We start from the raw sequence: 72,089 nt of genomic DNA, 5'->3' as shown, positions 1-72,089 counted from the left end.
AATTCTTGTTTTGAAATACTTGGCCCTAATGAACGTTGAACTTCCACAAAGAGTTTGGCTCTATAGGATTCATTAATAGAAGCATTTGAAACTGGCCAATCTATAATATTTCATGATGGTAATTGTTGTCTATCTAGAATATCATATGTGTGTTGGTTGTCCATCAGCTTATAGAAATTGTCATTAAAAAAAATACCAAATTGTGCCAATTGTATTGTAGATCTACCTCTATATTGCAGTTCTCCTATTGTCCCATGCAAAACATTAAATAACCCTAATATACATTGTATAGGCTGTCATTCTTCATAAGATGATGGATAAATATTTGTGTCGATAGAAACAAAAACAAACTTGTAGTTAGATAATTTTCAAGATTAAAATAGTAAAGATTAAAATAGTAAAGATAACATGTTTCTCTATCATTTTTTAGGCACTTACAATTTGGTCTATGTTGTGGAAGATAGTCTGGATAGTCATTGGACAATAAGCTCTTTGTGCATATAAACATGCTGGATCAATATTTTCTTAACATTATTCTTTCCATCAACAAACCTGAAGTCTTTCACTCTGCCTTTCCATGCTGCTAAGAACACATTATAAGATCTTGCTCTCCTTCTGCTATTTGGTTGCATAAATAACCAATTTCTTTTTGAGGCGACAGGTTGCTCCCATTGAATCATCGAAGAAATTGTGTTTGCCACTACTACTGAACAAATAGAAGAAGGTCTCCATTGTTTAGAAGTTACCTTTTTACATATTGTTTGATACTCCATGTTTTGTTCTAAATGACGTTGTGCACATGCATGCCGATATTTTTCTGTCAACATTTTGATGAATAGAAGAGCAATGGATGATAGAGAGTAGAAACGAGTGGGAAAATAATAACAATGGAAAACACAAGAGCGGGGAGTTTTTTCACTCCTCTTTGATTTCCTCCCAAGTGCGTTGACTGCTTTGGCACCCTAAAAATCCGGTCAAAAATAAAAAATACACCTACATTAATGCATGACGTAACATTCAAATTAAAGAATAGTTTCAATCTTTCATTTTTTACAAATTATAATTTGATTTATGATTTTTCTAACGTTATGTTGGCCTTTCTCTCATTGGAGGAGGAGAGATATTTTTCATTCTAGCCAATAGGCCCCAAAATGATCTTTGATTTTCCCTAATGCAATGAGATTCAATGAGCGTGGATGCTTTGTTGAGGACTTTAAGCATGGCTGTAAATTGATTGCCAAAGGTCAAAAATAAGGGAGATTGTTTATGCTAGATGCAAGCATACCAGAGTTGAAGTTAGCCATGTTTTCTAACAGTCATGGTGGGATAGTGCTGCCAAACACTGATACTTGGCACAAGAGGATTGGCCATGTGAATATACATAAGTTTAAATCTATGTAGAAAAAGGGCATTGTTGGTGGTCTGCCAAGATTCAAGTATGATGGGAGCACACATGTATGTGACACATGTCAGTTTGAGAAACAACCAAGGTTACCATTTCCCAGAGATGGTCAAATAAACATAATCAATAAATGGGAGTAGGTATTACATTACATTTATTGATGATTTTAACAAGATGACATGGATTTACTTCTTGAAAGAGAAGGGAGCATTGGCCAGATGGGTGGTGGTGAGTATACCTCACATGCATTTGATGGGTTCTTGAGAGAACATGGTATTAGATGGTAGCTCACATGTAGGTATACCCCTCAGTAAAATGGCGTTCGTGAGAGAATGGCAAGAGCATTGATGAATGAGAAAAGTATGCCTTTGTATTATTGGGTAGAGGTATGTGCTATAGAGCGGTGTACATCTTGAATAAGAAACCTATAGCTACCATGCATGAGAGTACTCTTGAGACGAGGATGACAAGTTTTAGGCCTAATATTGGTCATCTAAAAATTTTTAGACGTATTTCTTATATGCATGTATCAGATCAAAATAGGAGGAAGGTGGATCCAAAAGCTGAAAAATGTGTGCTGATTGGGTATGCACAAGATAGGAAAGCATACAAATGTTACAATGTAATGATAAAGTAGGTTCTCATTAGTAAAGACGTGATATTTGATAAGATGGCTAGCTGGTATAAGCAAAGTTTGAGTGGCAACGAGCTGGACATGAAAGATTTGGGAGAGTTGAGATTATTTCTCGGCACTAAGGTTATCAATCATCACATGGTATTTGGTTGGTGCAAAGGTAATTTTCCTTGGATATGTTGGCAAAGTATGGCATGACTGGATGCAAGCCTATGGTGGTGACTGGGCCTATGGTGGTGACACCATTGGAGTAGAACATAAAGATAAGGTCTGAGCTTGGTGATGAGTTGGATGATGTTACTATGTATAGGAAGATGGTCGGTAGCTTGATTTACTTGACCATTACTAGACCAGATTTATATTATGTAGTGGGACTAGTTAGTTAATTTATGTAGTGTCTTAGGATAATGTTACTATGTATAGGAAGATGGTCGGTAGCTTTATTTACTTGACCATTACTAGACTGGATTTATGTTATGCAGTGTCCTAGCTTGATTTACTTAACCATTACTAGACCGGATTTATGTTATACGTGGGACTAGTTAGTTAGATTATGCAATGCCCAAATGTGTCCTAGGAGGCCACATTTGGATGTTTCCAAGAGGATCATGAGATATGTGAAGACCACTACCTATTATGGCTTATTATATGAGCATGGAGAGGATGTGATGGTGTATGGCTACACAGATGTAGATTGGGCAAGAAGTGCCATTATGATAGAGATCTACTAGTGGGTATGCATTTGAAGTGTTATAGTGAGCTGGATTAGTAAGAAGTAACCCACAATTGCTTTATCTAGCACACAGGCAGAGTATAGAGGAGTAGCTAGGATGGACATATAGATTTGACATATGTGAAGACTAAGGAGCAAGTTGCATATATCTTTACCAACCCACTTGGTAAAGGAGCAAGTTGCATATATCTTTGCCAACCCACTTGGTAAAGAGAAGTATGAGTACTTCAGAGACATAATTGAAGTACATGAGATGGATATGGTGAGCTGGAGGAGGAGTGTTGAGAATGCAAGCTCATCAGCAAACTAGTGGATAGCATTAGTGTGTGGACACTAGGTTAGCAGCGTGTGTGTGGATAATAATGGCCGTACCCAACTGGCCAAGTATGTGAACATTAGAATTCGGTTTGTTTCAGTGTGAACTTATTATTATGTAGAGTGTGATTTTTTTTTGAAAGAGAATGAAGGAAAGCTATGGTGCTTATCTACTTAGTGTGAGATGATGAAATGAGAGCTATTAGGGTTTGGTGTGTACTACCTCCTCTTTTTATCTCTTTTCACCTTCATACATCGATTCTGATGATTATTCAATCAACATAGCCAATGTGCCTTCAATAAGGTCCAAACATAATGAACAAAGGGGAACCTTGAGAGCAATCCACTTTGCTCTCATGTGACTATCACAATGATTTAATACTTAACATGGAATCTAGAAGCATGGAAAGACGTCCACAATGGATGAAAAAACAACTCAAGCCATTAGTAGACATCAATGAGAAGGACTAAGATGATGAAGAGGACCCATGAAAGATGTACAAGGACATACAAATCAGTGTAGTGGGCAAGTACTTTAAAGGTGTCTATGGATGACATGAATGCCACCATTCCAATCAAATTGGAGGGCACAGCCACTATCACAATCCTTGACAGGGGAGTAGGAGTGAGCATAGCTCTACCAAAGATATGTGGCAAATATGGGGAAGCAAGCCTCTCAAACCTTCAAAGATCATCTTAAATCTTGCACACAATAATCTAGGAACACCAACAAGAATCTTGAAAGAGGTAGAAGCAATGTCATGATGCCTTGAAGTGAGCACCCACTTGGGCTCTTTCCCACCTTATTTTAGGCACCTAATTTTGGCCTCCACGCTCCACATGGGCTAGACATTCCGCACATTCCTTCATATTTGGGCTCCCTTTGAGCCTTTGAACCATAGTCTATGACTTATGCAACTTATATAATTAATTGAGGGTCACATGTCTCTCCTTCTTGCTCCTAACATTTACCCCACATCACTTGCTATTTCAACACTCCCCCTCAAGTGATGAACTACTACTACCACCATTCATAGATCTACACTCTTAGTAATTTTCTAGAGTGGTCTATCCCCACAGGTGTCTCATAGATTGTAATGTTGGCTTAGGGCTTGAATTTTTACATAAGGGTAGGAATACAATGAGTGGGTTAAACACAAGGTGGGAGAGGTGGCCTCTTCCATCAACTAGAAGAGATGTTCCACCATCAAGGTGAACCTAAAGAACCACTCATACAAAGATGTAACCAAGACACCTATCAGTGATGATAAACTAGGATTGGATACTACAACACATTCAAAAGTGTGCCATATAAATGGGCATAGCTGTAAGAGGTGCAAGCAAGAGGAGGAAACTTCCATTGCTTCACTACCTGACCGTGTGCTCAACTATGAGGAGAAAAATTGGATGCACTTATTGGCTATTATGGACACTTGTCTAAGGGCCATTGGAACTTAGTTATATGACAAGGATGGAAACGATATTATCCCCATTAGGACATTACATTCAAAACTCCTAGAATCAGAGAGAATCTCATCACTAAGAAACTTAAGAGCAAAAAAGAAAACCAAAAAGAGAAACAATGTCTTTCAAGGATGACATAGTAATACCACTTAGAGGTTTTAGTGTAGGGGATTCATGCCTAGCTATACCTCAACACCAATCAAGGACAAGGAAGTGTCAAGGGAAAATCAACAGGCACTCCTTCAAGAATTCCTTGAAAGTAGGGGAGCCAAGGCTAGAGAAGAAAAAGCAAAATAGAGAAGAGAATCCACATGGTTAACATGCTTAATATTGATGGAGAAGAAGAAGTGAATCTTGCAAGGCTTTGTTTGAACTTCAAAATGAACAAAAAAAGCATAGCCAAGCTTTCCCTATTGGCTATAGCACCATGAAGAAACCTAATGTCTTATGAGACATGGACCTTGCTAGGAAAACCCAATTGCAAGCCTATAAAGGTGCTTGTGCAAACCTCCTTAGGAATTTATAATGAATGTGTTAAAGCTTTAGTTCCACATAAACTCTTATCCCATGGAAGGTAGTTTTTATGTCATGAGTGTATGTAGTCTACCAAAAGACATCATCCTTGAAAGAGGGTGGATTTCCAAGCATAACTATTGTGTGACAATGATTGGATGCAAACAAGGACAACAACTCCTAATGTGGAACAAAGGACCATGAATGTACTGTTATAGAAATATATGATCTAGCATCCATTCTTAGTGTGTTTCCTTAGTGATACCTTAGAGTGGTTTGTTCTAAGATTAGAAGGCTTAATTACTAGAGTAGCTAGGTGTAGGTCTAGTAGTTATCTCCCTTTGATTGGGGCATCACCTTTTAGGTGAGGTCAGGTGAGAAATCATAGGGAGGTGGAGAGAATCAAGGGCTTTAGGTGCCTCCCTCTCATGAGCCTATAAATTCAGGGGTTACTACTTACACATTAGAGAGAGCAAGAGATAGCTAAGTGGAGAGTATAGTGCCCATACTTTGTGTACTTGCTTAGTGATCAATATACTAAGTGGTCCTTTGTGGAAATACTCTCTCTTTGCTCTCTTCATTGGTATTTGTCTATGTGATGCATTTGTGGTGACCTTGAGTATACTCAATTGCTCATTGCTTACAAGTCTTGATTAACATCTAAGTGGAGGCATGTGTTGCTTTAATGGTGTGAGATTTTTTATGTGATGATCTTGTGGATTGCTTGATTAATTCAATAGCTAACCTCACACAATATCTTTTAACATGGTATCAGAGCTCCTTTCCATGGTAGTGTAATCTTTCATGAGTTGATAGATACATCTTTGTGATTGTAGGTAGCATTGTCTATTAACGTTGAGTGGTATTCTTTGTGAGTGACTCATTTTTTGCATTTGTTACATTTGAGGGCTATTTTTTACTTCAATTGGAGTGGCATTTTTTGGAGCATTAAGAAAGCCAACATCCAAATCTCTTTGTGAGCTTCTATGTGAACCTTAATTTGTGCAACACCCCTTGTACCTTCTTCTCCTTGCATTGGTGTGGGTGGCACACACTAGAGTGAGTGAGGGAAACCATTAGTTTCTTCATCTTGAGTGGCACAAGATAAGGAGAATAAGTTCTCTTTGGCAAAGGTCTTTGTGAGTAGAGGTAGAAAAGAAATTCCTATTTTGCATCTCTTCATTCACTAATGGGTGGCACATTGAGAGAATGAGAGGGCTATTCATTGCAAGACTCTCTTCATTGTTCTAGCTTCACTTATGTGTAAGAAGAAGTGGGAATCTCTGTGTGAGAAGGAAGTAGAAAGAATGTAGAAGAAAGCTTGAAACATAGCTTAATAGGCACATTTCTTCTTTCAACATTCACCTTAATTCACTGAGATTAAGCTCTGCATTTTGTGGACAGAAGCTTACCGCCTTGCTGTTGGAGAGTGAGCTACTATCTGACTGTGTTAGTAGCACAACCAAATGACAATGACTGTTTGCGATGTGGTGGTCTAAAAATAGCAATAGTCTCATGTGTCAACAACAAAGCGACCATTATTCAAGTTGTTGTTTCTCCCCTGAGTGTGTGAACTAGCCGCATGTGTGTGCCACTTCGGTGTAGTGGTAGATGGTGGCAAATCACAGTGGAAACTGTTCAGCAAACGTCACCTCGTCCTTAATCCGTGCGGTGCGCAGCAAGGTTCACTCAAGGTTCGGTGCAGAATTCAAGAGAATCCGGTTTTTAAAATTTAAATATTTCTATTTTAAACCAACTATCACCCTTTAAATCTTGTTCTCAAACTTTTGGCATATTCTCATCACCTTTGTGGGAAGGTAAATAACTATGCATTCTTTGGGAAAAGCATCATGTACATGCCCTAGTGATATAAAGGGCTTTCCATTTCTTTGTGATTGGTATAAGGGCTTCTGTGAGGTTATCTTTGTGAGCGTATGTGACTTCATCTATGTGGCCATGCATCCATGTGATGATCTCTTAGTGGTGGTAGGCTACTTTACCGTGGTAGTTCTAGGCACTTCTTGTGTGAAAAGGAAGTGGTTTTATCATCACCGTGTGAACCCTTTGAACAACATTTTGTAATGTCCTCATGTTATAAAGGACTTGGATCAACCTTCGTGATAATGCATGTGATATTCTCCTTGTGTGAGATGGAGGTCACTTGCATACCTTGTGAGGTCTACTTCATGGTTATTTCTATGCTAATCAAGTGTAAGCAATGAGCAATGGAGTATACTCAATGAAGAGATTGATCTCATCTACATTCTGAGTCAAAGGAAAAAGGAAGCTGTTAGCGGCCTTCTTTCCCTAACAGAGAGAAAACAAAAGAAAGGAAAAACACAGAGAAAGAAGAGCCGAAGACGAAAAAAATAAAGACTTCCATTGCAGCCCAATATCCATAGTTGACAATGCTCTCTCATACAACAACTACCCACAACCACAAGGTAGGTGCTGACCCAAAAGTAGGTGAAGGGTGGCCGTTTAAGGGTAGGTGAAGTGTTATAAGGGTGGTTCACATGCCATGCGTGCACACGGGCTAACACTTGGCACACCCAATGGGTCGGATTCCCAATCCGAGGACCCGAACCCATGATCATAGGGTCATGCCAACGTCGTGCACATAATAGGAAGTTGGTGCAAGTACAGTGCATCCATTTCATGGCAACATGCCCTGGCTGGGAACCCATCAGATACAGTGCCATCCATACACGATCATACAATAGGAAAACATTAAACCATGTCTAAATTAGAATGTTCACATTCCAAGAGCATGGAGCACAGCATGTACCCAGCATGCACATCATATCAGAAAGCATCAACATCCTCCCTAACCCGCCTCCTAGCATGTTGAAGTCCCTTGCATATCTAAGGAGGTCTACCATACTAAATTCCGGAGTTATGTTGTCATCTCTGCTCATGGATTTAAGGCATTCACAAACTTCCATGACAATGCCTGAATGACTAGGAGGTGAGAGAGAAGCATTGAACGTTATACCACCAGGCTGAATACCTACAAGTTTTAATTTTGTAACCATGTGCTAAATCCATCCACTAATATGGCTGTATATGAATCATTTGCCCCTCCTTGAAAGAATCCAGGTGGGCACATGTATTCAGAACACGGACATATGTGATTTTGTTCATCTGGATGCCTTCAAGCTGAATCTGATGGAAAAGAATGAAAGCTTCTTTGTCATGTGACTTCTGAGCAAAATTTGCAATTCTTGCATTCCAACAGACAATGTGAGGTTCATGAAGTTTGTCAAAGATGGCCTTTGCATCAGCCATGCTTACACAATTTCATATTCAGTGATTAGGGTGGCTGCCATATCGAGGATCTGATCAATCCCAGCAGAAACACAGTTGAAATGAAGCCTTTTACACACGCCCCTCTTCATGGCCCCTGAGTTAGTACAAGCTTCCAAGCTACTACTCACAAACGTGACAACATCTGGATATATCCCCTCCAATTGCATCTCTTCCATGAGAAATTCAATGCTTTCTCATATAGGCCATGTTCGGCATACCCCTCAATCAGCGCAGTCCACAGGAGACTGCCACTCGGACCTGCATCTTGTCAAACATTGCCCGTGCTTCGGAGAGAGACCCACTTTTGGCATACATGTCCACCAAAATGCTGTCAACAAAATAATCTCTTGCAAATACAAATTTGATTAATTCAGCATGTATTTCTTTGCCACTGCCTATAGCTTCCATGCTGCCACAAGCTTTCAAGTTGCAAACATATGCAATAGCATCTAGAGACACTCCTTGCTGCTGTAGTTGCACCAAGCAGTTAAGTGATTCCTCACTAGGATCATGTTCAGCATAGCCTGCCATGAGAGCAGTCCATGAGACTAAGGCTCAAACAGGCAACTCATCAAACACAAGCGAGCCACATTTTGCATACACAACCACCAAAGTACTGCCAAAATAAATTCATCCCTTTTGAATCCCTCCTTGGAAAACTCGGCATGTACTTCCTAGCCCCTAGCTATGGCTCCTATGCTACCGCAAGCTTGCAGACTGCAACCAACTATGTTCGGGTCTGGATGCATTCCCTCACATTGCATGTGTTTCAAGCAATCCAATGCTTCCTTACTGAGCCCTTTGATAAAAGATAGATAATGAGAGAGCACACACACATGAGAGCAAACCCTAATTCATTAATGTAGCCCTAACCAGCCATATCCATTCTCACACAATGCATAATAGAAGAGGACTACACACCACACACTAAATGTGTTGTGTTTACACACAAAATAACCCTATCTAATGTCCACATGCTGTGGCTAGTTGGACGCAGCTATTTATTGTCACACACATGCTACTGTCTACCATGCCAGCACATATCGTTGCCTGGCTCTAGCTGTCATTGAGCTTGTAATCTCAACAGTCCCTCTCAAGCTCATGATGTACAACCATACCATGCTCATAAAGAAGACCATAATGTGCTATTTATTGTCACACACATGCTACTGTCTACCATGCCAGCACATATCGTTGCCTGGCTCTAGCTGTCATTGAGCTTGTAATCTCAACAGCCCCTCTCAAGCTCATGATGTACAACCATACCATGCTCATAAAGAAGACCATAATGTGCAGTGGCCTTGACATAACGCATGATCCTTCTGACTGCGTCCAAATGAGGCTTCTTAGGGCTTTGCATAAACCGGCTCACTAGTCCGACAACATAACTCAAGTCTGGCTGTGTAGTAGTCATGTATATAAGGCTACCAACCATCTTTTTGTACATAGATGGATCCTCTAACTCTTCACCAAAATCAATTCTCAACTTCACATTTTGCTCCAAGGGTGTACACCGAGTCATTCCATATCTAGCCAACATATCCAATGCATATTGACGCTGGACCAGCCATATTCCTCCATGATCTTCGACCAATTCAATGCCAAGAAAATATCTCAAATCACCCAAGTCTTTCATATCAAATTGCCCAGTCAATGCCTTCTTGACATGCATAATATCTGTAGCATGATCACCTTTCAACATAGATGACAACCACAACCATCCCGTGATCTATCCTCTTCACATATAGTGAAGAATCTTCCATAGAAATCTAAAAACCAATAGAGATCAGCCCATAAAGTGCTTTCTTCAACCTGCATACATGAGTGGGGTACCTTGGGTGTACATAACCCTCTGGCTGCTCCATAACAACTTCCTCTTGCAAATCACCATTTAGAAATGCATTCTTGACATCTATTTGATGCATTTTCCAACCATTTGCCATAGCAATAACTGACCTCATAGTCCCCATGTTTTCCACTAGGCTAAACATCTCATCATAATCCAAGTCTTGGGTCTGTGCATAACCCTTAGCAACCAACCATGCTTTATGATGCTCAATTGATCCATTTGACTTGCGTTTCACCTTATAAACCCATTTATAGCCAATGACATTCTTGCCTTGTGGTAAGGCAACCAAATCCCAATTATCATTATGAACCAATGTGTCCATCTCCTCATCCATTGCCTTTTCCCATACATACTTTTTCAATAGCTTCTGCATAGCATATAGGTTCCACATGCTTTACCAAAGAAGTCGTATATGCATAGTGCATAGCAAAACCATGATATGTCAACTTGTCAACTAGATACTTGACTTTGGACACCTGTCACACTCTAGCATGTCGAGGCACATATCTTTCTTGATTTATACCTGGTGTGCATAAGATTGGTACGCCAAGTTCCTCATCCAAACTCTCTGAACAAGATGAATCATATCCTGTAATGCCAATACCTTCAACTTTCTTCTTCTCTTTGTCCACATTACTACTACTAGTGCTTGGACACTATCATGCCTCAAACGCCCTGAACATGGACGTACACTACTACCACTTGACTCTTGTGGCCTAGACACAGAAGTAGAACTTGCTTGTGGCAAGTCCACATGCACATCATCATCACTAGAATCACTGGCATCCTCATCCTTTGATTTGTACCAACTAGCAAGCTCATCATACACCACATCTCATGAAATGAGCACTTTCCTCGTATTTGGATTGTAACATTTGTATGCTTTGTGATCCTGTGCATACCTAACAAATATACACTTTTTTTCTTTTGGATTAAGATTCTTCCTCTTCTCATCTGGCACATGCACATAAGCAATGCTATTAAACACTTTTTGATGCCCAATATCTGGCCTATATCATGTAAGATGTATCTTTGGCATACTCTCATGTATGGCATTTGTAGGTGTTTTGTTAGGCAAATACACCGTTGTGGCGCATGCATTAGGGGAAGGTTGAGGTCTATGGGGGCCCTTTAAGCTGCCATATTATGTTTTTAAGTACTTTTGCTTAAGGACTCTAAGCATACTTTGACTAGGCCTGACAAGGGGATCTTTATGCAATCATTATTTGAATTTCTATTTTTTCAAATATATATTTGCTTGAGCTAAAATGGGGGTATAAACTTTTTGGTTTCCCCAAATTCAAAATGGCTGAAAAGCCTTCCCTCCTCTCTTCCCTCCACGTTTAGGTCCCCCCCACTTTCTCTCTCTACATTCTCTCTCTAAGACGCCCTCGTTTCTCTACCACTCTCTTTCTCTTCCCCTTTCTCACATTTGGGTGTGCCATGGCTCTGCATCTCTGATTAGTAAGCTTCCATAACCTCTGCACTTCCAAATGCAGATATCTCACACTCTCTCATCCTCCATACCTCATCTTTTTATCATTTTCTGCTCTCTCTCTCTCTCTCTCTCTCTCTCTCTCATGTCTTTCCCCCATTGAAGTGCAGAAAATCCCTCTGTCAACCTCCATAGCTTCAGAGCTTACCATTTTCCATTCTTGCATTGTTTACCATACATATCCCCTACTTCCGTCTGCAATCTACATCTCTCTCTCTCTCTCTCTCTCTCTCTACTGTATTATGCTGCAAAACCTCAATCTACCATTTTCTATGCCTCTCTTGCCATCTTCCTTGTCCTTTCTCCTATTACCTAATCAGAAGATCTATGACCTTCTAATATTTTTTACAGCAAAACTTCATTGCACTCTCCTCAGAATACCCTATCCTCACTCTTGCATTGTGTTCTACAAGAAGCTCTTTTCAGCATTGCCTAACCCTAAAGAAAATGCCACTTGAAGATATATCTAACAGAGCACCAAAGTTCAGGTTACATGTAGATTTGGCTGCTGAGTATGCTACCATCCGCAGCACAAAATCAAGTGGTGTGACCGATGTGCCATTGGGTACTCTTCGATCACAAGGGCAAAAATGTATTGACCTCTGGACGAATAGATTCATATACCCTATTGACCCGCTCACCAATGCTCCACCTCATTTTGTTAATATCACTACATTTCTTACTTATGTAGGTGATGGAGCTAATGGTCTATTTGGCTATTGTAGGAGGCTTTCTTTTGTTGCAGCTCAGGAATCGCATTCAAGACTTCATTTCTGAGGCTTATGGCTTGAGTTGCAGCAGCAACACAAGAAGGACATTGATAGGCTTGAAGAAGTGGTGAACAACTTGAAAACTCAGAATCAGGAGCTCCAGAAGAACAACTTGTTGCTTAAGCAGGCCTTTGATATTGAACGGGACAAGGTGAATGCAGCCAAACAGGATGCACGAAACAAGCAATGACACCTTGCAAGCCTGAAGAAGCTTCCAATAGGCTTTCGACAACGGAAAAGAAAGCGTCAGTCCCTAGAAACCTTGGCAACCCTAAGTGGAGCAAGAAAACGACGTGTACGAGCAATAAGGTAACTTCTATTCTTGCCATTGTTTTGCAGGCCTTTTTGTTTTGTGAAACATATTGATGTTATTTTGTATTTATGTTCCATGTAGAGATATTGTTGGGGATATGATGGGATATGAAGGTGGTGTTGAGGAATGTAGAGCAGGCATATTGAAACATGTTGTTAAGTTATCAGACATATATAAGCTGCTAGAAGATCCCACATGCAAAATATCTAAGCAAATCCGAAACAAAATTTCTGGAGAGCTGCAAAATATGGTGAGCCCCATACAGATTATGGATGCATGTGATAGTGCTGGTGTCAGTAGGAAGGGATATGAAGCCATTTACAGGGTGTTTACACTAGGTCATCGTGCTAAAGGTTTTCTTCGACCCATGCTACCAACTCCATACAGTGTAACCATGGCAAGAAAAAGTGCAAACTCAGAAATTGCGACCATGTTAGGTAGCTACCGTCATGTGGAGGATGCTCTGCCTGTATGTACTACAAAGGTATTTGAATACAACAAGTACAACAATGTCTTTATTGATTTGAGGACCCTTCAAAGAGCTATGATTTCTTATTATAGTCTAAGCATTGAGGAATGCCAAGGTCAGGCTGTGTTTGTGTTAAAACTTGATGAGTGTCAAATTGTAAAAGGACGAAAATTAGAAAGAGTCAGCCTAACACTTATGAACAGGGCTATCAAAGGAAATCTGGAACAGGATGATAATCTTCTTGACTGTAGTGCACAAGCCTTAAATTCCAACAAGGGAAGTCAATCTCAGGGAAAAGATTACTATGGAGTGCAATCAGAAAAGAATATATGGTGGTTGTCAGCATTTGAGCTTCCACAGGAGACAAATGATACATTGCGATGGTACCTTACCCGAACAGGCATCCCAAATGTCATATCATTGCAATCAAAAGAAGATGATTAATATGAGATTAGTGCACAATTAATTGATAGCTTAATGTAGGCATGGATACTCAAAAACCAATAAATTCTCATTAGGCCAATGCTCAATTTATAGGTTGTACATCCACAAGATGCTAAGCATCTAATCCCACTGATTTCTCCTTGATTTGTGCCACCTCCCCTCCATCTGGGAGCACCTTTTCCTAGAATCTTTCCACACCCCTATATTCACTCATGCTACCCTTGATTCTCTTGTCAATAGATACCTCTCACCTTTTCACTACTACCCACTTAATTACAGACTCTCTTTTACATTCTCTTGCTAAGGGCTTGTTCCCGCACACACCCATTCAGTTGCATATTTCAACACGATTGGGCATTAGACCATGTGTGTGTTCGAAGGGATTCACAAATTCTAAAGATAGATCTACGAACATGGAAAGCACACCCCATGGAAGGGCAACTGTTTGGTAATGATTTGGTCACAACCGAGCGAACCACAACCGTACAAATATGCCAACGCATAGTGGAAATTTCCAAAGAGGAAGAGGAAGTGGAAATGTATGCATCACTTCCTCCGGATTTCAGTGAAAACTGGATACATGTGCTAGCCACCATAGATGTGATGCAACCCCGAGAAACCCAATACATGGAATCTGGGACTATTCCCACTACCTCTGTCTCTGTATGGTCAATTGGCAACCCATTGATGAGGAATCAAAGGAGAAAGTTTCTAGCTTAGATGGGACTGGACAAGGCCGTACTACCAGTGCCCAACACCTTAGAAGATGGGCGAAAGTAGAAATGATACATCATTCGACGAAATGCCCTTTTACAAAGAAAACCCTCGGATGCCCAATGGTTGAGATACCTCGAGACTACTAAGGTACACGACGCGTTTTCTAAGAATTGGAGCGAGGAATTGAGTAAGATATCCCTTCTTGAAAAGAAACATAGAGAGGAAGTCACCCTTCGAGAACTAGAAACGCCTAAGCTTATAAAAGCTGGGCACCGAAAACAAAACAAAGCTTTGGCAGAAGCCAAGCGAGAGGCTAAGAAGGTGATGGCTAAAACAAAATTTGAGAATGAGGATAAACCAAACCTACTTTCAATACTAGACCATTTCAAAACATACGCAATTGATGAACAAAAGGTGGTCCGATTGAAGGCAAAAAGAGTTAAGGAAGATGGGTTATCCACATCATCATACGATGGCCCAGTTGAAGTCAAGGAAATTGATATTGTTGAAATATACAAGTGAAAAGGGTGTGTGTGGGAACAAGCTCTTGGATAGAGGCTGTAAAAGAGGAGATGTAATTGTGAAAGAACTTGTGAAAAGGTTAGGAGAATCTACTGGGAGAGAATAATGGGTAGCATGAGGGAATTTAGGAGTGTGGAGATATTCTGGGAGATATTCAGGGAAAAGAGAAGAGGTGGAGAGAATCAGGCAAGAGGTGGAGATATTCAGGGAATGAATCATGGAGAAATCAAGGGGATTTGATGCTTGATGTAAACACTATAAATTGAGGCATAGCCCTAATGAGAATTTGCTGGTTTTTGAGTATCCATGCCTACATTAATCTATGTGCTAATTATTCACTAATTACGTCTTAATCACTTGCTAATCACTTTGTTAATTATGCTGATTCTAGTGTTTGATCCACCATAGTTCATCATTATGCTCAAATTTCAACATGGTATCAGAGCCATGCCTAGAATCAACCAGATTTATGAGCCCATTAGTGAATTAATCAGGATTAGTAAGATAATTAGCAAAAAATCAATTTTTTAGTGAGTTTTCACTCTTCCCCTTCACCCCCAGCCAGTGGAGGACTCTATTCTCTATGCACACTCACTATTAGGCTATGCCCTTCTAGCTTAAGCTAGCCAACACTCTTGGCTACCAGCCCATCGAAACGACGCAGCAAACCGCCAAAGAAATTAGGAGAAATCGCGATTTTCGCCGGCGCCTGTTTTTTGAGATGTTTGTGACATTGCAACTTCCACAGGTCAAAGCTCTCTAATTCCTCTTAGCCCAAGGGGTAATCAAGCATGCTCTACAAGCTGGTGAAGTCAGAATTGAGTTTCATCAAGTCTACAGAGAGATCAAAGCTCTTCATCAAATCTGCAGGTGACTTTGGTAAAACAGAGATTAAGCTTTCATTATTTGGTCAAATCTTGTGTTTCTTGGCTTAATCCTCTACTAGACTCATTGCTATTGATGCCTTTGAAAGCATTTGAGCTCATTTGAAGTGGAAGGCATCAGATCTGGGCTCCCCGCATACTCTGTTTTCTGCACACAAACCAGAGCATTAATTTGCTAATCAGTGATTAATCAGTGCTAATCACTGTACTTTGGTGCAATTGAGGGTTCAAATTAACCATTAGGTAACTGATACAGATCCCTAAAGCTTCAGATTGCAAATCGGAGTTGGTTTGATACTCCAACCATCCCGTACAAATTGGTTACTCTCAATTTAATGTAATTTCTGGTGATTTTATGCTGATAAAATTGTTGTAATCATCTATTAAACACCAGATTGAGTTGTAAAAGGGTAGACACTGCCCTTGAATCTTGAATTTGGATCAAGAGGTAAGACCCCCTTCACATCACCATGAATTCAGCACAGGAAATAGCCAAATTTAATGGAGAACAGTTTTATACATGGCAAACAAAAACCATGTATTTGCTGATGAGGAAAAATCTGTGGGGATTAGTTGAAGGGAGAGATGAATGCCCAGAGAGAGGGGAAAATGAGTGGAAGAGTAGGAATGAAAAAGCATTGGGGCTTATTGCACTCAGTTTAAATGATGAGATCATCCATCATATCACAGGGATACAGTGGGCAAAAGATGCATGGGATGAACTCAATAAATTATTTGGTACACAAGCAAAAAATTCCAAGATAAATCTATTAATGCAATTTTACAAATTGGACATGAAGGAAAGTGAACCCTTAATCACACACTTGAACAAATATAAAAGCATTAAGCAACAGCTGGCAGCTATTGGCAAAAAGGTAGAAGATGATGAAGCATTAGCTGTACTTTTGAAGAGTGTGGATAAAGGAGATTATGAAAACATTGTAGCAACACTAAAGAATGTGCCTGAACTGAAGATACACGAGATAGAAGCAGCTCTACTGGAGCAAGAGAGCAGAGGCAAAGAGAAGAAAGAGCTCGACTCAACAGCAGGAGAGGAAAAAGCATTCTTCACCCGAGGAGGATTCTCTCGAGGACGAGGACGAGGAAGAGGCAGAGTAGGAGGGAGGACCTTCACTTGCCACAAATGTGGAAAGCCAGGACACATGGCGAGAGACTGCTACAGCAAACCCAGTGAAGAAGGAACGACATCGGCAAACTTCATGGAGGCTCCAAGAGAAGTGGAGTCGGATCATCTTTTCTGAGAGAGAGAGAGAGAGAACCCACAACCCAATGTAACCTGCCCCAATAAAGTAAAACCACCTCTGAGCCACCGATGATGTAGGCCAAGTGGTAGATGTATGTGTGAGCACTTTAGTCAAGGTCGCGGGCACTTATAGTAGCCTTGGACACATAGAGAGAGAGAGTGTCAAGGACTATGGAGTTTAGGGACTTGAGGCACTGGTCGCGGGCTATCAAGTAAGAGGGAAACTTGATACAGGGTCCAGGTGTGTTAGGATTATTCACTTGAGGGGAGGTGTTGAAATATACAAGTGAAAAGGGTGTGTGTGGGAACAAGCTCTTGGATAGAGGCTGTAAAAGAGGAGATGTAATTGTGAAAGAACTTGTGAAAAGGTTAGGAGAATCTACTGGGAGAGAATAATGGGTAGCATGAGGGAATTTAGGAGTGTGGAGATATTCTGGGAGATATTCAGGGAAAAGAGAAGAGGTGGAGAGAATCAGGCAAGAGGTGGAGATATTCAGGGAATGAATCATGGAGAAATCAAGGGGATTTGATGCTTGATGTAAACACTATAAATTGAGGCATAGCCCTAATGAGAATTTGCTGGTTTTTGAGTATCCATGCCTACATTAATCTATGTGCTAATTATTCACTAATTACGTCTTAATCACTTGCTAATCACTTTGTTAATTATGCTGATTCTAGTGTTTGATCCACCATAGTTCATCATTATGCTCAAATTTCAACAGATATTACATAACCAGGGGAGGAAACCAAACATGTTTATATTGCTAAGGACTTGACTCCGGCTAAAAGGAGCTTGTTGCTCTCCTTAAAGAGTTTAAGGATTGTTTCGTGCTGCCTAGAACTACAAAGAGATGAAGGGTGTACCACCTGAAGTGGTGCAACATATGGATTGGCTGTCACCAATCGTAATAGTGCCAAAGAAGAATGGGAAACTTAGGGTTTGTGTTGATCTCAAAAAGGTCAACGCACCTACTAGGAAGGACCATTACCCATTACATTATATAGAACACGTTTTGGAGAGAGTAGCTGGTGAAGAAGCTTACAGCTTCTTAGACGGATTTTCAAGATACAATCAGGTGTCTATAGCGCCCGAAGACCAGCATAAGACAGCCTTCATCAATACAATGTGGGGGACGTTTGCTTACAAAGTCATGCCTTTTGGTCTCACCAATGCCCCAGCAACATTCCAACGATTAATGTGCACAGCCTTCAAGGACTACTTACAAAAGTGGTTGGAGGTATTCAATGGTACTCTGTGTGCACACTCTCGATGGATAGACCATTTGGCTTGCTTGAGAATAGTGTTTGAGCGATGTCGATTGTATCGTATATTCTTAAACCCTTTAAAGTGCCAATTTTGGATCAAACACGGTGTGATATTGAGACACGTTGTCTCTAAGGATGGTATATCCACTAACGACAGCAAGGTCAGGCTGATCTTGGAATTACCCCCACCCACTAATTACAAAGGTGTGCAGAGATTTATGGGCCACGCTGGATATTATCACCGCTTCATAATATTTTATGCTGAAATTGCCAAACCATTATATAAGCTACTCATTGTCTTTGAATAGACTAAAGAATGCCAGGAAGCATATGATAGATTGAAGCAAGCACTGGCCAGTGCGCCAATTTTGAGACCACCTAACTGGGACCTTATATTTCATGTGCACATCGATGCATCGAACTTTGCTATTGGATGTGTATTGGCGCAACGTGGTGAGTTCAAATTGGACTACCCAGTCTGCTTCGCTAGTCAACCAATTGAATGATGCAGAGGTGAACTATACCACCATAGAACGAGAAGGGTTGGCCATGGTGGTTTATGCTATATCCAAGAAGTATCAACATTACCTATTGGCCAACAAATTTGTATTCTTTGTGGATCATCAGGTAATATTATACTTGGTGAACAAGCCTTGCGCCACGGAAAGAATCACACGCTGGTTGTTATTACTATTGGAATTTGACTTCACGGTTACGGTGAGAAAGAGAACACAACATGTGTTGCCCGATCATATGGCAAGAATTCCAAATGGAGAACCGGCACAACTAGTGTTGATGTGATGACCTCTCTGATGAAACTAGACAGTGCTCGAATGGAGCAAAGAAATATCATATTATCTAGCTTATGGTTTTTCGCAACAAGAATGACCCTAAAACAAAGATAAAATGCATCAGCTTGTTAAGTTGTCTGCACCTTATCAATTAATTTTGCGGGAGAACTATACAAGCTAGGTAAGGACAATGTCTTAGGAGATGTGTATGGGAAGATGAATTCATCACAATATTGGATGAAGCACAGGGATAGCTAGAGGATATTTCACTGGAGAGATTACAACTCGTAAGGTGCTTCAAGCAGGACTATGGTGGCCTATATTATTCGAGAACGCCATAGAGTTTATGAAAAGGTGCGAAGAGTGTCAGCAATTTGCTATCCTACAACAAAGGGACAAGATGCCATTTGCCCCTGTTATTGTAAGAAAACCTTTTGAGAAATGGGGAATTGATTTTGTTGGACCTATTAGTCCAACTGCGCATCCATCACAATCTCGATATGTGATCGTAGCCATATACTACTTCACGAAATGGACATAGGAGGCCAGAGCCTCTACGCGAGAGCTGATGCATGAACAACAGCTAAATTCTTATATGAACAAATCATTTTGAGATTATGCTACCCATTAGAGTTAGTCAGTGATCGTGATTCACACTTCATTACTAAGGTGATTAATCACTTACTTGTTGGATTCCTTGTAGTAGTCCACCGGAAGTCCTCCCCTTATTATCCACAGGCTAACGGTCAAGCGGAGAGTACAAACAAGATTTTGTGTACTATCTTGACAAAAACATTAGAACCAAGTCAAACGGATTAGGAACATAAGCTAACGACAGCTTTATGGGCATATTGAACATCGTATAAGGTATCGATAGGATATACTCCCTTCCGTCTAGCTTATGGTGTTGAATCGGTAGTTCCAAGCCTGAGAATTGCAGTGCAAGAATGATTGACTGAGAATGCATTAGTTGAAAGGCTAATAGACTTAGAGAAACTTGATAAAACCAAACTAATTGCATCACATGGTCTTATGGTTGAAAAATTATGAAGAAAACGTTGGTTTGACAATAACTTGAAACAAAAGGAACTAGAAATGGGGAACCTTGTCCTCATGTATGGTGTAAGAAGCACCAAAAAAAAAAGAAACTCAAGTACAGAGGATTAGAACCTTTTTCGAATGTCTGAAATCACACCTCAAGGGTCGGTTAGAATTGAAACAATTGAGGGCGTACAAATGGAGAGTTACGTCAATGAAAGCAAGCTTAAAAAGTATTTTGGACCACTGACCCAAGAGATCCTCATGAAGAACATCTTTTAAAACAATGGAAGAAGCTCGTAAAAGAAAAAATCATGCAAGCTCAAGAAGAAGCTAAGGCAAGAGAGGCCAAGGCTAAACAGATACTCCAGAAGAGAATATTGCATGTGAACATGGCTTCACTAACCCTCCTTGATGAGCATGAAGTGGACATTGAGCCAGCACGGCTCAAGGTGGAAGTCTCTACGACTAAAAGTCATACAACGAGCATTGCATTGATAGATACGGGATCAAGTCATAATCTGATCTCATATGAGACATGGGTAGCTCTAGACACAAACCACACCTTGAGGCCACCAATGCACAAGTCCGAAGTGTGCACTTGACAACTACGAAAGTGAGGGATTCTTAAGTGTTAATGTTTCCATCAAAAATAATCCCTTAGTTTGAAAGGTGTTTGTTATGCGCCTACAGAATCTATGGAGAAGGAGATGATCCTGGAATGATCTTGGATTTGCGCCAGTAACTGTAATATCTAATGGAAAAAAAGAACGGCACAACTGAACGAGGGCAACAATGTCATTTTTGTGCCCTTATGGAGCCCAATAAACAAAGGGAAGCAAGCCATGATTAAGAATATGGAAACATCAAGCACGGTAACAACAACTCACGTACTAGAAAAGGCATCAACCCCACAATCCATACGCAAAAAAATAGCCAAAGTTACCAAGTACTCAATAGTGGGTGCCTAAGGGTCAACTTGGAAACAAGCTATACAATGATAAGGGAGTAAATAAGGAATCAAAGAAAAAAGTTCAAAAATCAGACAAGGGACAAATTGGCCTTCACAACTGGCAATATTCCAAGCAAAATCGCACTCCACAAGATTCTCGTAAGCAATGGGTTCGAAAGGAATTGCTAGTGACACAAGGCTATTACCAGGGCAATACAACAATGTGGGTGCCCAAATTCCACCCAAAGCCCATTGTTGCAAATACCTTCAGAAGAAACAAAGAAAAGGACAGTAAGGACATCTAGAGCCAAATCTCGACTAAAAAAATGCTAGGAAAGCACAAGCATTGGTGTGGAGAAAGAAGCCAATCCAACTGGATGAACTAAAGATAATAAACCCGCTACTTATACCCACCACAATAGAGGAGTTGGGCAATGTTATTAAGAGGAAGAAGGAAAAGGTGCAACAAATGGATACAGATATAAATCCCAATCAACAGGATTCAATAGAAGCACTCTTCAGTTGGTTGGAAAGAAAGATCAAGCACTCACACATGAAGTTAAAACGATTACAAAACAACAAATGCCCAATCTGACGACCGCGCCATAAAATCAATTTTCTCTCTTTTCGTGCATTCTGCATTCGTCGTCGTCTCCATCATGTATGCGATCCTCGAGCTTGCATCTCCACGCTTTCAAATCTCGTCTGAGCATCTACCTACGAAATCGGCATATCCGGGTTGAGGTGGGAGCTTGTACCTTACCTTTGCATTTTCTTTTTTGTTTTTTCACTTCTTTCCTTCTTGAGCATAAATTGCATGATCAGAAGTCTCAAATAATTGCAAGAGTTTACTTAATTGCATAGGCGTGGTAGATTGCTCCCCGTATCTTCAAAAACATACATTCTCATCGTCTCATGCCCTGCAAATCGTGTTGATAAATCACACCCTGCACTCTCACAAAAACTGATTGCTGCATATGAATCTTTTGTTTCTATGTGACCTACCCCTTCATAAACTACACTCAACCAATTTACTCTTAAACAGGGTAGAAGCAAAAAATGTTTCACAGGACAACCCTGCACTTTCACGAAACAATGTTTCACGGGACTTAACCCTGCACTTTCACAGAAACACCATTTCACGAAAATACCATTTCATAGGTTTAGACCATTTTACGGTTTTATGCACTTTCACGGTTTTAGCCCGTCTCATGGAAATACCATTTCACGATTTTAAACCATTTCACGGTTTTAGGAACTTTCACGATTTTAGACTAACTCACGAAAATACCATTTCACGGTTTTACACCCTACACTTTCACAATGTTTACCCACCTCACGGGTTTTGTACCCTGTCATCTCATGGTACATTAACCTACACTATCACGATCTACACCTTCTCAATTAGAAATTCATACCTCTTTATTTACTCACACCACTTACACACTTCTCATCAAATATAACCTTGCAAACACTTCAAAAAAGAAACAAAACAAAACAAAAAACAAAAAGAAGAAGAAGAAGAAGAAGAAGAGAAAACAACAAGGCATGTCGCATGCACTCACCAGTCATTCGACTAACCTTCTTCTCATTGTTACAGATGTTGACAGCTACCTCTGACTCAAAAGCCAAAGAGACTCCAGCAGTGACACAAGCCAGTGCAACTCGATCACCAGTTAGCAGACGGAAAAGACCCACAAGGGGCCCAAAATTGAGCTATCTGGGTCAGTATGCACAGGCATTCCATGGCTCCATCATAAGCAAGGAAGTCCGCACTATGTATGGCAAGATCGCTCTACAATACCATAGCCCTGAGTGCTTGCATATTTTGGAGGATGCAAAAGTCAAGGAAAAACTAGAGAAAGTTGACCTATGATGGCAGAATGTCTTCCCCAAACCATTTTGACACAGAGTTATGTGCAGAGTACCTCAACACATACGACAAGGCCACTAAGAGGGGAAACGTATCTAAAGCAGATGGAACCATAGAGCAGGTTTTAATAGAAGAAGTTTTTATACGAAAGGCCCTACAGTTACCACCACCACTTAAGATACACTCTCATAATTACAGATGCCCCTAGACGCCATGCTGAAGAAACGTTCTTACAACTCCAACGAGACCAAGTATGACAACATCAGGGAGATGAGGTGACAGAAAAGGCCTACAGAGAGCAATGTCACTCATAATGCAAGTCAAGTCAATAGACAGGTACAAAAGGTCCCTCTTAAGAGGATAACCAAAGTACATGAAGAAAGAGAAGATGATTGGGCTTATTACATCCATAGAGAAATGGAGAATTATCTAAAGGCACACCAATCAAAGGTATGCAACCCGTATTTGATGACACGGGTGTTGAATCACATAGCTCAGTGGCCTCTTCCAGATCTAGAACCAGAAGAACGGATGCAACTGACAATATAGATAGCACCACCACCACTTACCTCTGAAGAAATGTAGGAAGGACAAGCCATATTAATGAAAATAAAGGAAATCATGAAGGAGCTCAAGGAAGGGAGAAAGAAGAAAACTGAAAGGAAGATGAGAGAAATTATGCCTGACGTTGCTAAAGAAACACAAAGAATAGAGGCCGAGCTAGCCCAGGAAATAGCATCAGACCAAGAAATACTAGGGCAGCAGGAAACAGCAAGTCTCAGCTTATCAGCACCTCCAGAGGAGATGGCAGCATAGACACATCATCAAACCCCCCCCTCCAAGTTCGACACAATTGATTTTCTAAAAAATTTCCCCTCTTAGAAATTCAACAATGTTAGATATACCTGCTTCTGTTGAGCTGTAAAAAACAGACTCAACAGGAAAAGTTTCCAGAAGGAGTGCACCAAGGCCACGAAGAAGCCACATCACTACAAGGACTCCCCGAAGAGCAACTGGATACAAGGAAACAACAAAGAACTGAAGAGACACCAACAAGAGGCAATGTCTGGATGATGCAGAGGGGATTCCAAAGACGTCCTTCCTCCATAACATGGATTACGACAAATTCTTTCATGAGACTATGGAAGGCCTAGAAGGTCTCTTGCAGTTGCCACACTCTGGACTAAAAGGAGCAGCTGAAACAAGTGCTTCTCTTTGGAAACAAGAGTAGAGAATGTGGCGATGCCATCTTCTGACAACTCATATGCTTCAACAGAAATGCAATGCTATGGAAGCAGGTCCAAGATGCAACCAATCAAGTTTAAACACTTCAAGAGCATCTAACAACAGCAGAAGCAACACACAGACATATAATCCTAAAAAGCTTAAAGACTGTTGAGAAGCAGGAAGTGAGATACCAAACACTTGAAAACAATAATCTTGTTCTTAGTCAAACCTTAGTACAAAGAATCAAGGAAAATACATACTTGAAAGCAGAAGCTAGAGCATGCAAAGAACCAGATTTAAAGAGAAGTAGCACATAACAAAGAGCTCCAACATATCTCCCAGGCTAAGGAAGAAGAACTACAAGGCAACCTGAATTCACTATCCGCAGCCCTTAAGGAGGCTGAACAAAGAGTGCTCCAACTCCAACAAGAAAGAGAACAAAGCAATAAAACAAATGCAGAAAAGTACGAGCACTCAATGAGACCATCAGCAGCACCAAAAACTTGGAAATGCAGAAGATGATGGATACACACAAAGAGGCACTGCTGAAAATTACACAACAGCTCCAAGCAAGTCAAGCCTTAGCTGCGGAAAGACTTTAAAAGATTGCAGAGGCTCAAGGAATGGAAGTTGTGGCCACACGAGCACAGGAGGCAGCAACAAGGCAATTTGAAGAATTGGATGCCGCAAGAATGGTGCGAGAAACGAGTATATCAAATCTTCTCACCACCAAGGACTCGCATATAGGAATTGGAGCGCTAGCTGGCAATCCAGGAACGCAGCCAAAGACAAGCCAACCGGCGAGTTGCGACTACTCCTTGAGCAAGCCTCGGAGATAGGTTCGTTTGCTATTAACTCCGCGGGCCCCTCCTCAAAATTTGACTCTCTTTCTGTCTACACTAACATTCTCTTTACTACAATATGATATCAATATGTCTAATGATCTGAGCCTAGGAGAATTGACACTTATTAAACAAAATACAAAACATGATACTGACCATACTGTAATCATGGGGATTTTTCGGGGGGACCTAGTACTAACTAATCCTCCTAAGGATATTTTCTTCTATCCATTGCACCCCATTGTGCTCAACCTTCGTAGTTGGTGTCAGGTGCTACAAAACTTAAACATCCTGGACAACAGTGTCAACAAATTAGACTTGTTTGTTCCAGATGATATTCCTGAAACACCGACCAATTACGAGGTTGTAGCTCGTAGTTACCAATAGATAATAAGCCATGGGTGGTTAAAAGTATATAATACTCACCAACATTTAAATCTTTGTGAGTCTACATTATATCATGCTTTTGGCATTCTTAAACTATATCAGAATATCCACAAACATCTAGAAGCCATGTTGACCAATGTACTTTACAATTTTGATAAAATACATATTGAGTATCCTAACATATCTCCGGAGGATATTACTGGGCTACAAGAATTTATGAAGCTCCACAAACCCAACCACCCACCCCCTAGTTCAGGAGAGGGTCAAGAAGAAGCATCAATTTCATCACCTAATCCAACTTATCATGTATATTCCAATGTTGCAAGTAAATTACTTAATCCATGCCCAAGTGCTCCACCTACTGACAAATCTCAAGCTGACTATATATTTTCTAGACTTCTTGCTCAACCTTTAGATTTTCCCACTAACACTCTTGCCCCCGAGAAGTTGCCGGCACCGTGACCCGTCTCCACCACGGCCAACTCAAGAGATTAGTCACACTCTACCACAAGATACTCTTGAGCCATTTACTTATAATTATATTCTTGAGTCTTTGTCTACAGAGTATGAGCGTTTTATTAGAGCAGGGAATCCTCTACTCAAGCCAAAGTTAATGTTCAAAGTGTTAACGTAAATAACACCTTTTGAACCTACTCGATAGATCCTACCAAAAGCCTATTCGGATGTTACTCCAACGAAGCAACCATATGTATCATACTCTCTCCGAGCACCAAAGCCAGAATTAGAAGAGTTATTACCCTTGGTTGGAGAGGGCACGTTATGGTTAAATGTGGCACGACATACAAAGCTGGCAAACCCACACTTGGCAAATCTACTTAAAATCAGAATTATTACATTCATGATCAATTACTGCTTTCGCAGCAGGTGAAGAAAGGCTAATCCAATCCATACACAAGGGGGATATACAGCCATTGTCATAGATGATGCCAACTCCAAATTGGAAGATTTCGGTATACAACCGATATGGAGGAAAGAGTACCTTACCATTCTAGAATATAGTCATCAATATATGTGTGCACCACCAACACAAAGAGTGGACTCTTTGTATATGCCACTGAAAAGAAGGTGGACACCATTGGAGTTCCAAGAGGCAAAGCAAAGAGATTCACATGTCTGCTACAACTTTCCTGTATTCTTGCCAACAACATTTATAGATATAGGAGAGCAAAGGAAGCAATTACTAACTTGGATATATGCATGACGCCGCATTCTGGACCCAGCAATTGTCGCCAGTGTCTGATTCCTAAAATTGATAGTGATCCTCATAGATCAACCTAAAGAAAAAGATATGATGGATATGATGCTAATCAGCTACAATTTGACATGAATCAAGGACCTAGTGATACAGACATGATGTTATATTATCATCACCTAAGGTGTCTACCCGCATACATGCATGTCACATTAGAAGATATGGTTGACACTGGGTTCTGGAGATCACACGTTGCATTCAAAAGAACCCTAAAAAACTTCAATCACGTCGGAACTTCTATCGTCACGAGTTCAACGACGAGGTCTTTAGACCTCGGTGACATGTTCTAAGGACAGAACCAACATCAGATAGGGGAGGATGTTAATCCCATTTCGGATTAACAAATATGCTCCTCCATTTTTGGACATTAATAAGTGTCATGCAAAGGTACTATAAAAGTTGTACATTATGAGATATTGGCCACCCAAGGCCTTAGTTAAGTAAGTTTTGAGCGCCCAAGTGTGAATAAGGACCAATTGTATATAAGGCATTTTCTCATAATGAATGGACACAATCCCCCTTTGTGCTATGAGAGTTCTTGCTTTTGTCTTAAGAGAGAGATTGAGAGAGAGTACTCCAACACATGTGCCTTCTCTATACTTGTATGCTTGTATGCTTGTGTGGAGGAGTGAGAGAGTGATAGCCTTGTGTGGTGGTGTGAGTGACTCTACGGTGACCATCTGGAGGTGGAGCTTAGAGGATTGGAGCTTCTCAAGTGAGCTTGGAGACCGCAAGGGACACGACTTCGAAACAGTGGTAAGTGCCCTACAACAGTTGTGTTCTATTGCTCTTTCCAAAGGTGAATGCATTGAGTTCCTTCTTGGAGGTGTGGTAGCCCATAACACACAGGAGGATCATCAGGTAACTGACAGATCTGAACGAGGACCAATGCTTCCACATGTTGACTGCCTCATCCAGGCCGTTGTTTCTTTTTCCTTCCGAAAGAGTGGCCAAAATCAACCTCAAATGTGACCTAAGCGACATTGGTCGAGGGACCGGGATGTGGTGTAAGAGATGACCAATCAAACATCTCTTCCAAGGTGGCAAAGGAAACTAAGTGGGGAGGGAACCTTGAGCGATTTGACTAGTGGGTCACCACTGAGATTATCTAGGCTAATTTGTACCATTGCCTTGCTATTGGTAGCAAACCCTGTAGAGTAAAAGTTGGATTATTACCCCCTCTTGACCGCCAATTTGTGACACTACCGCCACCTTGGTTGTTTTGGTGATTCGAGTTAGTGGTGTTGGGATTGGTACCTCTATTTTCCTTGGCTTTAATGCCACACTCATCATCAACATGTCCAAGAATTTGGAAATGAGTGCAGAATCTATTCTTTTGGGAATATTCTGCCAATAGGGAGTGGGTGTTGAGGCAAGGTTTTTGGGATTAGTATTGTTGCCTTGAGGTTTGCCTTGATTAACTGAGTTGTTGTTCCCCTTCCCTTGTTGCCCTTTTTGAGTAGAGGTGGTATTGGACACAAGGGCCCCCTCTTGAATAGAGGAGGAAGAGGAAGACTACTTGGGATGAAACTAGTCATGCATCCGAGCGAAGCGCAAGAGTTGGCACTCACACTCACATAGGTTAGGCGTAGGTTCTAAACTAATGGTATGTGTGACAAAAGTAAAGAAACTAATGGTCTATGTGACAAAAGCATAGGTTCTAAACTAATGTTCTGTGTGACAAAAGTAAAGAAACCAGATGGCAACTTGTTCAATAAAGTGATAACATGGTCTTCCTGAGACTTGGCGAAGCCAATGCTGGCGTACTCCGTGTTAAGGCGTCGGTATTCACCTCTTTTATCGAGAAAATTTAGATGTGATGCTCGAGATCAATGTGACGCATGCGATCGCGTGCTGCATATCTCTCTACAAGGTGTGCCCGTCTATCAAAGACATAGGGAAACTATTGGAGTTGTGAATGAAACTCCGACAGAAGGCCTTGCATGAGCTCCACTATGGTAGTGGCATTCCTAGCCTCCCAATAGTGGATGACTTCAAGAGGTGCTAATGAGGGGTGGAGTTTTGGTTCAAATCCCTTCACCAAGTTTCAAGAACCTTGGGAAGTGAAAACTCGTTCCATAAGATTAGCCCAGGTGGCGTAATTAGACCCATTAAAAGGAGTCTTTTCTGTGAAAGCATTTTTAGACATAGAGACGGGGAAGGAAGGAGGTGGGGAGTCTAGGATGGCTGCTATCCATACCCGGAGTGTAGAGGGTTAGGAGGAACTCTAGAATATCCACTAATACCTGGCACAAGTGTAGGACGTGGCGAGGGTACTCCATAAGAAGGGATATAAGGTTGGGCACTCGGCACAAGTGGAATGCCTGGCTGAGGCACAAATCCTTGAGTAGGCACATAAGCAAGAAAAGGAGTAGTGCCTGAGATGGGTTGGTAAACTACATGATACCCCGGAATGCTGGGTGGTAACACAATGCCAGGAGGCATAGTGCTGAGAGATCCCTGTGTCGGGTAAAACCTATACGTAGGACCTTGTGGGGGTGTGGCCAATAATGACTACATGCCAACACCAGCAAGAAGAGACATGGTTTGGGTGGGAGGGTTTTGTGTTTGAGGTTGTGCAGTATTCCAAAACACATTAGGAGCAAGAACAGAAGGTGAACCAGAAGAGAAAACAGTATTACCTCCTTGAACACCAGTAATCTGGGAGCGAACTGTGCTCCTAGACCCTCTGCTATTCAGGTTCACATAATTCATGGGATCGAGGGTAGTTGATGGTATCATATGTTGACCTGCGCTGCGGAAGAAGACACCCAGATGGAATTAGGAACATGAGTACTCAAAGGTACATGCGAACCTGACACAAGTCTGCGGCATAGTTGATGACAATGGATCTCCAAACGACCATGGTGGTACCTGTCCTTCCTGAGAAAAAGTCCATATCGAACTCCAAGCTGTCGGCTAGACTAAGCAACAAGGCTCTCTACATGAGGCTGGATACTTGGGTCCAATACTGGCACACTAGTTGGCATGTATCCCCTCTAGAAGTGAAGTCTGATAAGCTCAGAGAAGAAAGGTGAGATGCCAAGGGTGTAGAGGGTGAGTAGGTGTAAATGGGCTAGTCGTCTCCCAATGAAAAACCTTGAACAGGGCTCTCCAATGAGTAGGAAGTCCCATCCTCCGTGTGGTCTATATATCTGAATAAGGAGAATCAACATCTGGTAAGAAAAGTTGGTCCTCCGAAATCGTGGGTAGACGATCCATGATATGTGCTTTGAAGGTCTTCAATCCCTTTGCTCACGATAGCTCTGATACCATGTGAGGGCAAAAGGATGAAAGGACCACATGTAGGAGAGATCAAAGCAAATCAACACAGCATAAAATGAGTGAGTGAGTGTATATATGATGATGAATAAGATCTAGCCCATGGTGTTACTGATTAGCTATTACAATACCTCGAAATGAAGCTAGCAACAACAAGAACTGTGAAAGGATGTCTATTTTTGTGCATTCCAATTATTATCTCACAATGGATTATGCATTGCCAATGGATGAAACAAATTGACTGGAATGTCGGTCTTGGTTTCAAAGACATCAGCATGTCCAATATTTGTCCAGAGAGAGAGAGAGAGAGAGGAGCAACTTTCTTGAGTTTTACTGGTGAGAACAAGTAGATGCACTCCCAAAATTATCTAAACAAAAAGAATGATCTTAAGATTCTCTATGCCTGTACTGACATGGTTAACAGATCATAATAGGAACCATACAAAAGATGGTTCCCAGGAGAGTACTTTTAAGCTCATCCCACCAGCCTACAATTCTGAATTGTGGAGATATTTTGGAGCAATTTCCATCCAGCAGTGATTTCTGGTCCATGTAAGAAACTTGTGAATATGAAAAGAATGTGCATTCACTGCAGGGCAAACAAAATGTTTATGCACGTGCCTTATTTTTCAGGCATGGCTTTACATATGCATCTTCCCCTTTGCACCTGCAGATTACAAGAATGGCATGCCACTTCTTGCATTGTGGAGTTTCTCCCCCATCTCTTGCAGAAGGCACCGTCACTTCTGATAAGGATTCAACAGGTCCCTTCATGCTGACCAAATGTGGAGCTTTTCTTTTCTTGCATTGTGGAGTTTTCTCCCCCATCTCTTGCAGAAGGCACTGTCACTTCTGATAAGGATTCAACAGGTCCCTTCATGCTGAGCAAATGCCATCACTTTATCAGCTGACTTATGGGGACACTGCAGCGATTGCTTGAGTTGGCCAATTTTATCTGCAATAGCACATTTATCTAGTTCACATCACCCAATGCCCATGCTGCAATGTTGTAATAGCCAAAATCACCTGTCTAACATCCACACCACCGTCGATTGCTTGCCATTGTTGACGTGGAGCTTGGACATGGCATATCACTGGCTGCTTGGCATTTCATGACATAACCACAGAAATCTCTTGAATATTCTTTTTGAGTTTACAGTGCCTTCAACTCAAGGCTTACTAAAGCTGCCAAATTGTTGTAAAATGGTGATACTCTCCTTTGAAAGATTCCAAGGATGGCTGCTGAAGTAGTTTTGACAGCATCGACCCCTGTATAAAACACAATAAAATACCACATAATTAGCAACCTCTGGCAGAAACCTCTTATCAATGAGACTAAAATCCTCCCGGGCATGCATCACAGCTTTGAGTTCAAATGGACAAAGTTACCTTCGCCGAGTGGCACCTGAAGCAAGCCGATCCTGCTCCAAATTCCCTATCCGTGCAAGAAAGCTAGCACATTCGTAAAAAGCAGCTCCTTGCAAGGACCTTTGTGCCCTTAGTGGAAGTTCACTAGACAAGCTATGCTGTATAGCAGACTTCCTTTCCAACCTGAAACCGATAGTAAACTTCAGGTGATTATGATAAATAAGTGTTCCAAAAAGCACCAAGAGTATGCTTAGAAACTAAGTCAGAACAGCATGCAGACACAAAACAAAGGCCATCGATACCTTTTCAAATCTTGTTCCTGACAAGAAGGGCCAGCGTCTTCCAGTAGAAATCCAGCTAAATGGATTGATCCGTCATCTGTGGCCAGCTTGCCTAGTGCACAAGGATCATTCATTGCTAGCATCATATCTTCGGGTGAAACTGTATCTCTCACCTCCTCAATGGAACTTGGAATTGCACAACAGTCATGAATGCACAACTGGAGAGATTTATGTGCAAACTGTGCACAAGCCTGTAACCAGCTGTCACATTCAGTGTTCTGCCAGCAAGAGGACATGAAGGTATCCTCCTCCAAAACCTATTAAGAGTATCAATACATACGAATTGAGATATCAGGCACTCAACAAGCAGGAGAAGTACAAGAAAATAAGACCGGCATCAAGAGTAACAACGAGGTTGAGTCGTGACCAAAAACAAGGCGTACCATATGTTTAGGGCCATGCACACGTGACATGATGTCGCAGGCCGAAAGATTGTCTGACAAATTAGATAAAGACATAATGGTTGGGAAGGATTCCTTGGATGCTGAGCTTAACAGGAAACCATGTTCTTCCTTGGAATCTCGGAGTTGAGACCATAATGTATAGATTGGTTCAGAAATACTCTGGAAACCTCGAGGTGCAGCTTGGCTATGATCACTAACTGACTGGCTTCCTTCAAGTTGGGATGCTTTTGAAGTCAGGGCAGTGTGTAGTAGTGTATCAGTTTCAACACCTGCAGTATTTCTAGAAGCTTCTTTAAGCACCTCAAGTTTTTGAGACTGGATTTGCATGCCACCTAAAGAAGTTGCCGTTGTTTCAATCTCTACTGAAGATGACGCAATAACAGAACCTGTATTAGTGGAAGCAATTCCTACTGATGCTTTAGAATTCAAAGTTTTAACGGAGAGATCATTTTTCATATTATCGTGTTTGCTAGGTGTTTGAAGCACATCTTGCTTGTGCTGTTCCTTATAAATTGCATCATGATCTGAATCAGGCATTATGATTGCAAGCTGCCTTTTGATTTTCCCTCTCAAGATCGGCGATCGAGCCAATATTTTGGCCTCCTTCAGATTCTTAACTGGAGTCTCCAAAAACTCAGATGCCTCAGCTGTCAGAGTTTCCTCTGCATTGTCCCCCCCTTCCAACTCACAAGTAGCCGCATCATCTGCTTTGAGAGGGGAATCAACCTGACAATGCCTCTTCAATTTCTTCAGCAAGGCCCTCTTCTTCACAACCTCCTGCTCCAAACTTTTTTCTTCATTACCACTGAGCTCTTTTTCAGCCTCAAAAACAGTTTCACTCAGCTTACAAGCGACTGATTTGGTAACCTCGCAAGGGAACTTCTGAGGAATATATGCAGGCCATAATCTGTGTTGAGCCTCCAGGTTGAAAAGGTTTGTGGCTGTTGAAAAGCCAATTTCTTGAAACCTGATGTTAAACTGCATTCCAGCTTCCTTTTCATCCTTCAGCACCCTAGCATTTTCTTTGTGATTTTCTGTCTCTGGTGACCTTCCAAAACACTGCCCCTGACACCAGAACTGAAGATAATTCAGCAATTCCCTTACATCATGATGACACACCTTGACCATCTGCAGTAAGAACTCTGGGCTGCACATAATACCCTCTGCAACGCATATCTGAACCAACACAGACAGAAAATAAGTTAAGTCAGTCAAGTCAAACCACCTAGGACAATATTATAACTGTACTGAATGGCAACACTGAGCACAAAGCAAAGATACCAAGTATGCCAGAGCCACAAGCTCCTTGCTAGAAGGTCTTTTGAATACTAGCAGGTGCGCACCTAGGCTATGAGGAAGGCAAAGCTCCTTATCTGAAAGACAAAAGGAAAATGTAGCATGCTGCACTTTAGCACTTTAGTTGATCAGATGATAAGCATATGCAAATACACAACATAAAGCATCTCCAACCCACCATTGCTTGTCAGAATAATAGGTCTTTTTGCAGTCGCAGCTACTTGAGCAACAGCTGCCAAAAACCCACGGTCATCTTCAAAAACCATATCAACATCTTCGAACAGCAGAACAGTCATAGCCTTGTTGTCACATTCTGTAGACTCATAGTTCTCCCCCTCCTGTTCAGCTTCAGAGGCTAAACCTGCATTTGTGGATGCTGGCACTCTCTTCTTTGGATTTTTTGAATCACTTTTTGCTGCAACGTTACCATGTCTTTGCTTTTCATCCACCTGCTGTGCTTTCTTTGCCTCGGTTGCATGTGAAGTGTCTGCATAAATATCTGTTTCAGAAGAAATGCTTCTCTTTGTGGAGTAGGGAACAGTGTCTGGCCCTGCGATATCAGCTGACCTGTCAACATTCCAAATGTGTTCGTACAGCTCATAACATAAGGAAGCAGTACACTGCACAGCGGCTTTTTTGCCATCATATAGAACTAATAGAAGCTTTCACTTTCATCTGATGCAAAAAAGGGCACAAACGAGTTTGAAAAAGGAAAAAAGAATCTACCATTTGCCTAAACGGTGAGATTCCATGGCCTCACTAAACTTATGTTTTATGAGCACTCCACTGCGATTATCAGAGCAATTAACCTGTCCAATAATCCACAAGGATGAGCCACAACCGCTCAAGGGAAGCACCCAAAGAAGTCCATATTAAGAGTTACACAGTCCTTCATAATGTCTGCAACACCTCATGCAAAACTTGTGCAGAGCATTCAACATTGTTGACACCTCATCATGTAGCACAATCATCAATGCTCATAAGAAAGACAACCTCATGAAGCTTGAGAATCGTGGAACAAGCAGAGACTATGAGCATGATCTCAAAAAACAAGCATAGGCCAAAATGCTTGACGGAATGTAGGTTCTAGTGTAAAAACTCATGACCCTTGCAGGTTCCTTTTTTTTTTCATTGGCCTTATTGTGGATTCCACGATTAAGAGCTCCTATTGAATCTACCATGCACGTTTGTTGTTTAGATTTACAGGCAAGTAACACATCCTATATGCAACCTAAGCCTTTGGGCAAGATACCACACAATGGGGCAAAGACAAAACACATTCGAATGCTAACTTGGCATTAGCATCTTTGCTTTACAGCTCTCTCGTCACCTAGTCCAAACCATAATAACCTAAAGCTCGTTTCTAAGCGAAAAAAACCTAGAAACCACTGAAATTACATAAAAACTAGGACACTAGTGTCCTAGTTTTTATGCATGCACCTTCATGCTTTCTTACCCTGTGATTTGAGGTTCATCTCTCAACTTTCCCTTCTCAATGCTGCAACAAAAGGAACACTAATCATAGAATTGAATCCAAACTCATCCATTTTACTTGTTTTGCCTGCTTGACATAGACTGTTTCAGACACAGCACTAGCTGGCACAAAGCATTGTAAAACAGTTGTAGAAGGGAACATCCCATCTTTGCTCCCAAGTGCATTGTAGCACTCATGGCATGCGCATCCACCGGACATCCAGAGTCTCCAAGAGAGATTGCATACCATGTGTAGAGGGGAGTCTTGCTATAGCCCTATACAACTAATGGTTGCTGCACAATCATCCTCTATCTTCCTTAAAACTCGCCTGATCTTGCCCCTCTGAAAGTCAAAGGGATGGCCAAATCAATCTGTTAGATTCTCCTCTCAACCCCACAATCCTGTAGTCAGTTATTCCTGACCCGACCATTGTATCTCTCTCCTGTCCCCCTAGGACCACCCCATCTCATCACATTAGGGGTCATTCCATGTATTGGCCAATGGTTATCTGGTACCTGCTCATCCTGTGTGCTTGGGATATACTTTCGCAGACTTAGATCTACACTTGCATCATACTCTTATGATAGAAGCATGTTACATCTTTTATGGTAAATCACGAGAATCACGAAAAAACACGAGACATTTACTGACGTCCCTTTTTAATAGCTCCACAAGGACTTGTCACCCTCCTCGTGATGAGGACATATGGCAGCGAGGATGGCTATCCATCCTAGAAATAAGGTCTGTAAATAAGCCCTTTTTAAGGGTTTCACGTGAGGAATTGTCACCATCCCTCCCTCATGGAGGCAGATCCTGGATTGCTGGAGACGTTCTCTCCAGGGAAACTTTGGTGTGAGATTACAACTTACTATGGTCTCGTAGTTAGCCGGTTGATTCAGTAAGGCGCTAGAGATAGTGATACCCTTGTGGGTAAGCTCGCTGTTGTAAAAACCTTTTTACTGCTGTCAGCAGGGATATGACTAATGCATTAAACCTTTTGCCCCAAAAAAAAAAGATTACAACTTACTAAAAGAACTAAATTATCTTAACAAAATTGGCATGGCAATTCCCTCAACTCTAGATGCAATTCCTGTCATTCACAATCTTTGGTTAACATCATCATTTTTTATTGTATCTGAGCAATAAGACTAGCACTACTATTTAATAGGTCAATCGCCATCAGTCAAAAAAGGAGAGCCAACCTCAATAACTGTATAACCATGTTCCCTAGCACAAGCATAGATGGCTGTCGTCTTTCCACACTGCAAAATTTTTCACCACTAAGATGTCAATGATATTTTGTGCAAAGGTACCAACATAACTGCACAGAAAAAATCATTGAAAGGCATACAGTGCCTACAGTACCTTCAAAATCTACTCACAACCCAAACTTCCAAATCACACGCAAATTTCAACTCCATTAGAAAAACGCAAACACTTGAGAGCTACAAAACCTCTTGTGATGATACCGCCTTTCTATGCCTTGATCAAACTTGTAAGCTCTTTTGCATGATCTCAAACAACAACAAGAAAATCATTTTGATAAGTGAATACTAGAATGATAATTCGCCCATAAGCATGAACGATGTCCTTGGACACCTGAAACAATGTCACAAGAAGGTGGCATGGATCCTCCAAATTTATTCAGGCATTTGAGCCTTGTATGAGAGAGGCTGGTTCTCGAGCTGAGAATAAGATACGGGCTTGCATTTCTTTTTGGGTGCAAGATACAAGCTTGCATCTATATAAAAACAAAATCTAGCACGTAAAGGTCAATTTTGATAGCTTTGTATCGGTTGTGTTCCAGATTCATTGCTTGGTGTAGTAGAAGCTATGGACTCAATGTGTTCCAAGTTTATTGTTCGAGGTTCTAGGACGTGATGTGTTCACAACTTCACAGTCCACTGTTGGGGTGAATGGAGTTCACTGCACACTGGTGTGGGGATTCGGAGCCATGCAGATTTCTTTGTTGTTCAGGGTGGCATTTGTGTTTTGAAGAGACGGGTTGGCAGGTGCATCTTCCATGATGTATTCAGTATCCAGCCAGTACTGGAGTGTCCATGGTTGCATCTTCTTCATCAGTTTTCTTCTTCCAACATTTGCAAACTATGAGCTGCGGAGGGGGTGTTAGAATTTGTGCATCTCTTAGTGTGGGAATTGGCCTTGTATAGGCGCATGTGTATATTCTCTCACCATTTACAGGTCGTAACTGATTTATAGGTCGTGGGATATTATTCATGTGAGTAGGGCAATCATGTCATGTACCTATATAAAGACGCCTCTCCCCTTGTATTATTTATCCTTTTCCCAGGGCATATTCTACACGCCCACTTGCTGATTGCTCAACCCCCTTTAACTTCATGCGATAATAGAACTTGATCATTTGCCTACTTCTTCTCTCTCTGACTCTCTCTCCTTTCTCTATTGCGATCACTCCCGCCTGTGCACACTCTCACAATACTAGCATCTACAAAAGACCTATGAGACCTTGACTGATACAATGATACCATGGGTATACTGAGCCATGGAAAAAGTAACTAAAAGAAAATGCAAAACAACCATCACTAGTGTATACACGTGATATATCAGCATATGACCCTGTGTATGAGGTAAACTAGCCATGATCAACTAATGGTCATGCCCACCTCAGCCAATACAGATCCAAGGGCCAAGAGAATATCAGGCCTCTGTGACGAAAGCATGTCGTGGAGTCAAAGAGCCTCCTGGATCTGTATCTGTCAGGTGGAGGGTCGTGATGCTTTGGGTCTGGGGCATCTGCCCTGCAAAATAGATCGAGCTCTATCATTGAGGACCTCTCTAAGGCATGGCGCCAGATTGCTAGTGCAAGTGGTGGGCTCTGATGTGGATGCATGTAGACTAAAAAAAATCTGTAATGGCTGTAATGGCCCTCTGAGAAATATCATGCATGATCTGTTGCCTCTCGGTACTGTCTCAATATTACATTTCTACAATGTCTGAGCTCCAGCCTGAGCTCCAGCAAATACATGCCCACTGCATCACCCATGCAAGTGGACCAATATCTAGAGCTGGCAGGAGAAAGAAAGAAAAAGATATTATTGTCTAAAACAGACCAAGGGTCTATGAGACAAAGAGGGTTACAATGAATTCATGAAAACTATATCATAGAAAAAATGATAAACCAACTGACATGTGTCTGCAGAGATAGCCTCAGTTTTGCATGAAGCCATCATCTCTGATTCATAGGAGAATGATGTCAGTAAAACTGCATCTTCGTGGGAAGCTGCGCCCGATCCATTCATGTGACATGAGTTTGTAATCGGAAAAAGTCAGAGCAAGTCTTTCCTAGTGGTTACTAATGGGGCATTCAAACTGTAATGGAACAGTGGCAGACAGTCCATATGAAGCCCATGTGAGAGGAACCGTTATGTGATTCTTGTATGTTCTGTTTTACTTAACAAAAGTCTCCACTTTCAGAAAAAAAAAATATGGTACATTTAACTCATTGCAGCAAACTTTACACCTTCCTTTGACAAAAGCCCATGGCTAACCATCTTGCACATGATCAAAAATTTGAAAAAGAAGCAGCAAAGAGCCACACCCCGACAGGCCCAGCCAGAAATAGAACATTTTGTAGCACATCGTCTTCTATTGGATTGCCATCAGAGTCTGAATCCTCCTTAAAACGTCCTCGGTCCTCCTCGTCACAATCCTCACGACGACTAGCAATCTTTTTAAGGGTCATGCCTCCCTCTAATGAGGCCATCGATGAAGCACTTCTTGTTTGCCATCTTTGGAGCCAAGCATTCAAAGATCTAACCGTTTCTCTATTCCCACAAACCTGCATCCAACTAGACATGTTGGAAATTTCAAAAGGCAATACTACCTACATCAGACCTAAGAATGGAAGGCAGCTTCTATGAGAAACTTTCCATGCAGGAAGTTAACCTGTTCAGGTAATTGTGGCTGGTATACATCTGTCCATAACAAATTTTTTGTAGAGCTTCCTGCTTCTGTGTGGCTAGATGCCATGTTTGGGGATGCCCCAGAGTATCCTCTAGCACGATCAGAACAACATAACTTCAACCTGTTAACAAACGGAATAGAATTGATGTTAAATGTATATCTGATGCTTCTGAACTCAATTAACTTTAATCAGTTAAGATCCCACTTAAGAACATTCACACAGCTAAGAAGAAATACAATGAAAAGCTGCCCCACAGAACAGGCCTCTGAAATTTTTAAAAATGCACAAAAATGAGGTTCTTTGTTTATTTACGTGTTCTTTTTATTGAGAAAACAAGCCAGCTAGGCATTGGCATCCATGCCACTGCCTGGCTGGCATGTCGTTGAAAAACACTGTACGTACACGTTTGCATCGTGTTACAAAGGAATGTGATATTGATATTGTACCAATATATGTACGAGGTATTCTATAGAGTAGATCAGCATGTCTACATCCCAAAGACTATGGGATCAGAGATACAACATTTGAAATCAATATGTATCAAGTAGAGGCTAATTTGCTAAGAAAAGGCTTTAGATTTACTGTGTTGTTTAGAGTACACTTAATTTGGATGTAGAGAGAACCACAACTATGGTACCTTGGGAAAACTAAACCCTTGCTTATATATGCATGTATGGATACACTAGCTTGTGCCTTGTACAGTTAAGGAGATACCTAAGCAGTCCTGCTTGGGAAGGTTGATACCAAAAATGGCTTATGTTGTTGGAACATAGGAAAACAAGCGTTTGAGGGTGTGTAGCCTTATTCATGTATATGTGTGGTGAACACCACCTGCTTAGGTGTGAACACCCCTTAAACTAGATAAGTGTATGTAATGTGTCATGTGCATTTATGTTGTGAGTGTGATATGTGAGAGTCAAAAGATAAGGTTCTAAACCTAGGAGTGGGCGGTTGTACAATAAGGGTCCTCACTTTGGGTCACCTTCCAAGTTTTTTGGTAACAAAAAACACTCTTTTTTCACTAAAATTGGCTAATCTCACCCACTTGGCAAAGGAATTTGACATTAAGCTCTTCTAATGAAACATCACACTGTATGAGGCAAGACTATATCACCTGTCCTCCAAGTAAGCCAGGGAGAAAACAAGTTCATCGTTATCTACTGTTCTGCTTTCGTTTTCATGATCCTGTTTACATATAGGAAAATGTAGGCAGTGAGATGTGCATCTTTCAGCTGATGCAAAGTGTACCATCTTCCTTAACCTCTGGAATGTTTAGTGGGTGGATCAGAAGCAGGTTTCCTTACCTTCAAGAAAGTTACCAGTGGCTCAAGGACATTGTCAACTAATAACCTTCGTGGTCTCTGTTCCCTCCTGCACAATTTAAGACATTGACCTTAAAAAGGGACTAGGGCAGTAAATTGTCTTGCTAAAACTACATTGAAAATTTACTGGTATTATTAGTTTGTTTCATCTCTAAAGCATTCATAGAAATCACCACACCTTGATGTCCCAGAAACCCTTCCCAAGGGGGGTATTCTCAAAAGACAACTACCAAGTTCTTTGGTAGAATATTCAAAACATCCTGCTTTAGGGAGAGGTTGATCCACCTTCAGCTCCTGCAGGATCCCTGTAAAATTCCAACGTTGCCTATCCACTTCGCTCACCTCCACCTACACATTAGGCACAACTAAACAGTTCTTTACGTAGTGCAACAGGCCAGATTTTCTAGACCAGGATTTCAGATACAAAAAGGACTGCCTTTGCTAGACATAGCCCAAGAGACCATGATAAAGCTTTGTTTTGAATTGCCATATAGGCCTTCAGAAAATCTAGTGATGAGCACAAGCATTAGAAAAAGAAACAACCACGCTTACGACATTACCTCCGGTAACTGAGTGATATGGAAAGGAGGGGCTGGTGCCAACTCTTCAACTTCTGAGAATGGCACTTGATGTGAAGAACAAACATCCCCGATAATACCAAGAGCTATCGATGCCCGCTGTCCAACTTTGTGCTGGGAAAAGAAAGGATGAGTTGGTTTCCCACCACAAAGCTGTGCGTTTTCCTGAAAGGAAGCCAACATGTGTGTTATCATAGCCACAAGCTTCTAGTCAACATAACTAGCAGCTGGCTAGATACATGTACTGGTGCCAAATGAGAATTAGGAACTAGATGGATCGAGTCATACCTCTGCTGCAAGCTTTGCCTCCATCCAAAGATCAAACTTGAAAAAAGAGTTTCTATCTCCTTTTTCTGTTTTTATAGGACTGTTGAATTTCACCACGGCCTCTCTATTCAGCATTTGTTTCTGCTTCTTTGAAGCTGGTTTAAAAAATTCTATATCCACAATGGAAAAATAAAGAAAGAGAACATTTGCGCTTCAAACATAAAAGCCCAGAATAGCATTTCTCACCTTCACAAAACAAAAGAAATCTGCATTTATATTTGACTTATTTTCATTGCATAGATGAAATGTCCAGCTAAAACACTAAGTTGGATGTCCTAGTGTTACATGCCTAACAGACATAACGAAGCTGGCATTAAGATGGTGCATGGTTGTCACGGTACGAAAATACGATACCGTACGGGAATTTTTGGTACGATATGAAATTTTCGGATACCGTACGATAAAATACGGTTTTTATTTTTTACACTTACAACCTATGGAGCTTCAAGCTTGAATGTGAGGGAAGGTTGGGAGGGGAGGAGTCTACAGTGCTTGAGGAACCAGAACATGGATATGTGTCTCTCCCGGTTGGATCTCCCGATTGTCTCCAAAAAAGAACCTGGATGGGTAATGCAATACCAAAGGTCTCCCAGTGTAGCGTTTATGACTAAGGGACCGTCCTTGCACAAATACGAGGAGTGCATCTAGGGTGATAATGTTAGGGACTCCTCTCTAGATCAAAATGGCCATGTCCAAATCTTCTCCCTCGTACATAACTTGAGAATCTAATTGTCTAGCCTACCTATACCAGGGATCCCCAAGCGATGTAGCAAGATTCTCTCATCCTACCAATCAAGTGTACACTACCAGTCTACCTCGCCAGATTTTTTAGGTCTCTCAACAACCCCATATGGAATACTGAGTGGACACAAAAGTTGCGAAGTATTGCGAGCATTTGGGATCTTCGTAAAGCAAGGTTTCTATATTTTTTTTAAGCATTTGGAAAAAAAAATTTCAAGGAAAAATGGTTTGTTTTTTTTTAAACGTACCGTACGATATCGTACGGTATCGTACCACTCGTACCGTACCGTACAAACCTGTTCGTACGCGTACGAGAAACAACTATGAGATGGTGTTAGACTCAAGCATAAAGGGCAGAAACAGGATTAGGGACCCCTGAGAAAATAACTAGTGAAAGTGTGACACACCTCAGTCCCTTGGTAGTCGGCTGGGTGGGTGGGGCAGCACAAGGTTGGGGAGCCTCCATCAAGAAGGGACGCCCAGGACAAACACAGTCCGACCAGCAGGCACACAAATATGAACATGCTGCACTTGTTCCCCCTCCCCAAATTCATCAATCCATCATCAGCCTTCCTTCATTAGCAGTCAAGCAGCCTGAAGCGTGCATTTTAAGGTGAGATAAAGCAGAATTGAGCCAGCATTTGGGAAAAGTATTTTATCAACTTGGGCATCATCTGCACTTGGTCACCTTTTGGCTTAATTTGTCAAACTTTTTTTAAAATATTTTGCAACACTGATCCCACATTAGTACAGACCTTAGTAGAAGGTCACTGGAGTGCTTGCATTTTGTGTGTTTTGAATCTTCCACTGTCATTTCCTCTCTATTAAACTTGTGCATGTAGCCAGTAATCTGGCATTTGGTATCACAGCCTGAAATTTCCTCCAAATTTTAATTTTCCACCATTCAATTCAGGCCATAGAGAGGAGAGCACCGTTGAGTTCAGGAAAGTTCTCTTTTAGGTACCCTTTGCGTCTTTCCAGTTTTCAGAATTTTCATTCATGTCCACTAACAAGCAGATGGTAGCTTTGACCTGTGCCCTGCTTGAATAGAAGGTGGCTCTCCGGCAAGAGTTCGCCACTCCAGCAAGAGCTACAAGATCAAGGGACTCCAAACTTCATTTCAACAGATGCTTGCAACTTCTAGAACATGGAGGAAGAGCACAAGGACAAGGTGGAGCTAGCGCACTCTAGGCATCACTCTCAATCTCAAGAGAGTCACCACTCAAGTCATCATGATAGCCACTAAAAAAGTCAATAACAAAGTTGCCACATTGACCGACAACCACAAAATTGTTAAAATGCAAGCAAAGTGATGAGCTATGGTGGATCAAATGCAAGAGCTATGGTGATTAAACGATGATTAAGACAAGATTAGTGAGCAATTAATTGATAGCTTAATGTAAGCATGGATACTCAAAAACCAACAAATACTCATTAGACCAATGCCTCAATTTATAGAGTTTACATCCACAAGATGCCAAGCATCTAATCCCACTGATCTCTCCTTGATTCACTCCACCTCTTTTGCTTGATTCTCTCCACCTCTTCACTTTTCCTAGAATATCTCCACACATCCTAGAACTTCTCATGCTACCCTTTATTCTCTCCCAATAGATTCCACTCACCTTTTCACTGCTACCCACTCATTTACAGACTCTCTTTTACAGCCTCTTGCTAAGGGCTTGTTCCCGCACACACCCATTCACTTGTATATTTCAACAAAAATCACCACCAGCGTCATGAGAGTTGTCACAAGAGCCAATAGCCTAGTCACCACCGGCATCATCACATGCATGACGATCATCATGAGATCCTTCTTCGTCCAACTCCAGCTCCACTTCCAATTTTTCTACCTATTCCCATTCTCCATCACCACGGTAGCATTCCTGCACTGCATTGTTATGCTCAAGTCCCAATTCTCAAACTGAGCAGACCTAGATGCTCAAGATACTGAAGTCTCCCATGTTCAATGGAAAGATGGATGGTGAGGCGGTTCACCAATTGGGGTCGAGAGATGACAACCACACTACAGGCTCCAGTTTACATTGTTCGGACAGCATTGACTAGTTCCCCCTGTTTAAAGAACTATTTGAAGCATCATGGAGTTCCAACTTGGGAGAATTGTCATCAAATGGTTCTGAAAGAGTTTACCCCTTCTCGACTACCAATGCAATCTTAGAAGGCAGCAAGATAACTTCTCCCAGAAGTACAGCGAGATAACTTCTCTCAGAAGTACAACGAGCAAGTAGCTGACTATTTCGCCCACTTCAAAGAAGTTGTTACCCTTGCTCTAGAAGTCGATCAAGCTGAGAAAGCATGTTTCAAGGATGGCTTATTAAGGTAATATATATACCTAGATGAATCCAGGAACATGCCCAAATTCACCTTTTAGGAACGTGCACGTTATATACTCATGGTAGTCAACCCACAAGACTATATAACTATCAACTCCATTATGCATAGTATGGACTAGATACTACGACATCCCCACTAACGTCATCAGTGCCCAATAGTGGCTGTAGAACTCTGTATCAAGATATGCTCTCACACACACACACACACACACACACACACACACGAGTATATATTCACACAAAGCCCTTCGTACTAAGTTTCTGTCAAACCTCCGGAGATGCAGGGCAGACTCAGCCATAATGAAGACTAGCACTAAGGGAAGTAGCAAATGGAAATGCACCGCTAAAGATAGAAAGAATAAGCACAATAAGCCATCCTTGCACACGTTTGTCATTGCGCAGAAGCCCCAAAGTCTCTTGGATGCGGTTCGCGTGGCATAGACGCTCAAAACTCAAAAAGTTCCAAAGCTAGAGACACCAATGCAAAGCGCAAGGATAATTTCAACAAAAGCCCGCATGTGCTTCAAGTGACAATATATTGTGGGATCCCAAGAGATGCACAAGTAATCTAGATACAAATGCCCCAAGTTATGCTGAGCTTATGCATGAGTTGGCAAAGCTATGGGTGTTTTCCAAAGTACTCCAAGACCACGGTCGCCAAATACCAAGTTTCTAGCCATGTATGTGAGAAAGAATCTTCAAAGCCATTGGAGTTTGATGGAGAGTCTTTAACATCATCAGTGGCACCTTAAGCAATTGTGACACCACAGGAGGATAAGTCAGTTGATGTATCTTCACCAGAGGTGGAAGCAAGTTTCTTGGGAGCCGACAAGGCAATAGCTTTTGCTTCATTGTAGCAAAAAGTTTGATTCCTTGAGTTTGTTCCACAGCAGGGTGTACATGGTGAACTACACATCGAAGTCCAACGTGGAGTTTGTGGATGTTCGTCTAGGCATACATGGCTAAAATTGCAAGTGGATACAAATTCGAGTTAGCTGTTCTCAAGAGTGTCATCTACCTTTGACTCTTACATTTTCATGAGTGCTTTAGATTGGGTAAAGATAGATCTGGTGATCCATCTAGGCACATGAAGACATGTTTCCATGAACTCTGGAGGGGAGTCTATCAAGAGATTTTTCAATGGGAGGATGTACAACAAGAGCTAGTACTTCATTAGGAAGTGCTAGATCAATGGCAGATACTTCATCAAGAGGTGCTTGATCACAAGTTTTATTGGGAGATACATTTGCAAGTTTTTGTGTTGACACAAAGACAGTACAATGTTAGCTTCAAAACAAGATGCAGAGCTTCCTCAAAAGTTCTCAAAATCCAGTCCATTGGATCTGTGCAGACTTGAGTTGGTCAAATATTTTGTGCAATACCCGTTTGAAAAAACTATAGCTCAAGACAGCTACAGTCTTCGTGGGGAAGAATGTGGTGCACCTCCATCCATCATGTTCAAATTGGGCTGCACAATGATGGGCGGACCCGGTGCGGACAGCAGCAGCAGGGCAGTCAGTTACGTATGGGCAAGCGGACCAAATAGGTCCTGAGCGGCTACATATGGACCGGAAAGTGGGCAGCGGCAGCCTTTTTGGGGGTTTTTGGCTGGTCAACCAGCTTACAATTAGCCCATGACCAGCTTAAAGCAGGTCGACCAGCATCCCACTTCATTGATCAATCATTGGCCTTCCTTCTCTAGCTGTCTTCAGCTTAAAGCAGGTCGACCAGCATTGGCATGGCTGATGTCCCTATAAATAGCCAAACCCCTCCCCGGCCCCTCCATGCCCCACTCCATTGATTAATCATTGGCTATCCGTCTTCATCTGTCAAGCAGCCCAAGTTCTCGTAAGACTTTTCTTGAAGAAGGGGTACAGATGAAATCGGCCAGCATTTGGGAAAGCTTTTGTGTTACATCGACTTGGGCTTCATCTGCAATCGGTCACCTTTTGGCTAGTTGTGAAACATTCTTTTGTATTTTGGAGCATTGCTCACACATTAGTATAGAGCTTAGTAGCAGGTTACTGGAGCGCTTGTGTTTTCAGTCTTCTGTTGTCATTTCCTCTCTGTTAAGCCCTTGCATCTAGCCAGTAGTCCTATATAAAGGGCTGGAATCACTTAATTTACCCAACCAAGGATATGAAAAAATGTTCAAGGTTTGGAAAATTAGGACCTTCATTTTTTGTAGACTGTTTGGAATTGGTGCCAGCACTTCCCTTTTCTAACTGTGCAAGTTTTTCTTCTCCTCCAAGTACAGGGCTATCAATCTTACTCGCCTCCATGCAATCTGGAACAAGTGCATCAGTTGCCTCTGGCCTTTTCTGCGTTCTGCACTTCTTTGAAGAAGGAAGAAAAAAGTCTGCAAAAAATAGCCAGCAGAAAATGGTCATGTCCCAATTGTTTGCCAAGAGAAAACCAAGGCTAAAAATAAGGCATTTGTTGTGATAGAGACTTTGGCTGAACCTACCACTTTGGGTAAGCTTACAGTCACTGTCACAGTTAATGTGCATTAATTTTGATAAAGCCGAGTTACATTCATCTTGCTTTTTGGAGGCAGAACCTGACAAAACAAAACCAACCATATTACATGCATTCTTGCAGTGACTAAAATGCAAGTTTAAGTTGAAATCAAGCTTGAGAACATCTCAATGAGAACACTAGCAACCCAACCATCTTGCTGGCAACCTCCTTCTTGGCTAGCAGGTTTTACCAGAAGATAATGTAATTTCAGGGCAGGACGGCAAAGCTTAGGAGGACAGTTGAGGACTTGGAGCAATACACCCTTACGTAATCCTACCTCTTTTGGGCCTGTTTGGCATCAGTTACATACTCCAGATATTGTCGACTCCCTGGAGGATGAATGTACTTTGGGTTATTGTACAATTTGTCATTCTTAGCAAATGGCTTCTTCAAGGAAAGTAACTTTCAGCCTGAAGAGCCATAATATAATCACAAAAGGCCATCCAACAATCCTGGCAAGTTTTTGAAGAGAGTAGACACTGACATCCTACTACATATATGGCTCACCATCAGAACTTGAATAAATTATTACTGTTTTGGGACTGAAACTTAATATTTTCGTATTGTCTAACAGAGAGCGCAGTAACTACTATCATATGGACTCAAATTCTATCCACAGATTGGGATTTATCATGGCTTCTATTTTGATGACACAGTTGGGGATTGGAACCCATCTTTAGAAGGTTCTCTCTCATTCGTATATGATATGTATGCTTTTGCTTTGGAGATACGGTTGGATCTTGTGCCCAAATCTGGAATATATTCTAGTAGTATTTGTCACCAAATGGCAAGCCAATGGAAATATTATGGATTGCACAATGATTGAATCTTACAAAGTTGAGGATAATTTTTAAGGTGGTGGGAAGGATGTTATCATTTTGGATATTTCCCAGTTTTCAAATGTGGAAAAGCTTTGGAACGCACCAGGATGCCCAAAAGGCTATAATGTGCAGCTCTAAGAATGGGGAATTATCACCAAGTAACAAAGAGCTAGGCACCTTTGATTTGGTTGACTGTGCCCGGAAGGATGACATGGATTTGCGAAATGGCAGTAAAGCCTTTGGAAGCTCAAAGACGCACGGTAAATTACTCTTGTAGGCCTACCTAGAGCAGCCTAGGCAGGGCCATGTGAACAAGGGCACACACTTTGATTAAAAGGCATGACAGCTTATAACCAGGGCACCTTATATTTTAATACATGTGAAAGGGCCCAGTTTTGCATTTTACATGTTTGGACACTCTATTCATATTTTTGGGCATACATTTAAGAGTGTGAGCACACTTTTGTTGCGTTCACCACCTCTACTCCCACCACTTGTTTTTATGTGCTTTAACAGGCGCCTTTTCCAGTATGCTGGCTGCCCTTGTTGTCCAGGTTGCCTGTGTGCTGGTCCTCTATGGGCTGGCTGGCTGGCTGGCTGTGAAGGCCTCATGAGCTAGCCGACTGACTGCCCAAGCCTTCTAGGCCTGGCCGACAGCCAGTCCATGCCCCTAGGGGCTGGCCGACTAGACCTATGCCCTACAAGGGCTGGCCATTACATGCTATGGGGTTTTGTGAGAGCCAAAGCCATGGCCCAAGTGTTGGGTACCATGCATAGTCACAAGGGACGGGGGACGGGGACGGGGGACGGGACAGGGGACGGCCATAAGTAAGGAACGGGGACGGGGGAGGGAACGGCACTCAAAAAATACTTTTTTTTTAAATTTTCCTACTCTACACTTATTCTACTTTGGAAGTACATCAAAATGAGCACAAATTTACACTAAAATGGTAAGCTTTTGAGTCATATTAATAATTAAGTAGATACAAAATGAGTCATGACTCAAGAGTCAGGAGTCAGGACTAAGCCTTAAGGAGGCAGAATACATGGACGGACTCAAATGAGTCAATGACAAAAAAGTGCTGAAGACTAGAGGCTAGAGGCTAGAGCTAAGTAGTAAGGCCCATGAATCATGATCCATGAATGATCATCCACGTGAAGTTTTCGCCTCATGGTCATGGGTAGCTTGTGCCAAAGAAGCATCAAGCTCATCCTCAGTCTCATCCTCACTAGCATGCTGCTCCTGCACCTCATCCTCTTGTTGCTCTTCTTGTTGACTCATCTCCCACTCGGTAAAGGAATCTGCCTTCTTGGTCACGCTCTTGCAAAGCATTCGCAAGTTCGCGCTGACGAAGACAAGGTCATTGGCACGCTCCACCCCGAGTCGGTTCCTCTTCCTAGAGGCAATGTGGCTGTAGGTACTCCAAAGTTGCTCCAAGCAAGAGGAGCTGACGGCTTGGCTAAGTATGCGGATGGCAAACTGCTGCAGCTCCGATCCATCTGAACCAAAGTCCTCCCACCATAGAGCAGCACCAACTTTGGAGTGGTCAACCTGTGCATCATGACAGCCATAGGAGCCATGAAATGACCTATACATCGAAAGCTGGTCCCTGATCTTGCGCCTAACCGATGCATCAGGCACCAAACGATCCAAGATGATCCTCCATCCAGCGCTCACCTCCCGGTCGCTCTCCTGCTTGTTGCCTTGGAATTCTGGGTCCACCACATAAGTTGCTGCATGCAATGGAGAGTAGTAGGAATTCCACCTTCCTAGACACAAGGCATGGATCTCCTCATATCTGTCTTCGTCAGGCACGAAGTCTTTCAACTTCTCTATCATGCGATCCATGGCCTCGTAGACCTTGCCTATGTTAGAAGTCATCTCCTGTCTAGATTTATACACCAGGGCCTTTGTTGTGGGTGTGCCCGCCCTTATCAGGTGTTTTATCATTTTTCCTCACTCCCCGCATTTTTCCCCTATTTTTTCCCAGATATGCACGAATTGCCAAGAAAGAAACAGTTTCAAGATGTGGATTGTCGTGTATTATAATCACTTGCCCAATTGGAGTCACTGAAGGCTTGCAATTCTAAATCACCTCCCTTGCATAGAACAATCCAAGATCTTGAGTGCCTTGAAGATACGTTTAATTGCCGGCCAATGCTTAGTGCTTGGGCAATGCATGAAATTTGAAAGTTGTGACACACTATACGTGGATGGATGCCAGATGGTTGGCAGGAGCCCATGGGGCTGGCCGACTGCACCCCATGGCTGGCCGACCTGTTTTCCACAGTCGTGTAGGTGATGGTGGCTGGCCGACTTGGTCCTTCAGTCGTGGAGGCTACTACTACTGGCCGACTGCTTTATGCAGTCGTGGAGAGCCTCTAGCACAGGCCGACTGCATCTATGGGGCATATAAATATGCCCCATGCTCCCCACTACTTTTGTATCATATCGGGATCTTCTTGTGTATATCAGAGTAGAGTTACACGCCTACATCTCTCTCTCTCTTGTGCTGTTTTTTCTGCCTGCGTTTTTGCTCTTGTGTTCCCAGATCTGGTCATCATCTCCGCAACGTATTCTGACATGATATCAGAGCCCTAGGTTCTAGAAAGGTCTTGGGATTTGTGTGAGCAAGAGGGGGACTGTTTTGGGCTGATCGGGAAGAGGAGAAGCAAGAGGAAGGCGGGCTGATTTGCTGGACAGCCACTTGCAGGTTTTAGTTCTTCTTTGTTCCCACCCACCCACCCTTTTCAGAGTACATCCCCAATGGCAGATCTATTTGAGATGGCTAAGAGACATGTGAAGATCCCGACACTCCCCACGTTCCCGGTGGACCGTCAGTTGGACGGGAGCAACTACGGCATATGGAAGGTTATGATGGAATCTGTTCTGGAGTCTTACGACCTCGCTGATTTCGTCGTTGTTGGTGTTCCACGGCCAGAAGTTGAGGAAGGGGAGTTACCGTCAACCCGAAAGGACCGGGAGGCCCAAACACAGATGTGGGATCGTGTCAACGCCAGGGTCCGTTCGTTTATTTTCCTCAACTGCACACCGCAGGTAATCAATCATGTAAAGCATATGACGCTGGCCAGAGGTATATGGCAGCAACAGGGTATCGCCCATGAAGAGGATTTCCTTGGAAGTACAGATGCGGGTTATGAGCCCTGCAAAGTCGTCGACGATGCGGGAGCATATTAACAAGCTGCAGGCTCTTCAGCAAGACGTTCTTCAGGCTGGGAAGGAGATATCGTCAGAGGACATGGCCATAACGTTGCAATCGCACTTGCCCTCTTCGTACTCAGCATTTTACTCCTCTTTGATTACCAGTGGAAGGCTCAGCACCATCACGTGGGAGGAGCTTGTGCCCATGGTCCTGGACCAGGAGGAACGATTCACGAACCCTCCTCAGGGTGGAGGTTTGGAGGCCTTTACTGGCCAACGGTCGAAAGGCCGTAACTCGGGCAAAGGAAAGGCTTCATCGGAGAAGTCTTCTGAGAAGAAGTCCGACGCTGACCGCGAGAAGCTGAAGGCAGAGAGGACCTGTAATGATTGTGGCAAGAAAGGCCACTACTGGAGGCAGTGTCCCAAGCGAAGATCGAGAAGGGTGAAGATTCCTCAGTAGCAATCATGAAGACTCCGGCTTTTGTGCACCTGGAGGTGATGGACACCGATGTTTTATTTTCTTCAGGCGGGGAGGAGATTGGAGGACTCTCCGCAACGGATACTCGGGAGTGGATTCTCGATAGTGGTGCTTCCAGGCACATGACTCCTTCCCGTTCCGGTTTACAGGATCTCTGCAGGCTTTCTGGTCATATTCTTACTAGAGATACGTCCACTATCCCAGTTCACAGAGGGCAGGTTGGAGATAGTTCCCGATGGCAAAGGGGGGAAGCATTCCTCCCAAGTGTTGTATGTTCCGGCACTTGGTTTTCATCTGTTGTCAGTGCATCAGGTTTGCAAGACTGGCGTACGGGTGGAGTTTGATGAGCATTTTGTTGCTCTCCAGGACAAAGCAACAGGCCAAGTGGTTTGGGAAGGCGGAGTGGAGAATGGAGTTTACAGGCTTTCAACACTCTCTCTCCCAGGTCCTCAGGTTTGTGATGAGTGGAAGTCTGGTAATGGCCACTTAAGTGTGGATACGCTGCAAGTGCGGGCTTTTCGAGACCAGATGGTGGATAGCTTACCAGTAGATGGCGGCAGTTGGCAGGAACTTTCCAGTATTGATGTTGGTGGTTCTTGTGTTCGTGAGTCAGAGGAAGCTGAACAGGTCACTTATGCTCTGATGTCTCGTAGTGTTCGAGACATAGAACCTCCAGTAGATGAGGATGTTCTTTCCACGGGGACCTTTCGGAAAGCCAGGCAGGTGACAGGTGCTTACTTGCAGAAGGAGGTGGTTTCTCCAGGCTTAGTGGTTCCGGATTCAGAGGGGGTGGTTGACAGGTTTCATCAAGTTTCCAGGACTTGTTTGTGCACCGTAACAGGTGTTGATCCTTGTGAGCAGTGTGATGTCTCTGTGACTCAGAAGCTGTATGGTTCAATGATCTGGTTGATGGACACCAGATTGGACGAGAGCTTCCTGATGAGGCAGTTTAGCTCATGATTGGAGATGTCTCTTTGGGAAGCAAGATTGTGTTTCCTGTGGTTTCTGCAGCATGCGAAGGATCATGGACTCTTGTACACAGGAGGGGGATTGCTGGATGGAGTCCGACTCCACGGTTGGAGTGACTCAGTTTGGGGAGGAGATCCGGACACGAGGGGATCTACTTCAGGCCCAGGAGCAGTTTTATGGAGCAGTTGGAGATAGTCATCTTTTGCCTTGTCGAGATCAGAGGCAGAGTACCGGGCTGTTTGTGATGCTGCTTGTGAGGTGGTGAAGATGCAGAGGTTGCATGGCAGGTTTGGGCTTCCACTGGAGGAAGCCATGGTCATCCAGAGGCACTTTGTTCGTGAACAGATCGTTGCTGATGACATCTTGCTGTTCGACGGAGGACAGTACGGTGGACCTCTTCACGAAGTCGCTATCTCAGGATTTGCTCAGGCGGCACCCCAGCTCCCAATGGTTGGTTACACAGCCAGGAGCTGAGAGGGGGTGTTAGAAGTCATCTCCTGTCTAGATTTATACACCAGGGCCTTTGTTGTGGGTGTGCCCGCCCTTATCAGGTGTTTTATCATTTTTCCTCACTCCCCGCATTTTTCCCCTATTTTTTCCCATTTTTCCGTAGTGTGGATGGATGCCATATGGTTGGCAGGAGCCCATGGGGCTGGCCGACTGCACCCCATGGCTGGCCGACCTGTTTTACACAGTCATGTAGGTGCTGGTGGCTGGCCGACTTGGTCCTTCAGTCGTGGAGGCTACTACTGCTGGCCGACTGCTTTATGCAGTCGTGGAGAGCCTCTAGCACAGGCCGACTGCATCTATGGGGCATATAAATATGCCCCATGCTCCCCACTACTTTTGTATCATATCGGGATCTTCTTGTGTATATCAGAGCAAAGTTACACGCCTACATCTCTCTCTCTCTCTTGTGCTGTTTTTTCTGCCTGCGTTTTTGCTCTCGTGTTCCCAGATCTGGTCATCATCTCCGCTGCGTATTCTGACAACCTATGCATGGTTGCATAGCATCTACAATCCTCAATAGGTGGACTATGGGCCTCACCATAGCATCTGTGGTCTTCACACGCTCCCACCAAGAGGCGTCATCCGCCCGTAGCCTACACTCTTGGCCAGTGTTTGTATGGGACTCTTGCATGGCGACAAACTCGTCGCTAAGGAAAAGCCCCCTGAAAGCACCGCTATAATCCTTCAACCGGCCCAACATGAGAAAGTTGTAGGCAAACCGGGTGTCGGAATATTTGAGGAGAGAGAGACAGTACCTCTTGTTGAACTCATGCCGAAGTCTTTGGTGGTTGAGGACAAAGAAGACCATGGTTTTGGCCTCCTCAATGAACGGGCTGATCCATGGTAATCCCCCGATGTCCTTGAGGGGTTGTTTAGGCAATGAGCCATACAAAAGGACACCGTGACATGTCCATACATACCTTGGAGAATAGCTCCCGCCGCCCTATTGGAAGGCTCCCCATCCGCAACAAAGCCCACTACATGCTCGGGGCCAACGATCTCCGTGGTGGTAGCCCACTCCACCGCAAGCACATCCGCGCTCTTCCCAGTGCCGGATGCATCATGAGATGAGATGAAGTACATCTCTCCGCGGGAATATGCAACCATGCTGTTAATACTCCTCTTGCGGGTGTCACTCCATCCATCCACAATGAGGGAGACTCCGTTCCTCTCCCATTGCCGCTTTGTGTTGTCGGCCGCTTGCTCTACAATGCGCTTCTCCTTCTCGAGCAATGTAGTGCGCAAGCTCTCGGATGAGGGGGGCGTATAGGTTGAGCCATACTCTCCAATCTTCTTAACCATGACCTTGAAGTATTCCGACCTATTCAAGAAAGTAATTTACTAATGAGAAGGGGACTAGGATGATGAAAACATGAATGATGAATTGCATCTCCTCATCCATAGCTTTCTCCCAACACACATTTCCAACAGCCTCATCAATGCATGTGGGCTCTACAACCTGCACAACTTTTGCCATGTATGCATAGTGATGTGCCACATAACCATCATAGGTAAACCTCTGCACAAGATTCTTCACTCTCCCAGATCTTCGCAGCTTTGCATTCATAGCTTCCATAGCCTTCTTTACATCAGGTGTTCTCATAGCTCGTATCCCAAGATCCTCATCAAGGCTCATCTCCGAGCCACTAGACTCTCCATCAACATGAGAATGTCCTGCAGAAATGTCGGGCATACTAAGGGACTCAATCACTTTCTCTTTGCCTTTATGTGATGTACTAATTACATTTGCAGGACTGGTATTATGACACAACCTGCCACTCCATGATCTATCAACTGAACCACTAGAGATGAGGACTCTCCTGGTCCACTCAAAGACTGTGATTGCTGACTTGCATTCTGTGCAACCACATTTCCACTCACATCAACCCCAACAGCTTCTTTTTCAGTAGCATACCAGCTGCTCATCTCATCAAAAACATCCCTGCTTACCCTCAACTCATATGTAGCAGGGTTATAACACCTGTATCTCTTTTGCTCAAGGGAATACCCAATAAACATACATTTTTCAGCTTTTGGATCCAGCTTACTTCTCAGCTCATCTGGCACATGCATATATGCAATGCATCCAAAGACTTTCAGATGAGACAAATCAAGTTTTCTGCCAGTAAACCTCTCCTCTGGAGTTACATCATGTATGGCTGCAGTTGGAGTCCTATTCATGATGTAAATTGCTGTAGAAACAACCTCAGTCCAATAGCTATGCGGCATATTCTTCTCTCCCATCAATGCTCGCGCAATCTCAGCAATGTGCCTGTTTTTCCGCTTAGCAACTCCATTTTGCTGCGGAGTGTATCTGCATATGTAAACTGTCTCCGAATACCATTCTTCTTCAAAAATTCAGAGAACTCATTGGAGAAGTACTCTCCCCCTCCATCTGACCTTAGGCACTTTACATATTTTCCTGTTTGCTTTTCAACCGTAACTCTGAAATTCTGAAAATGAGTGAACACCTCACCCTTCTCCTTCATGAAGTATACCCACACTTTTCTTGTGTGGTCATCAATAAATGTCACATAAATAATACCTGCAGCCTCCCATAGACATGGTCTTCGTAGAACCCCATACATCTGAATGCACAACATCTAGTGCATTTATGCTCACATTTCTGTCACGTGGAAATACATGCTTTGTTTGCTTTCCAAATTGGCATGCTTCACATATTTTCTGCATACCTTCAACTTTAAACTTTGGCAACCCTGTCACAATTCCTTTAGTCTGCATAGACTTCATTCTCTGCACATTCACATGTCCAATTCTTTTATGCCAAATAACTGTGTCTGCAACAATTCCTGAACCATTTGCAAACATCGCAGCACTCACTTCAGGCATGTTTACATTCAATGTAAACATTCTGTCCACTCTGTTGCCTTTTGCAACCAACCTGCACTTGTCTTTAAAGTCTTCAATATAACAACCATCAGGGTTAAACCGAACCTGCAAACCCTGCTCAATCATCTAGCCAACTGAAACCAGATTCTTTGTTATGTTCCGAACATGAAGTACATCTGCAAAGTACTTCACTTTGCCATCCTGCATAGATAATGAATGGCACATCTCCAACATGGACAATCGGATGAACAGTGTCATCCCTTGTTTCCACAAAACCTGACCTTTCAAGGTTTTTCATCTCCTTGAACCACTCCCCATGACTTGTCATGTGGTTCGAAGCACCTGAATCAACGTATCATACATCATCTTTATGTGCTGTGTCAACATTTTCAGACATGGTATTAACGACATGCTGCATAACAAACAACCTTTCATTATCCTCATTGTTTCTGCTCGAGGATGCATAGTTGTTTTGTTGCAATTTCCCATTTTGCATGTCAGCCTGCTTCTTATAACAATCTGCCTGCACACATGTCCAGACTTACCACAATAAAAGCATCCACGTGTATCATTATACTGCCTTTGCCAATTTCCACGACCTCTTTGACTCCCCCTGCCTCTGAATTGGCCTCTTCCACCTGAGTGTTGTTGTTGTGAATTCTGAGACTGTTGTTGTTGCTGCTGCTGGGCCATAATTCTGATTACCTGTTTTTGGCCACCTCCTTGGCCGCGTCCACGGCTTCCTCTACCTCGTCCTCTTCCTGAACTTGTGTAGAAGGCCTGTTGCTCTGAACTGTTTTTGTTTTGTGAAGACTGTTGGTCTTCACCCAAGCTCTTCTCTTCTATAATCAACATAGACACCAAATCTGTGAAATTGGAAATGTTTTCCCGAGTCTGAATAGACGTCTTGAACGCCTTGTATTGTGGCCCGAGACCACGTAGACAGACTTCCACCTTATCATCATCATCTACATGTCCAGGCTTACCACAATAAAAGCATCCACGTGTATCATTATACTGCAAGGTACTTCACTTTGCCATCCTGCATAGACAATGGCACATCTCCAACCTGGACAATTAGATGAGCAGTGTCATCCCCTGTTTCCACAAAACCTGGTCTTTCAAGGTTTTTCATCTCCTTGAACAACTCCCCATGACTTGTCATGTGGTTCGAAGCACCTGAATCAACGTACCATACATCATCTTTATGTGCTGCTTCAACATTTTCAGACATGGCATTAACAACATACTGCATAACAAACAACCTTTCATTATCCTCATTGTTTCTACTCGAGGATGCATAGTTGTTTTGCATACAAAAGGACACACTTCTAAGAATTGTCCAAAGAAGACTAGCACTCCGCAAACTACCACCCCAGCCTCCGCGGCTTCTGTGGTGAGTCCCACTCCCACACTAACCCCAACGGTCATCCCTAGTTCTTCGGACCCAAGTTCTTCAGTTGGATGTCATGTGGACATATCTGTACAATAGTTGCAAGACTTGGAGTGGAAACTGGTCCCATGTGAGCCCCAGTCCAGGACGAGTCAGCTAGGCTCTAAGTGTCTAAGTTCAGGTGCACAAGTCCCGTACATGGTCTTGGTGTGCATTGTCCTGCACATGAAGCAGTGCCAGTCCGTTCTATGAGTCTCCCTCACGAATGATGTCAAGAGTTCTGGGTGTTCAGCTTGTAGCCAGATACCAGGTGTCTACGTAGATGCATGTAGATTACGTGTAGGAGAAGGGAGCAGCCCTTTGGGCTATCCCACGAAGCGATTGGCATCCCTACTAGACTAGAAGACTGGGTAGGCCTTAGGCCACCCAAGGGAGCCAAGAGGCCCATGGCCAAGCCCAATAGCCACTATTGGCTAGAGCATGCTGTCTACAAGCCTGGCAGGCCTGACAACAAGGCAACCAGGCCTAAAGGGGCTATGGGCCAAGTCCGCCAGCCCACAAGCCTTGACCAGCCTGTCAGCCAACATCTCAACAGTTGGACAGCCATGCCCAAGGTGGCCAAAACAATGCAAGGCGGCCACATTGTGGCCAGCAGAGCAAGACGCCTAAAAAGGGCATGGGCATCAGAACATGTCGTGGAGAGCCCATAAACAAGCCGACCCCTGTATGAGCAAACCAACCAGCATAGTAGAGAATATATAAGCATTGTTTAGGATTTCAGTCATGCATCTTAGCATTCACAACAGGTTGAAGTACTCCAAGGGCCAGGACAACCAAGGAGAGTGCTACAGCCAAGGTGAAGGTGAAAAGTCAAGAACCAAAAGACTGTACAGATTTTTGCATCATTCTAATAAAGCAAATACACCATTCGTGGTGGGGGCCCTACAAAGGGTATTCCGGACACCCAGCCGACCGTCAGCCACAATCACCTCATCAGCTCCAGATCCAAGACATGCTCCACCGCCATCGAGCTACCTTTCCACGTGACACAGCTGAGGGAGACCTCTCGGCCATACTCATTAGCCCCATGCTTGATATTTTGGAGAGTGGTATACCATCTACTCGGAGCTGATGCTGCTCTCATGTTTCGATGTTCGTAGTATTCCATGATGAATTTCCATGGACAGTTTTGTATCACCCCAATGAGATGGCTATGTTTATGTTTTCTTTCTGTTTTATTTTCCATTCCATGATGAGATATGCCATGGACATTATTGTATCACTTTGGCCTTATAGGCCCATTGGTTCTTTGGTAGACGCTTAATATCTCATAGGCCTAGGATCCCGACCACGGCATCCTCACCATCGCCAGATTAGAGCCATTATTGCAACGCATCGGAAGCACCTACCTCGCTTCTACGACCTCTCCATTCTAGACAGCCCTATGGCGGAGATATTTGATCTAAGGAGAGGGCAGCACTTCAACTGATCAACATACATGGATCTACTTGATAAACATTTTCCAATATTTTCTACTCAATATCATCTAGGAGTCTTACTTACAGTTCTTATAACTATAAGATAGTCAATTTATTGTACTTTCTGGTTTCATTCGGTTGTTCTCTTTGATGAGACACCAACTTCAGATGTACTCTCAGTTTTGGTCTCATAGGACATCATGGCCCCTTAGAGACGTTAATATATCATTTCATTTAGCTTTTCTTACACAGACATTGTATCAGATCCACCAATTGTTGTAACCTTTTTGGTCTCATAGGTCATTTTGGCCTTTTGAAGACGTTAATATATCATTTCATTTCATTCATTTCTCTCTCCCTCTCTCTCTCACACCCTATAAGGGTTTCTATTTACCTTCCATTTCCAGTTTCATTTTCTAAGTGCCAGTAGTATCATCTTTATTTTTCATTTTTTGGGTTTTTTATCCAGACATTGTATCAGATCCACCATGATGTAACTTTTGGTCTCATAGGTCATTATGGCCTTTTGAAGACGTTAATATAACATTTCATTTCATTTCATTTCTCCCTCTCTCTCTCTCTCTCTCTCTATTCTTGAGCAGGAGTTGAGTAGATGGGCAGAGAGAGAGGGCATACGTGCATCAGGGCAAGCAGGGTTCAAGAGAGGTTTCTCCACTCTTGACCATATCTTGACACTCAGAGCTATTATTGAGGAGGGCAGATCATATGGCAGGAGGATTTATTGTTGCTTTGTGGATTTCCGCAAAGCTTTTGACACAGTACCGAGAGCCAGACTAATGCACAGACTACAGGAGATGGGAGTGCCCACAGAGCTGATTTGGGGAATCATGGCTTTATACAGGACAGTTGTGGGGCAGGTACGTACTACTCATGGTATATCTGAGATGGTTCACTCCACTATTGGGGTGAAACAGGGCTGCCCCCTTTCTCCCACCTTATTTGGGATGTATGTGGATGAGGTTTCGGACTATGTAGAGCGGGAGGGTGACAGAGGAGCACAGCTAGCAGGGACATGGATTCTGCTGTTATTGTATGTTGATGATATTGTGTTGATCTCAGATTCTCCAGAGGGGATGCAACGTCATTTGGATGCATTGCACACGTTTGCACAGGACAGTGGATTGTGTGTTAACCTTGGTAAAACCAAGGTCATGGTGTTTAACACCACAGCACAATGGGTTAGGAGGTCAGCACCCACCTTTACATATGGTTAGGAGACAGTGGTGTATACAGATGCATATACTTACCTTGGTGTGGTTTTTAGTGGCCCACTATTTTCCTTGAGGAGAGCAGCGGAGACCAGATTGACGAGAGCTTATGCAACATTGGGAAGACTAGAGAGGATGTGTTCGCGGTTCAGTTTTAGGAACCTCGAACAAAGCTCTGGCTGTTTGACACCTTGGTCACTTCAGCCATGCTGTATGGAGTGGAGATATGGGAACCCTCAGTGGATCTCCCACACAGATAGTGGATGGTCAGATTGCATTCCGGAAAAGAAGTGCATTTTCCTGCTATGGCGAGCTTCGACGACGAGAGAGACCAAGAACCATGGGACCAGAGTGCACCAGGCAGCCCAGCTAGGGCACCAGGCTTGAGTGTCACAGACATGTTCCAGCAGATGATGCGAGCAATCGCAGAACAGACAGCCAAGTTGGATGAGCAAAAGGTGCAAATCTTGGCTCTGGAGGAGCGTACCCGCTCTTCAGCGTCGCGTTTTCCATCTCCTCCTCCCTCTCCTTCCGTATCCCAGATACCGATCCTCGACTCAAGAACCCTCTCACGGGGTCACAGCCGCAGCCAAGCTCTTTGCTTGAGTTGCAGATGCGTGCATTGGAGATCCAACAACGAGAAGACGAAGCCATGCGACGCGTGGAACGCGCACGTTACCTCAGAGCTTTGGACGCTAGATTGACACCGGCGACACCCTCGAATCATTTTCCCGAGAAAATGAACTTTAGTAAGTATAATGGTAAACTCGATCCCACAACTCTTTATTCATGGTTACATCAATTTGAAGCTTACTTTGCCGCAGTTAGGAAAACAGATACTGACATAGTGATCTTAGCCAATTGGTACTTGGAAGGTGAGGCCATTCCTTGGTGGACTCAGTGGGCTCATGCCCACACCAGAGCAGGTATGGCAGCTTATGTGTGGGACGAGTTTGTCCGCGACCTTAAGTAGCGGTTTCTACCGCCCCACTACCTTGAGTGACTCGAAGACGAGTTCAGGGGAGCGCGTCAGAACGCGCAACCAGCCCTTCAGTTTGCCTATAGAATTTCGACTTTATGTCTACAATTAGGCTTATCTGATACGGACAAGAAAGGGCAGTTTTTGTATGGCCTGGACACGGAAATCCAATGGGAGGTGCGTATGTTTAGGCCAGCCACCTTTGAAGACGCACTCTCACTTGCGCAGAGTGCAGAAATGAAACATAATGGTGGCAAGCCCAAGACTTCCCAGCCAGCTTCTCCCAGGGCTAACACCTCGGGGGATAAAAGCCAGAACCAGACGGGGTCTTCCCCAGGACAGAGCCCGGGAGCCTCTGGCTCCAAGAACTCGAACAATGCGTCAAAGCTTACTCCAGACCAGAAAGCGGAGGCAGGCAAGACAGGTGGCAAGATGAGTGCTGAGAAGCTTTCTTACTACAAGGAGGGTAGATGTTTCTTTTGTCATACAAAAGGAGACACTTCTCAAGAATGTCCGAAGAAGCCTCCAAAGCCCGCCGCCGCCGCCTCCACATCTTCCGTGGGTGGTGAGCTCAGCTCCCACACAGACCCCAACGGCTACCCCTAGTTCTTCAAACCCCGGTGCTTCACTTGGAGCAATTATTAGCCGGGAGCTCAAAGATAAGCAGAAGGGCGCCCATGACCAGGAGTATGAGCGCAACGAATTGCTCAAGTCCTTTGGCTACATAGGTGGCCAGAGAGTCATTGTCTTGTTTGATAGTGGCAGCACGGAGGATGTGGTCACGGAACAGGCCGCTAGGTATACCCGTTTCGATCTGACTTCGGTGGACAAACAGGTTGAGGGTTTTAGCACAGGCATGACAACGAGCGTCAAGTATGAAGCTCCAGGTGCTAAGTTAGTTATTCAAGGCATAGAGAGTGTGCAGGATTTTATGGTTGCCCCTCTTATAGGAGCAGACATAATTTTGAGTATTCAGTGGTTTCACAAGTTTCTCCCTGATGTCAAGTGGGACAAGCACACGTTCCAGATCAATCGGAATGTGTCAAACGCCCAGTGACCATTAAGTGTGAGCCAAGAATTCCGAACTTTCCGCTCATAAGCCACTTACACGCTAAGCGAGCAGTCGGGAAAGGCGCACAATGTGCAATGATTTACATCCAGACAGCCCAGACGGTGGCCAGTGCTTCCGAGAAGTACTCGGTTCTCCATGAAAAGTTCCAAAAGATTTTTATTCGGGACAGCCTCCCTCCCCAGCTCCCCCCGTCCAGACCGGAGGACCACAAAATAGACCTCCTCCCAGGCTCGGAACCCCCGAGCAAGTTTCCATATCGCCTTTCCAAGGCAATGGAATCGGAGTTGGACCACCAACTCCAAGAATTGTTGCAATCTGGTTTCATCCGCCCCAGCGTGTTGCCATTTGTAGCACCGATCTTATTTGTGAACAAGAAGAAAGATGGGTCTTCCCGTTTGTGTGTCGATTATCGTGCACTCAACAAGCTGACTATCAAGAGCAGATTCCCGATGCCTCGAATTGACTATATTCTCGAGAGGCTGAATGGAGCAAAGGTGTTCTCGAAACTTGATTTAAAGAGTGGGTACCACCAGGCGCGGATTGTGAAGGGGGGCATCCCCAAGACAGCCTTCCGTACGGAACGGGCCCACTATGAATTTGTGGTCATGCCATTTGGCTTGACGAACGCCCCAGCTACATTTAACCGCATGATGATGCGTATTTTCCGGGATTTGATTGGAAAGTGTGTGTTCATATTTTTGGACGACATACTGGTATTTTCAGCTACGGTTGAGCAGCATGACGTTGATGTGGAGAAAGTCCTTAAGTTGCTGAAAAGCAACGAGCTCTACGTCAATGAAAAGAAGTCGGAATTTTATCTGTTCCAGAAGCATTACTTGGGATATATAATTAGTGTTGAAGGCATTCGACTTGATCCGGCCAAAGTGACCGAGATTGTCAACAAGGAAGTACCTCAGACAGCCTATGACATTAGATCATTTGTGGGTATATGCCAAGCATATTCCACCCACATCGACAAGTTTTCTGACCTCTCGACAGACCTCACCGATCTGCTAAAGGGAGTGAAAACAAGAAGGCAAAAGATTTGAATGACTCCACGAGCGTTGGAGGCATTCCAAAACCTCAAGGTGGCTTTATCAGAAGCACCTTGTTTACCACTTGCCTCGTGGAACGAACCATTTCAGGTGATCACTGATGCGAGTAACATCGCAATTGGAGGTGTATTGCAACAGAATGGTCATCCAGTAGCTTACATGTCTCGTAAGTTACTACCCGCCGAGAAGAACTACTCAATCTATGATCGTGAACTCCTAGCAGTTATACAGGCCTTGAAACATTGGAAACATTTTCTGTATGGCCGTGACTTCGAAGTTTGCACTGACCATCAAGCATTACGCTGGATTCAGACAATGCCAAGTGCACAGTGGAGTGATCGACAACACCGCTGGAGTCAGATATTCCAGCAATTCGGTGGTATGATTGAGTACTTTCCAAGAAAGGCAATCCAGTGGCCGATACTTTGAGCAGGAAGGGACAAGTGTCTACGATTCAGACCACTAGACTTGATCTTGTTGGTACAGGACTAGAGGACATGAAGCACATGTAGGCGGATTCCGAGGAATTCGGTACACAGTGGGAACAGGCATTGGATGCCACAGGACCATGCCATTTTCTGATACGTGATGGTTGGCTTTTCTACAAAGGCCGATTATGTGTCATGAAGCAGCTCTTCTCCATGACGCCATTACAGGTGGTCATAGGGGCATGAATTCGACTCTGGAGAAATTGGAACGGCAATACTATTGGCCAAAGATGAGACGGGATGTGTTCACATATGTACAACGCTGTGACATTTGTCAAAAGGTGAAAGCTCCTCGTGGAAAGAAGATAGGGTTGTTACAACCCTTGCCAATTCTTGAGGGTCCTTTCCAAGACATTTCCATGGACTTTGTCACAAATCTGCCTCCCAGTCCAAGTAAGCGTAATACACAGTGCTTAACTATTGTTGATAGGTTTAGCAAATTTGTTATGCTTATTCCTTGCAAGGCTGATGTGACCAGGATGTTGTCCAGTTGTTCATTCGGCATTGGTACCCGATTGGCGGGATTCCTAGGACCATAGTGTCAGACCGAGATGCCAAGTTTACCAGTCATTTTTGAAGGGCCTTGTTTGATAATTTTGGTACTAAGTTTAATTTTTCCAGTGCATTCCACCCACAGACGGATGGCCAAACAGAGATATACAACCAGTTGGCCTTTGATGTGCTAAAGTGTATGGCCCCGATCTCCCTGTGGTGGCGTGGCCGTGGGCGAGGGCCCTGGGGTCCGGGGCATCGAGCTCTGCATAACTCAATGGCTTTGTCGAGTGTCACACCTCTCGGCCGAGCTCCTACATGAAGGGAGAGAATTAGAGTTAGGGTTTCATGTGGGAGACATACACAGAGAAGAAGGGGGAGAGAGAGAGAGAGAGAGAGAGAGAGAGAGAGAGAGAGATGTGGGGATAAGTCTACTCAAGGTATGAGTGCGCTCTGATACCAGTTGAAGGGAGAGAATTAGAGTTAGGGTTTCATGTGGGAGACATACACAGAGAAGAAGGGAGAGAGAGAGAGAGAGAGAGAGAGAGAGATGTGGGGATAAGTCTACTCAAGGTATGAGTGTGTGACTCCCCTATCACACATGTATATTTGCTCTAGTACACATAGTGCACTTAGTACATTAAAAGTACTAAGTGTACTATGTACTATAAAACTTATGGGCTAGTACACACTATAAGGGTGGGCATAATGCCTTTACCCCAACACTACACTAGCCTGTGGTTTGGGTATGAGAGAGAGAGAGAGAGAGAGAGAGAGAGAGAGAGATAAATTAACGTCTACAAGAGGCCAAAGTCGGCCTATGAGACAAAAAATAATAATACAACTGTGTTCTTCCAGTCATCGGAAGAAAAGAAAAAGAAAGAAAAGGAAAAGAAAGAAAAGAAAAAGTGTGCATGTGTCTGGATACAACTGTGAATCATCATGGATCGGTGGCGATGTATGATATCTTATATCCCTCTTATGGCACTGGATGGAGTTAGACAGAGATCTGCATAGCATGCTTGTACTACCCCTTCAGCATATAGAGATGCATCTTGCCTTAGCACTCCATCCACATCCCCACCCCCCTTTATATTGTTTGTTTATGGGTCAGCATTTGGAAGACCTTTCAAGCCGTTGTTGACCAGGACTTCGTCTTCAGTACCGGAGGCGAACTGAGTGATGGAGTCTTACCAGGAGATTTTAGAGTCAGTAAAGGACAGACTGGCTAAAGCGCAAGAGACCTACACTCGACAGGCCAATAAAGACCGAAGGGATATGAAGTTTTCGGAAGGGGATTGGGTTTATCTTCGGATTATGTAGCAAAGATTGAAGCAGGTGGGCAAGCGATGCCCAAAGTTGTCTTTCAGGAGCTTCAGACCTTTTCCCATCAGGAAAAAGATTAATGAGGTGTCTATTCAGTTAAAGCTACCTCTGAGTTGGACTATGCACGATGTATTTCATGTCAATTGGTTAAAGCCATATGCAGGTCCAACCCCTTCAGAGGTCAAAGACGAAGCGGAACCAGACATTGTTGATGAAGCAAAAGTTATGGTTCCAGAACAGATCCTTCTGCACTGTTTCAAGCATGACTCAAGCCGAAGACTACGACAGTTCCTCACAAAGTTTCAGGACCGGGGAACCCATGAAGCGGTATGGCTCGATAAAGAGTTTTCGAAGACTATCCGGCGTTATTGATGCATTATTTGGAGGCTATGCAACTTCCGTCAAGTTAAGCAGAAGGAGATGTCACGTGCATCCCCCACTTGGATGCCACGTAGACATTTCTATACAGAAGGTGCAGGACCTGGGATGGTGAACTGGTCCCATGTGAGCCCAGTCCGGGACGAGTCAGCCAGGGATCCATCTCAGTCGTCCGAGGTCAGGTGTGCATTGTCCTGCACAGGAGTCTAAAGGTCAGGTGTGCACTATCCTGCACATGAAACACTGCCAGTCCGCGCTGTGAGTCTCCCTCTAGAATGATGACAGTGATTCTGTGTATCTGGTATGGTACCGGATGCCAGATCACTGAGTAGTTAGTGTTTAGAACAAGGGGCCAGCCCATAGGGCTACCCCGGATTTTAGTGTGGGCATGGGAATGGTGTAGAACCACCCCCATGAGAACCAGGAAGGCCCAAGCTGAACCCACCAGCCATGGAGGGGCTGTAGGACAGCCCTAGGGCAAGAATAAGGCAGATTCTAGGAGTTTACAGCCTCTTCATGGCTGTAGGGCAAGTATGGGGCAGCCCATACAGGCTGCCCAGCCCTTGGAATGTGAGCAAAGGCTCTGCCCAGCACGCTGGAAGCAAGCGCATCACCTCCTAGCCAGTTTGGAATAATGCGTAGAATTTTAGGTGATTTATTTTAGCATTTATTGCTGAATTTGCACAAGTCGTGGGACATTTGTGCTGGCCGCCTGGTTCTATGCTGGCCGACTGCTGTAGTTGGGCTAGTATAAAAGGGAGAGCCCATGTTCCCATTCAATCATCTCATTATTCACCAAGAGCTCAAGCAAATCAAGGGCTAGACAAGCCAAGGGAGTTGCCAAGCAAAGGGGTGGAGAACTAAAGGTCAAGGGCAGGGATTTCCCAACCAAGAAAGGTCAAAAATTCTGTATTTTCTTTTCAGATTCACATCATTCTAATAAAGCAAATACACCATCCGTGGTGGGGGCCCTACAGAGGGTAATTGGGACCCAATACTATGTCCTCTCCATCTCTCTCTCTCTCTCCATCTCCCTAGTTGCTGCTTCCGAATGCTCCCTACTGATGTATTGTAGGGCTAGATACTTACCTTCAGTCCTTTCTTTTCTTTTCCAGATAGTGTATCAGATGTCACATGGTTGTAACTTTGGTCTCATAGCTTTTGAAGATGTTAATATAACATTTCATCTCATCTCATCTCATCTCTCTCTCTCTCTCTCTCTCTCTCTCTCTCTCTCTCTCTCTCTCTCTCTCTCTCTCTATATATATATATATATATATATATATATTTTCTGCACTTCTCCTTTCAGTTTGTGCCTTAATATCCGTCGCGAAAAGAGTGCTGATTTTTGAGTATTGAAGTTACCGATTCTTCTTCAAAGCTTCCGCATATGTTACATACGGACAAGATTTCACAGATCAATTGCAGATCCTAACTTGTATCTCTTTCGGGAACGCGGTTTGGTCACATTGATTATCCTTTATGTGGATGATCTCATTCTCACTGGCGGTCATGTGGAGCACATAGCAATGACGAAGGCTGCCTTGTCAAAGGATTTTGAGATGACTGACTTACACTTACTTCACTTCTTCTTGGGATTGGAGATTTGGCAGACCCCGATGAGGTTCTTTGTTTATCAGCAACGGTATGTTCATGAGTTGCTGGAGACCTTTGGGATGGAAAACTGCAAGCCTATTACTTCACCGATGGACCCGAACACCAAACTTACAATGAATAATCCTTGTGAGCAGGTTGATGCCTCTGTATCGGAAGCTTGTTGGTTCATTGATTTGGTTGTTGAACACCAGATTGGACTTGAGCTTTCCCGTGGGGCTATTGAGCTCATTCATGCAGACGCCTTTGAAGGCTCATTGGGACGCAGGATTGCGGATTTTTCGGTATTTGCAGGGTACGAAGGATCTTGGACTCTTCTATGACACTAGAGGGGGAACGATGGATGGAGTTCGATTCCAAGGTTGGAGTAACTCAGATTGGGGAGGAGATCCAGACACGAGGAGATCTACATCAAGCTACGGATGTACCCTTGGCTCGAGAGCTATTTCATGGAGCAGCAAGAGGCAGCCAACTAGTGCCTTGTCGTCTACAGAGGCAGAGTACTAGGCTGCTTGTGTTGTTTGCGAGGTTGTGTGGCTGCAGTGGTTGCTTGGCGAGATTGGGTTTCCACAAAAGGAACCCACGGTCAACCAATGCGATAACCACAGTTGTATAGCTATTGCTCGGAACCCGGTCTTCCATGCTCGGACCATGCACATAGAGATACAATATTACTTTGTTCGTGAGAAGATTTTGACTAGTGACATCTTGCTTGTTTATTGTTCAAAGGAGGACAATGCGGCAGACCTCTTCACGAAGTCTCTACCTCAGGGTATGCTCCAGCAACACTCCAGCTCACTGGGGTTGGTTCCACATCCAGGAGCTGAGAAGGGGTGTCAGTAGTCATCTCCTGTCTGTACAATGAGGGCCTTTCTTATGGGTCTGCATACTCAAAGAGAAAAGACAAGCTCTTCTTCATGATACCCATGACTCCCTTGTTGGGGATCATCGCGGTATCATTAGAACCTTGAGGAAGTTAGAGCGAATCTTTAATTGGCCAAAAATACGAAGCCAATATGTCCAAATATGTTAAATTTGTCAAAAAAGTGAAGGTTCCACTCGAAGTAGGCCATGTTGCTACAGCCTTTGTCTATTCCCGAGGAACCTTTTCAAGACATTGGTATGGATTTCATAGGTCCTCTTCTTGCCCGCTACAAGAACTCGGAATACATGGTATTTGATCGTTGTGGACCAGGTCAGCAAATTTTGCATGCTCATTCTGTGCAAACAGACAACCACAGCTAAAGATATTGCTCACTTATTCATTCGTCTTTGGTACCTAGTTTGTTAAGGACAGTTACTTCATAGACATCCAAAATTTACTTCTCATTTTCAGAGAGCATCGTTTGATAACTTTGAGACTAAATTGTAGTTGTCAATGCTTTTCATCCACAGATAGATGGCCAATCAACCTTTGACGTTCTCAAATCATACTACCGTGCCAAGCAATAAAAGTATCTTCTGTTGATATAGGCAATCCTCAATGATACTCATTCATCTAGCATTTTAGCACAACTGCAGCATTTGGTTGTCGTTTCTCGTCATTTCTTACGAGGATGGTATCGCCATCATTGGAGGCCCACAAGACCACAGAGACATTCTCAAAGATCATTGAGTCAATGAAGGAGCACCTACCCAAAGCTCAGGAAGCATACACAAGGCAAGCCAACAAGTCTTGCAGAGATGTCAACTACAAGGAGGGAGATTAGGTATATCTCCAAATCATGAAGCAATGGTTAAAGCAAGTGGGAGAGCGTTGTCCCAAGCTCTCTTTCCGAAGCTTCGGCCCGTTCCCTATTGTAAAGAAGCTTAGTGATGTCTCCATGAAGTTGAAATTGCCAGACAATTAGACTATGCATGATGTCTTCCACGTCTCATGGTTAAAGCCATGTGGAACCATCCTTACAAGAGGTTCTGAATGAGCAACAGCATGTGATCAACGAATCAGAAGTCATCGAGCAGATTCTCCTCCATAAGTGGAAGCATAGTTCCGATCGAAGAATCGGACAATTCTACACAAAGTTCAAGGACCGAGGTCCGAGCCACTCACGAAGCAATTTGGCTGTTCCAAGAGTACCCCGGTCCCCAATTATTGGCAGACTACTTGGAGGCCATGAAACTACCGCCAAGCTAAGGAGGAGGGAATGTCACATGCACCATGCATTGAGGTGTAATGTGACACACTGGCTCATCAACAGTATTATACTTGTATAGAAATTAAGTACCTTTTCTAGGAATATTTGTCATATGCCATGACCCATTGTGAGCCTAGTTTGAGACATGTCAAGATTTAAGTGGATTGCTTCAAGCTCACTACATAAAGGTATAGAGAAGGTCTTGCTATGCATTACACGGTCTAGCCAGTTGCATGTTACATTTAACCACCTATCACCATTGAATTCAGCTACCACCCACAAAAGGTGTCTAGAGTGCAGCAAATCTGAGTTTTCAGATATCATGGTGGGCTAGAGTTACCCGTGGTTGGTACAATGGTGTCTTCTTCCCCTTCAATGAACAGCTTCTTGATTCTTGAGCTTCTGCGTAGTTCAACCTTGTCCTTCTTCTGCATCCATCTATTTCCTGGACTCATATTTGATGGCTTGTCCTCCATGCACTCTTGCTTCTTCTCCTGAACCTGTAAGTAACCCTACACACAATGATGACTATAGCCAGATAATAAACTGTGCTACAAACAAAACAAATAAAGGATATACAACCAAAGAAAAAAAAAGTCACACAATGATAACAGACAGAGGAGAACCAAACTGTGACAAAGTCAATGATGCCTAATCCGCCTTGTATGGACTGGCAAACACAAATTACTGCACTTTCTGTCTTTTCACCATGAAGAACCTGGCCTGTGGTCTCACACTGGGGAGGCTGTACCTCTTTTAAACTAGCAACCTCAACATGAAGTTCCTTACAGACAGTCAGGGGAGGCTGTACCCCTTTTGCATTCACAGACACCGAATGAGGCCATTCACATTGGGGAGTTTGCACTCCTTTTGAACCAGCAGAAACAAATTGATGTTCCTCACAGGAAGTCTTGCATTGGCCATGGTGTTCCTGCTGCTGATTATTGTGAGTTTCAACAAAACCTTCTTTAGAATCCTGCAATTTGGCATCTCCAGCAGCATGCTCCCGGTTTCTCTGTTCCAGGCAAGGACCCTTGTTAAGCACAGAAGTATATCCAAGATTCTGCAATGTGGCATCCCCAGCATGCTCCTGACAATTGCTAAGTTCTGGAACCTGTTTGAACACAGAGATCTCTGCACAACCCCCATCCATAATTTCTGACTTCTGTAGTTGAGATTGCTTAATTATTTTGATCATTCCTGAGTTCTCCTGCGCAGAACTCAATTCTGCTACCTTGTCGATAATTCAATGTCCATCTTTGATTCCTGGATTATGCTCCTTGTTGATCTGTTCTGAGTGCTTCCTGTTGAAGTTCAATTGAGGTGAAGGCCTTCCATCTTCACATAGGCTGGTAGAAAGCACAGAGGTACTGCAAAAGGATGGGTTTCTTCTCTTGCTTCAACAATATCATCCCCACTTAAACCCTTATCCTTTGTGTTCGTTATTACGCCATGGCTAAAGCTCTGTACAGATGGAATTTCCCTTTCAAGAGGACGTGAGAGCAATTTCAAGATGCTTACCTGTATGGTTAGGGTTACGGGCTCTGCTGCGAAAGCTCCATTTTTCCTGCCGATTGTGCCTGCGGATCGTCCGTTTTTTTGCTTCTGAGGAGGCTTGGGAATGTCTTCTGTTTTGGAAATCGTGGAGTCTTCTGTTTGGGCCTGGTCATGGGCCCGCACATTGTCTGCTACGCATCGCTTGCCCAAAAATGCAGAGATGTTTTTGCAGTGCGACATGGAACCATCTCACTCAAGTTCGGGTGCGGGTGAAGAGAAGTCTGCCATGTGCAGAACACATCCTCCTTGGACAGATCTAAAGCACTTGGTTGGGAAAGACGTATCCCGGAGCCTTGGCGCCAAAAGTTGAAAAGCGGTAGAAAAATATATTTAATATAATAATTTTTTTGGCCTGATGTTACAAATAAATTGGTGGGATTTATGAACGCGCGTTGGGGCGTGCTTGTATACATATGTATGTGGGTATGCAATTGTGCTACTTCGTGCATATGTATGCATCTATGCATGTGTGTGCGCGCAAGCGTGTGTGAGTGTGTATGTGTGTATGTGTGTTGTATATGCTTGTTTGTATTTGTGTGCACGTGTATGCATGTGTGCATCTGTCTGTGTGTGACTTTCTCCCATAGACGCATATATGTGTGTCACATACACATACACACACGTGTGTGTGACTCTCTCCCATAGACACATATGTGTGTGTGTCTCTCTCTCTCTCTCACATACACAAAGACACGCATCCCCTCCACATGCACACGTGTGACTATGTAAGCATACATATGTGTGAATGTGTTTATATATAATATTATTATATATTTACTATATGTATATTCATTCATATAATATTATTATATTCTATTATGATATATTTATTATAAATATTTCTTATTTTGTATATTTTTATTTATTAATTATATATTTATATTATATTACATTGTATTATTTATATATATTTATATTAAATTAACATATTAATCATATAATATATATATGTGTGTGTGTGTGTGTATGTATGTATATCTTTGTTTTCTTATTTATACTTATGTATTATAAATATATATATGTATATAACATTATATTATAATATATTAGTATAAATTTAATATATATATTTATTGAATATCCTTACTTATTATATGTTTGTATTCTACATATTGTTATTATATATCTTTAGTTATTATATATATTTGTATTCTTTTTTTTATCTTTATATTTTTATACTATATTATTTATTTAAATTTTCTTCTCTCAACATACCCCTACACGCCTCTCTCTCTCTCTCTCTCTCAACACATGGCTCCTCCCCTCGCCCATCATACCCCCTTCTTTGTTTCCCCTACCCCAACACGTGGCCCTCTTCCAACCACCACGTGTCCACTTCCCTCCCAAAAACTTGCACATAATAGACAATATAGATAGATATAAACATATACATGTGTGTG

General features: G+C 43.0%; 1 protein-coding gene across 3 annotated transcripts; it reads right to left on the bottom strand.

Moving 5' to 3' along the window:
* Positions 1-30,395: 30,395 nt before the first annotated feature.
* LOC147627990 (uncharacterized) lies at positions 30,396-70,970 on the bottom strand. Of its 3 annotated transcripts, XM_086814960.1 has the most exons (20): positions 70,654-70,790; positions 69,884-70,502; positions 69,473-69,632; positions 46,650-46,742; positions 46,356-46,541; positions 41,049-41,197; positions 40,743-40,925; positions 40,361-40,530; positions 40,165-40,231; positions 39,975-40,045; positions 38,842-38,980; positions 38,495-38,734; positions 36,117-36,176; positions 34,167-34,249; positions 33,619-34,007; positions 33,426-33,517; positions 32,124-33,320; positions 31,702-31,997; positions 31,421-31,582; positions 30,396-31,300 (listed from the first exon to the last, which is right to left on the bottom strand). In XM_086814960.1, exons 2-20 carry the CDS (start codon positions 70,328-70,330, stop codon positions 31,201-31,203), a joined length of 4,284 nt encoding a protein of 1,427 aa, XP_086671086.1. In that variant the 5' UTR covers positions 70,331-70,502; positions 70,654-70,790; the 3' UTR covers positions 30,396-31,200. The 3 variants fall into 3 exon arrangements, with proteins under 3 accessions (XP_086671086.1, XP_086671088.1, XP_086671087.1); XM_086814962.1 differs by lacking the exon at positions 69,884-70,502 and having other exon boundaries at positions 70,654-70,970; XM_086814961.1 differs by lacking the exon at positions 46,650-46,742.
* Between the last annotated feature and the right edge of the window lie 1,119 nt (positions 70,971-72,089).

This window comes from Cibotium barometz, chromosome 20 (assembly GCF_041138505.1).
Source record: "Cibotium barometz isolate CiBa-2024 chromosome 20, ASM4113850v1, whole genome shotgun sequence".
NCBI lineage: Eukaryota > Viridiplantae > Streptophyta > Polypodiopsida > Cyatheales > Cibotiaceae > Cibotium > Cibotium barometz.
The sequence above is the reverse complement of the archived record's forward strand: the minus strand, read 5'-3'. Positions and strand labels throughout refer to the sequence as shown.

Bases quoted from the DNA above. Each gene is read 5' to 3' on its own strand.
- LOC147627990 (XM_086814960.1), bottom strand. From the start codon at position 70,330: ATGATCAAAATAATTAAGCAATCTCAACTACAGAAGTCAGAAATTATG. The intron at 69,633-69,883 runs GTACAGCCTCCC...GGTTACTTACAG, and splicing joins AGGTTGCTAGTTTAAAAGAG to GTTCAGGAGAAGAAGCAAGA. The intron at 38,735-38,841 runs GTTAACTTCCTG...AGTTGGATGCAG, and splicing joins AGCCACAATTACCTGAACAG to GTTTGTGGGAATAGAGAAAC.